This window comes from Lycium ferocissimum, chromosome 1 (assembly GCF_029784015.1).
Source record: "Lycium ferocissimum isolate CSIRO_LF1 chromosome 1, AGI_CSIRO_Lferr_CH_V1, whole genome shotgun sequence".
Lineage (NCBI taxonomy): Eukaryota > Viridiplantae > Streptophyta > Magnoliopsida > Solanales > Solanaceae > Lycium > Lycium ferocissimum.
Window position 1 is genome coordinate 61,644,168 of NC_081342.1, and position 72,089 is coordinate 61,716,256.

Sequence of the window (72,089 nt, forward strand, 5' to 3'; positions counted from 1 at the left end):
TGTCACAACATTCGGGGATGACTCAAGATCCTGTCGCCCGGTAAGTGCATAAATATGATTTCGGCTGCTGCCGGAACCTGCCACCTGACCTCTTCCCCTGCCTCTACCAGCTGGAACTGAAGAACCTTGCCCGAGAGGGTGAACAGAAGATGAAGAGCCTGCGATCGAACCTGTTGGCTGTGCCGGACCGCCTCCACCGCGAGTCGAACAGTCCCGCATAACATGACCTGGCTGCCCACAAGAATAACACACCCCCATACCCTGGTGGCACTGGCCAAAGTGTCCCTTACCGCACTGATCACAACAGGGCAGTGGGGGCCTTGCCTGGCTCGATTCTCCCCTGTAAGAAGGGGCTGACGCTCTCGAGCTCTGGCCCAGTCCAGAATAAGTGGGTCGATCATAACGCTGCCTCTGGAACTGGGAAGGTGCGCTGACTACTGAAGGGGCTGATCTTCTATAAGAATAGGGCCTATAACTTTCCTGATAAGCACTTGAATAACCTGCAGATCCGGCCCGCTTATAACGGTCCCTATTCGAGTCTTGCTCAATCCGCTGTTAGTGTTCAAGGTCCTCCAAATTTTGAGCATACGCCTGGATATGAGCAATGTCCATGCGACCCTGTAATGAAATCATCATACAGTCCTTAATCAAGTGAGGCCCAAGTCCAGTCACAAAATGGTGTACCCTATCTTTCATGTCAGCTACCATCGTCGGAGCATATCTGGCCAAGGAGTTAAACTTCAAACTATATTCCCGGACACTCATATTGTTCTGACGAAGTAATAAAAACTCATCAGCCCTAGCCCGGCGAACCTCAGCGGGCAGGTAATGATCTAAAAAGGCCCTGGTAAATTCGGACCATACTGCTGGAGGCGCATTCTGCCCTCTCGACTGTTGCTAGGACTCATACCATATTGCGGCCACATCCCATAGTCTATAAGAAGCTAGCTCCACTGACTCTGTATCAGAAGCATGCATTACCCTTAGAGCGCGGCCCATTCGATCTACGAAGTTCTAAGGATCATCCTTCGGGTTTGTCCCCGTGAAAATCGGAGGGTCCAAAGTGAGAACGTCATGCACGCGGGAACTAACAGCCCTGTCCGAAAGGCCAGCCTACCACTGAGTTTGAGTAGCCACCAATCTAGTCAATAACTGGACTGTATCTCGCAAGTCCTGTTCTGCAGCAGCGGGGGGAGGAGATGGAGGCTGAGGAGCCGGGGGACTGGAGCCCTATCCTGCTCTTTCGCAACTGATGGAGTAGAGGTAGCATGCCAGGGGGTAGCGCTCTGAGCCTCACCATGCCCTAACTCGGCTGGGGATACTCGGCTCGGGCCTTCCCCAACAGTGCCCAGTATTTAGCTGACTTTCTTCTTTCTCAGAGGCATCGCTGAAAATTAAACACGGAAAGATTAGATAGTTGCATTCTTAACTTGGCTTCATCGCACGATTTAGATCATGAAGAAAAGTATCTTCCTAAATGCCCTGTAGCCTCCTGGCTATAGATATGGTGCACGACATACCGATAATCAGGACTCTACTGGACACGACTCATAGACATCCCTAGGACTGAACTGCTCTGATACCAATTTGTCACACCCCGATGAGGAGTATGACGGGCTCCGTCCCGTGGAATGGAGACCACCTAACTTAACGGTTACTTTGAACATCATATACCGTAATTCAAAGAATACCTGCACGCAGAAAAGGCCCAACATAGAAATATCCAATAATCCAACATCTCTATACATAAGTGAGCTGACAAGGTCGCTACAACATCACGAGTATCATAAAGCCAGCAAGGCTAACAGGATAGTATCACAGACCAAAACAATGTCAACATGTCCACATACAATACTTACATACCGCACTGTATCCATGAGCCTCTAAGAGTGTACATATAAACATCTATTACACTAGCAGATAAGTACCAAAAGATAGCAAGCCCGGAGTAGTGGCACTCGCTGACACCGCTGAAGCTGGAAAATCCTATTGCGATCGCTCCTCAATAACCCTGTTAGAGCCTGCAGCACGAAATGCAGCGTACCATGCAATGGGACGTCAGTACGGATAAAAGTACTGAGTATGTAGGGAAGCAATAACATAAGTAGGACAGGAATATAAATAGAGTAGAGGTAACTATATATATACGTCATCTGAGAACTTACAATATGCAATGCATGAATCTTAACACCATAGGTAAGTAAGCACATGTATATATGTATGTATATCATATAAGTGTTAGTGCTGCGGAACGTGCATCCCGATCCATATACGTTAGTGCCGAGGAACGTACGGCCCGATCCATATATATATCACATGTTAGTGCCGAGGAACGTACGGCCCGATCCATAAATATAATATGTTAGTGCCGAGGAACGTACGGCCCGATCCATAAATATAATATGTTAGTGCCGAGGAACGTACGGCCCGATCCATAAATATAATATGTTAGATATACATAATGTAAATAGCGTGCATGAGAGCTCATATGAAAGCTACAACTTTATCGGAGTGACGTAAGGTCAGTAGCCCCCGATTTATATTATGGAGTTCGTGTCGAATCCAAAGAAGTAACTTAAAGATGACAAACATGATAACATTCCAAGAATCAGTCAAATAACTAAGACGTTAAGAGTTGAGCTACATGTCATAGGAAGCGAGTGAATTTTATTATGGAACGTTTATATTCATGCTCTAGTTGGATTCGTGCCAAGGAAAGAGAGAAACGAACACCTTACATACCTTATTCGCCAAGCCACAACTTAAAGTATCCTTTACTCCGATGCTCGCCCTTCACCCGAACCTATATAGCGAGAAACATATCTTTAATCATACTTCCATCATATTCCTATCTCAACTTAGATGTACTAGTTTTTGAAGACTAACTTTGGGTTACGAAAATTTGGGCAGCATTTCTCCTATATTATCTACTTCCTCCAAATACCAAAACAACTCCCAAACAATACCAATAATATTGACAACAATATCATCAGGATTCTACAAGATAAATATGCACAATTTCATCCAAAACTTTCTTCAAACCTCAATCCATACGCCAACAATACCAACGCAATAATTATAACTCTTATTCTCGTAAATATTCCTAAATAAATATTAATAAAACAGAGATTCATACCTTACTTTTCCTAGAATAGCAAAATCTTCAATGTTTACTTGAATCCAAGTCAACTCCAACACAAAACAAACTATAATCGCGACTATACGTTACCCGGACCTCGATTAATACTCCGTCACTTGAAAATTATGTAAAATCCTCACTTTGTGGTGTATATAAGCTCTCCTATATGGGCTGAGCTTTCTAGAATACTTGGGAAATTTATTATGGAGAAAAAGAGGGGTTTTAGCCCTTATATAGGGGGGTTAAAGTCGGTTGGCATTGTAGCACTGTAGAACCTTAGCAGTGCGCCCTGCTCTGCCCGCCTAACTTGTAACATCCATAATTCTCTACTCCGACATCGTATCGAAGAGCGGTTTGTTGCGTTGGAAACAAGACTTCATGAACTTTAATTTAGGCTTTTGCTTTGCTTCAAAACTCCTCATATATTAAAATTTATTCTTTCTCAAACTTGGATCAAAATTGCCCCTCATATTTTCTATAAAATCCAACAAACTTAATTTCCTTGATCCACTTGCCCTCCAATCCTTCCGTAGCTTATTATATTAATTTAAACCCTCGTAACCACGAGATAGGTGCATACAATCTCACATATCCTAGGAAGTCCTCCAGGTCTACACTTAAAACAACTAATGCCTAATAGATTTCACGTACAAAACTACGAGGTGTAACATATTTGCCAGCTGAGACGAAGTTTAAGGTTCTGTTTATGTATTATGCCTAAAATATAAAAGACAGATTATTGAGTTAATATTATGGTAACTTTGAAAGTTATATCTCACAAAATCCTGACAATCAATATTTTAATTAATTTGAAGTCCTAAACATTAGAAAACTTATTAAATGTTAATTATATTCAATGCATAATTAGAGTTTTAAAAAACATTTTGAACTTTAAATGTACAAAATATTTCCGTTATATTTCGGCTTTTCCTCTTTCTTTTTTTGTAGTATAATAATTAACGATTATTATTAGAGTTTTAAATAAACACATGATTCTACCCTATATTTAGGACTTCAATTAAATATGTAATATCTCAGAGGTTTTTCTTTGCATTTGTAAAATCTGGTAAGACATCTCAGCACATGAATAAAAATTTCTTAACCGCATTATATGTTTATAAACTTAAACTTGTTTTAGTAGAATAAAAATAAAAGGTCTTGGTCAATATATTTTTAGTGAGCCGGGTCAAGTGGGCGGGTGAATAAAATGGTTAAAATGGGTACTTGTTTATTTCTTATAATTTTGGCTTTAAATAAAAATCAACAAAATATAATTAAAAAATCACTTAAATAGGTTGAGTGACTTCGTAGGTGAAACACTAATAGTTAAGTGACTTTCTGGTTAGAAAACAAAGTTGAGTGACTTTCTGACTGAAACACCCGTAGTTGAGTGACTTTCTGAGTGAAACACCTATAGTTGAGTGACTTTCTGGTTAGAAAACAAAGTTGAGTGAAACACCCATAGTTGAGTACCATCTGAGATATTAACTCCACAAATTAACATTCTTTACGGAGGTCGTCAATGATGAAACCAACCTTATTGTCTCTAGAATAACCTCTTCGAACGTGCTGCTACAGAGAATATTTTATAGAGAAAAAGAATTTATGTTGCAGAATGTCCAGAGAAGATGAAAACAAGCTTTTCCTTCTTTGTTGCACTACATTTAACTAAAGTTGTCCCGTATTTCTGTTATGCAAATGAGGCTTCGTATACTAAATTCAGAAACCCATTGGCCGAAAGAAAGAGTGTAACAAATTCGAAGTTACTCAAGTGAAGCTGGCTGTGGAATTTGAAGTAGAAAATATTGCGAGTAGATATTTTGAGTGCTCTGGTATTGGATTCTGAATTTCAGATTCTTTATTTGAAAAGTGAATCTTTTTTTAGGATTTCTATATCATTTCTTGGTTCAATTTGTTGTACCGGCAAGCATTAAGACAAATATGTTGTTGCACATTATCATTCTAAGCATAGATATTAATTGTTCGTTCCTTGATTAGCATGTTCATAATTTTTTTTTTTTTTTTTTTTTTTTTGGTAATAATATATCCCTCTACAGTATCCATGGCTGCTTAATAGGCACAGAAGCTTACTAAGAAGAGGTCGACATCAAAGAGTCATCTCACGAGAAGCAGAGAGACATCACCATGAAATATTTCTCAACAGAAAATACGCCCGAGGCCAAGGTGAAAGAAGCTTTGCTTCATTAGTTGCTTTAATTTGGGCTAGGAAATATAGTTGGTTAAAGCATGAAGTATCATAAGTGGGTTACCACAAGCACTTGATAGATAAGGGACCCCAAGCATTCATGTTATATTAATAATATACGATTTGGTTTGGATGAATCAAATTCTAAGATGTGGAGATAATTAATCACACACTGAAGAACAATGATGACATGCTCTTTCTTTTGGCATGTTTCATTTCTCTCATTCTTTCACTAGCTTCTCAAATAACTTTGTGCATTAATACATTGATGGACTTGGAAGAAAATGAATATGGCAAGTTTCATTTACTTCATTTTAGCAGCTCAGGACGCTTCTTTTTTTAAAAAAAAAAAAAAAAAAAAAAAGTTGTTGCATGCTTAGTCTACATATTTTTAGAGTCCGCAACTTTTTTAATTTAAAAAGTGGCTAAAGTTACCAAAATACCCCGCTAAAAAAAAGAACCAAAGTACCTTTTGCGCACAAAATTAGTGCGCAATAGCTAGGTTTTTTTTTTTTTTTTTCCTTTTTTCACACAATTTTAAAGCTCGCAAATTCACCTTTTTTTCATACTTTGACGCAAGATAAGTCATGTTTCAATACTCCGAAATATTAATATTTTATATAGAACTTGATATCTTTTTTTGCGGACAATAATGTCGGCTCATTACATCAAGTTTACCTAAACGTTTGGATCGTCGTTTTAGGGGTTGTAAAGTGCCCCGAAGTAAGTTTTGTTTGTTTGAATCTTGTTATGTTTAGGTTTAAGTCTTTTATTATATAAGGTTTTGTTTGAAGTGTTTTATTTTTTAGTCAAGGCATTACTTTTTTTCGAGAGGTTCAAAATAATCCATCCAAAACGAGAGGTTCAAAATAATTCATTGCAATAACCAATTAATACATCATTATTTACAATAACAAAATATTTAAAACAATACATCAAGTACGGGAGGCTCTTCTATTACGAGACGTAGTTGCACCACCACGGCCTCGTAGGCTACACAAACGCTTATCATGGCCAAACTCCTTACACGTCGAGCACCTTCGAGAGTATGTCCTATCCGGAACATCCATTTGATTGGGAATTCGAGTTCGTGCGTTAACCCGAATTTTACTAATATATTCCTTATTAGCAATCATTGAAAATGGCTCGTCTGGCCAATAAGCTTGATCACCAAGTGGGTAGAAGCGGCCAACATATGCTTTAGCGTAAGTTTTGAAGCTATATTCCGATGCCACATAACTTGATACCGTTTTTCCCATTACCTCGAAACACTTGACGGCATGAGAACACGGCATGTGGTATGTTTGACACTTACCACAACTGCACGTTCTCGTGCCCTCATAAACGGTATGTATGTTTCCTCCCCTACCCTGATAATAACCTGTTCTGATTTCATACACACGTTCAGTCAGGCTATACTCGGTCATCTTGTGCAGCTGACTTTTTTGCCTGTGATGCTCCATCATTTTGAAAGGTTTTGGCATCCATGTCCCCTCCTGTGCTAATATGGCTCTGGCTTGCTTGGTTCTTGTCACAAACCGCTCTACAACTTGCATGAAAGTCATTCTTACCATTGCAGTAACGGGTAGTCCCCGAGCAGATTTTAGCAAACCATTGAATGACTCCGAGCTATTTGTTGTGAGCATCCCCCATGTCCTACCTTCATCGACATGCAATGTCCAGTTTTCAACTTCGATTTTCTTCAACCAAGTATATGCTTCTGGACTCACTTCCTTGATCGTCTCCATCCTCGCAAGCCATTTTTTTTGTTGATGCTCCATCGCAGCCGCCGACATCAATTTGTTGAGTGTGCCGTTTCCAAACTTCGTTTGAAAATTTGCCTTGATGTGCCTTAAACAATAGCGATGGTAAGCAAAGGGAGGCTGCCACCCCTCCAAAGTAGACATGCAGTGCATTATGCCTTGATGTCTATCAGATAGCACGCATATGCCCATACGATCCTTAATAATATGCTGCCTCAAATGTGTCAAAAACATCCCCCATGTGTTGTTGCTCTCGTTAGCGGCAATTGCGAAAGCAAGAGGGAATATCGACCCATTGGCATCCATTCCTACTGCAATCAGTAGCTTGATGTCGTATGCACCATATACATGCGTGCCATCTATGGATATGACTGGCCGGCAGTGACCAAAACCATCAATAGATGGTTTGAATGCCCAAAACACATAGTTGAAAATTGTACCGCCCAGAAGCCTCCACTCTACAACAGTTTCTGCATTGAATTTTTGTAGAGCTGCCATATACCTCGGCAACGTCTTGAAAGAGCCCTCCCAATTTCCATAAATCATCTCAAACGCACGCCTACGCCCAAGATATCCCTTTCTCTTGCTTATTGTTTTTTAATATACCTTCTTAACATTTCTAATGCAATCTTTGATGGGGATCCTGCACAAGTTTAAACAAACAACACTTAGCAATGACAATTTAATTGATGTAAGAATTATAATGAACTAGGTCGAATAGGTTACCTTGGGGTTTCGGCAACGTCTTTAAGTAGCACTTGAGCAATCATATTTATATCTAAATTAAAATGATCTGCTCGATTCTCTCCCATATCACAAATGTGATGATTGTGGAATTTTGTGATAACCCACATGCCATCGGGCTTTTCAATTCCCCGAAGCATCCATTGACAGCCTTGATACTGTCGTCTACAAACTAGTCTCCATATTTTTTTGGTTGAATCATCAACCCTATACTCCCTAATTTCCTTGTAACAATAAATTTTAACTGCCCTTTGCAATGCCTTTTTTGATCCGAACACCATCCCTTTTTCAAGGTAGCAATCATCTTTTATAAGATCGGCCGGTTCTTTCCACATTTTTTTGATGACATTGATCATCTTCTTTGGTGAAGACAAAGGCATCAGCATGACTTTGAAGATTGTCTAGATATGGAATATTGTCAGAATGCCACTGCATTGGGCTTTCGGGAGTTGGGTTTTGCGACAGCAGACTTTGTATCAATGCTATTAAATTTGCTTGTTGCCCACCAGATTGAACATCGACCTCTTCGTCTTCATCATTATCGGTTTCTTCTGCATTATTCGGTTCGTTATCACTTACTGATGTCTCACAATAATTTGGACAATGATCACCATCTAAGAAAAGCCTCTTCCTACACGAAAAGTAACATATTTTAAATACCAACATCAAATATATATGGATTATTTAATATGAAGGTGATGAACCTCCGATATTGATGAATATTGACATGTTCAGAAAGATCATCTCCACCGTTCGAGTGGATTGCCCAAAATCATCATTTGGTACGCTTTTGTTAATAATTTTCAACTCCACCGATTGAGAGTTTTGCCCAATATTACTCATATCAATTTTGGACAAAATCAAAAAATCGGATCACCATCTCGAAACCGAAAGAACCGAACCTCTTTGGTGTTCCCTACAAAAATTGAAACCGAAATAGAAAATGAAACCGTAACATTTATACATTTTAAAATACCAACATCAAATATATATGGATTATTTTTCCAATCAAATATCCTTAACAATAAAAAGTGACTGGATGTGTCTTTAGGAGTAATGTATGTCCTTTATGTGTTTTCTTAATTATTCTTCGATATATAATAGTATCTTATAGTATGGTTATGGTTTTCTGTTCTTGTGTAGAATTTTGATTTTAATTTGTTAGTTTTATGTTTTGTTGCTTTTGAGAATATGAATTAGTGTAAATGGAATTGCCCAATATCATATCAAAAAAATCGAATTTGAAAAAACCGAAACCGAACGAGTTTTTAAAAAATCGAAACCGTGAATAATAGTTCAACTCCACCTTCAAAAAACCAAAACCGAAATAGAAACCGAATTTTGCTAAAACCGAACCAATATTACCATATCGGTGTGTAACCCCTACAAAGATACCAAAAAAGGATATTTACCAATAAATAAAATAAACATGTGTTACTACACAAAATAATAATTTAAAAATGAATATTTACCAATTTTCAGTGTTTGTTTGATTAAATTGCTGGCTTAGAGTTTCCAGCGGGACTTGACCACTCAAAATGTGTGTATAAGAACTAAAATCCCCATAAGTGTTATCATGAGTAGGTTGGATTTGAGGCACTTCTTCAGTTATCTTTTCTATATACATTTCAAGAACATAAATGGCGACTACATCCCTATATTCTTCAGGCGCCCTCAAATACTCCCTCAAAGAGTCATCATCATTGATATCCCATGCACCATAAAGCACTGAACCTTGTGAAACGGTGTTTGGATATCTGCCAGTTACAGATAATCCATACTCTGTGGGATCAGTTTTCATTTTTTATGTAGGTAAGTGACTAATGTTTCATAGTTTAAGGTTGTTGGAAACTTTACATGGGCTTTTGGTTTGATACTATAACGAACGGTATTATTGTCATCAAGTATAACTCCATCCCAAAATAGAGAAACCCTAAGGATTGAAGAAGAAGAAGAAGAAGAAGAAGAAGAAGAGGTTTTTTCTTTGAAGGTTGAGTTTTTTCAAGAACTTAAAAGACTTAAACTTATGAAATGGATGAGTTTTTACCTCATCCAACATTCATATTAAATAGGCAAAAATATTAGCGCAAAAGTGAACTATTGCGCATGAAAATACTGTGCAATACTTTTGCGCATGAAAATGTTGCACAATAGGATAAGATTTTTGAAATAATGCAGCATGGTGTTATCAAATCAAGCATAGTGTGTCATAAAAAATAGACAAAATAATAGAGTATTGTGTTGTCAAATCAAGCATAGTGTGTCATAAAAAGCAGACAAGCATAGTGTGTCATATATGGCTAATATATTGAGCATTTAAATGTTGCGCAATACAAGTTAGTGTCATAAAAAGCGGACAAGCATAGCAGCATTATGTTGTCACATCAAGCATAGTGTGTCATAAAAAAAGCGGACACACTATATTGCGCAATACAAGTTAGTGTCATAAAAAGCGGACAAGCATAGCAGCATTGTGTTGTCACATCAAGCATAGTTTGTCATAAAAAGCGGACACACTATATTGCGCATTTAAATATTGCGCAATACAAGTTACTGTCATAAAAAGCGGTCAAATAATGAAGCATGGTGTTGTCACATCAAGCATAGTGTGTCATAAAAAGCGGTCAAATAATGAAGCTTTGTGTTGTCACATCATAGTGTGTCATAAAAAGTGGTCAAATAATGGAGCATTGTGTTGTTAAATCAAGCATAGTGTGTCATATATGGCTGATATATTGCGCATTTAAATGTTGCGCAATACAAGTTAGTGTCATAAAAAGCGGTCAAATAATGCAGCATTGTGTTGTCACATCAAGCATAGTGTGTCATAAAAAGCGGTCAAATAATGGAGCATTGTGTTGTCAAATAAAGCATAGTGTGTCATAAAAAGCGGATAAGCATAGTGTGTCATATATGGCTGATATATTGCGCATTTAAATATTGCACAATACAAGTTAGTGTCATAAAAAGCGATCAAATAATGCAGCATTGTGTTGTCACATCAAGCATAGTGTGTCATAAAAAGCGGACACACTATATTGCGCATTTAAATGTTGCGCAATACAAGTTAGTGTCATAAAAAGCGGTCAAATAATGCAGCATTATGTTGTCACATTAAGCATAGTGTGTCACAACAAGAGGACACACTATATTGCGTATTTAAATGTAGCGCAATACAAGATAGTGTCATAAAGAGTAGTATATAACATGATTGACGAACAACTAGAATTCACATTAAAACGAGTTATCATGTCATTCTATACCCAATTTGCTGATATTGGTTCTATTACATGTTTTACCCCATAAGACATATTCGAAGCAATTGGTGGGACATGGGAACTAGATGATGATTTTAAATACTCAAATAAGCCAAACAACAGATTCAATCGACAATACAATAACACAATGAGAGAGGAGTGAAATTGGCGTGTCAGGGAGGCTGCAGCACTTGAACAAAACTTGAGGTCATTAGGGCTTAAACGCCCAAAAAAAGGTGTTATGTCAATGCCTCGTGACACTCCACAAGAGTTGAATTTTGCTCTTAACCGTTTTTGCGAAGAAAACAATCGGATGAAAATACGTTGCCCAAGGGTAGAATATGGTCAACATGATTACGTAAGATTCAGATCCAAGTGGGATCCAGACTGTGAGATGTCCGATGAAGATTAATTTTTTTTAATAATAAAGTAAGTAGGTAGGATCATAATGACCACCCCCAAGGGTACTTGGGGGTTTCCATCTATATAAGTAGCCCTTCATTTGTTATTAGATTACAACATTTTCAATGTCGAGTAGTAGAAATGTAGATGGGTCTTTATTCCTTCCAAAGGATTCGAATAGCAGTGGTGATGATAGTTCAAATCATAGCAGCTATTCCAGTGAATCAAGTTTTCTTCATAACAATGATTTCCAACTAGACTATATGAAACCTCACCTTCTTATAGAGCGTAATGATAATTTTTGCAATGTGAAATATTCAGATCAACGAGAATATTATTGCGGGTTATGCCGAGAATGGGCACATCGGCTTGCCAAATTAGAACGTGTTGTTCGTGACTTGGAAAATCTCAACGCTCAAATCCCAACAAGATACTCAATCACCATGCCTCGAGTAGGTCCAAAAACTTGCGAGCTTGCCCTACAAAGGATTAGAAAAGAAAACAATAGAATGCTAGCAAGACGTTGTAGATTTTACATGCTAAAATTGGCCGAAGAACAAGCATTATCAACAAGTAGAGAATTAACATCTACAGAAAAAAGATATGTCTTAAGAAACCCAAAGTATTGTTAGGAGGACAATATTGAGAACTTCTATTCTGATGATGATTAGGAGTTATTTTGGTTCACTCTCTTAGATTTTGAGTAATTTAAGTTTTTGACTTGTGCGGTTACTTTCTATTTTTAGTTTGTGATGAAGTCACCAATTTGAATATTTTTAGTATGTTTTTAATTTTCTTTGAATGTTATAGTCTATTATTAATTTAAATAATCTTCTTAGAGTTCATAATACATAAAAATTCAACAAAAAGATAGATAAATTAGTACATAAAAGGTGAGGATTACATAATAAATGAAAACATGCAGCTAGTAAGAACAAAGTACATAAAATAACAAAATAAATAGAAAATACATAGAAAAACAAAATACATAGAAATATTAAACTTAATAAACAAAATACATAGAAATAATAAACAACAAAAAGATAGCACAAATAATCTTCCAAAATTTCAGTTTTTCTTTCAAAGCATTTTTCTCGTGTTGAGTTTCTCTAAGGTTAGCCTTGAGAAAACTTTGTTTTTCTTTGGATTCTTTTAGCAAGACCTCCGAAAGGTCAATCTTTTCTTTAGCTTCCATAAGCTTAAATTGCAAGTCAAACTTCACGGTATCTCTTGAGATACGTGAAGTTGCGGTATCTCTATCAACAGGAGGCTTTTTTATCTTTGCCGCCACCATTTTATCCACGAGAATGCTATCTTCCCAACGAAAATGTTTGCAACCACCCATATCCTATAAACATTACAAGAAAATCAGTTTTTAAACGTATAATATGTAGATAATGTGAAAAAAAATTTAAACCCTAAAAAAATGTAAAAACACTTACTTCGGGTACTTTACAACGCCAAAAACGACGCCTCTGATTATCTTCAATCCTTGATATTTTTAGCTTACAATAACGGTCACATTCACAAACATCGGGTTCTATAGCAAAGTTTGACGTTTCAAAGCTTTGAGACATGATTTGAGAGGGGGGGGGGGGGGGGGCTGGCTAAAGTATGTTGAAAGAGTGAAAATGGAGGACGCGAAGAAGAGTAGCTTGGAAAATGAAGCTGGGCGGAATTTATTGAATCTATATTGCGCACTCATTTAGTGCGCAATGTAAATTTACACTTTGGCCCTATTGCGCACTAATTTTGTGCGTAGAAGGAAATTTGGTTCTTGTTTTTTTAGCGGGGTATTTTGGTAACTTTAGACACTTTTTGGGTTAAAAAAGTTGCGGACTCCATATTTTTACTTATATGATTTGGGTTGGAACCTGCTGTTTTCATTTCTTTTGCTCTTATTAAGTGAAAAAATTGATATTTAGTCTACGATGACTATAGGTCTATATCTCGCTCAGGATGTATGGAGTATGATTCAAGAGATAATTTTTGGAGCCTTTACATATGAATTTTGAGACCTTCCAATATAATTTGAAAGTGAATTCTATCAACTTAAAGTTAGTTGAATCTTGTTTAATTAATACTTTTGCAATTTTTTCTCTTAAATTTTGTACTTTAATTATAGGGAACACGCGCAACGCGCATATTCAAAAACTAGTTACACATATGCGTGCACACATCAAAGTTGTGTAGTTAGATCAAAGCTAATTAATGCAAAAAGTGACTTCTATACAATGGGAACCATAGTAGCAACAGTATCGAGAGATGCAACTGTGCAAAAATTGGTCCTAGAACGATTAAAATTTAATTGCATCAAAGGATTCGAGTATGAGAATTTGAAATCTCTCGAAAGAAGCTTATCAATATCTAATTCTAAAGGATGCTGTGTGTGGTCTGATATAGGCACCACCAGAGCCGTATTTCATTCCAAAAGTTAATCTGTTTGAAACATTAAAATTTCTCAATGATATCATGAGTTCTTTTTGTAGCTCATTCAGTAACTGACCTATTAGGAATTTGAACAGCAAAATACTAGCTATTGTTTTAACGGAAAGCACAAGCTTTAAGAGAAAAACATAATTCATCTGAATTTGAAATCTTACAGTTGGCGGGTTGTCCAAAATGGGGCCGAGACTGATTAGAATTTAATTTTCTCAAAAAATTCAAGTATGAGAATGTGTAACATCCGGAAGGTATATATTTAGGGACGATGATGGTGTCGGGATATATACTATTAACCATGTGTTTGGATATAGTATTTATTATAGAATAATTATTTATTCAGTTTTAATAAAGAGTTAAATAGGTCATGTACTAGTATGTGTGTCATTTACTTATATAGGAGATGATTTAGTGTATAGAGTTTAGCTTATACACGAAAGATTAAATCATCGGTTCTTATAAGTATAAAATGTTTTATGTTCACATTCTAAGATAGAAATTGGACAAAGCTATCGGTATGATTGTAGCACAAGATTAAATATAATTATCTTCATTATGGGAAGGGTATAGTTCCGACTTCTTGTGCTAGTACATTTTATGCTTATTGAATGGACCAAGTAGAGATAAGTGTTTTTGTACTGAATATATAAAACAACATCTCTAGCTCATTGAAATTAGTGGGCTATAGGGCAAAGTGGGCTTGGTCCAAAAGGTGTTTTGTATTAAGGGTAAACATCAATAATTGCCCCCAAAATACAAAATATTTACCCGCCCATGCCCTCTCCCAAACTATTTTCGCTTCTACCCCCACCGGCTGAAAGTATTTACTCGGCATACCCCTCGATCAAACCCCTTTCTCTTCGTGATACCATCGCAGTATATTTATATATCACGATGATATCATGGAGGACTAAGAGAAGGACTAAAATAGTCCAGGAGTAAGAGAAGGACTGAAACAGTCCTCCATGATACCATTTCAGTATATTTATATACCATGATGGCACCATGGTCCTGAGGAGTGTTTCATTGAAGGACTGAAGCAGTCCTTCATGATACCATCACTGTATATGTATATAAGACGATGGTATCATAGAGGAGTGTTTCATTGAAGGACTGAAGCAGTTCTTCATGATACCATCACGTATACAAACATGATCATCCACAATACCGTCTCAGTATATTTATATACCATGATGGTATCATGGAGGACTAAGAGAAGGACTGAAGCATCTTCCATGATACCATCTCAGTATATTTATATATCATTTTGGTATCATAATTGGGGTCAACTGGGGGCATCTCGGCTAAATATTTTAAATTCTTTCTAGGGGTATGGGCGGGTAATTTTTTTTGTTTGAGGGGGCATCCATAATCTTTCCCCTTTTATTAATCTGCATTGGAAGAGAAAAAGCCCAAAAACTCAACATGTTGATTAGAAACAAAATATATAGACCAATAATACTCACTTCAAATAATTATCTAAAAAGGGACTTCCTCCATAGAGTTGCAAATGTGCAAAATGCATGGGACAGAGACTGAACAAATTTAATCTTATCAAAAGATTCTAGTGTCGTAATATGTAACCTCTTGCAGTTATATATAAAGGTCCCATAAAAATAAAAACCAAAATAATCAACTCAAAATCATTTAGGGATGCTTCCCAAAATATTTCGTTGTTCGCTCTCTTATATACATCTCTTTTCATTTCTGCCGTAATGGAGCCTTGTAGTGAGCTTGGAAAGTGTAGAAAAGGAATAAAAAGATATGGCAATTGCAGTTCCTTGTTAAATCTTACAATTTTAAAATTTTAGATGTCAAGGATTAGAAGACGCTGGCGTAACGGCTATGGTTATTCCCATGTTCACCTTTAAGATTTATTTTGTGAAATGCTCTCATCTGCGTTTATATTTGTTTTTCTTCTTATCGTGACTAGTACTCAAAGTTTGTATTAATTAATCTACCTGAGCTTCATTAGCCTCATATTGTTTTCAAGTTTATATTTTGAAATAAACTTGGAATGTGTCTTTACATAATTCAAAAAGGAAGACAACAGCTGCAAGCTATTTAACTCAAAGAAATTAATCACATGAGCAAAAGTATATATAAAGAAATGCAACTGTGCAACATCGGTCTAAGAGTGATTGATATTTAAATTGATATCGAAAGGTCGCGTATAACTTGAAGGTCCCAAAAAAGAGCACCCTTAAACAGGGGAAATAAGTGTGGGAACTTCCTTTTCAGGTTCTTAGGGAACTTCCTTCACTATACATGAGGTTAATTACTCGATTGTACCATCCCCTTGTATTGAGGAGTTCCCTTTCAGGTTCTTAGGGAACTTCCTTCACTATACATGAGGTTAATTACTCGATTGTACCATCCCCTTGTATTGAGGTCCTTAATATCACTCATAGAAATTGCTTCAGAATCTGTGTTCTACATATATCAGGCCTTACATGACAGTGAAGAAGCCGTATCGTCGTCATCAAAAGTACTAAATTGACGTGCAATAGAAGAAAGAGCACTAACAAGGAAAAATAATGAGTTTGCGACAAGTGATCAGATTAGAGGTCATTTACTGGTCAATTGAATTGCTTTAATGGATATAGGAACACAAGCAGTGTGGAGGTCTCGTATAAGATCTGGACAATAAAATTTTCCCTCCCACTCTATTACACCGATGAGTAATTTTTTTTTTTTTTTTTTGGATAAGGTGACTTCTCCTGTTAATGAATTTGATGATCATAACTTAGCTGTGTTTAAAATTCCTGCAGATATCAATATTCGCATTATGCATTATTGATTAAAAAAAAAAAAAGGAATCCTCACATAGAAATGCAAAAATATTTTCATCAACATCTGATTCTAAAGGATGCTATTTGCGATCCGATTTAGGCACCAACAGAGCCGTATTTTCATCAACATCTGATTCCAAAGGATGCTATTTGCGGTCCGATTTAGGCACCAACAGAGCCGTATTTCTTCCAGAAAATGATCATCTGAAGTTATTATTCTGAAGTGGAAGAGAAGCCAAAGAGTTTCTTGATTGTAAACAAGATATATAGACCAATACTCACTTCAACAGAATCTACGAGGGTCATTCCGTTCTATGGGAAAGAAAATAGTGTTTGCCAAACTAAATCATATTTGCAAAAGTATACAGAGATGCAACTGTCCGAGATCGGACTGAAACTGATTAAAGTGTAAATTTTATCAAAAGATCAAGTATGAGTATAATGGTCCCAAAATGAAACACCCTTCAACAAGGGAAATAAGCGTGGAGGTTTCCAGTTTCTAACCCGCTCTGACGTTTCAAATTATTCAAAAAAATGAAAGAGGTAAAACATAAAACATCTTTCGAAAAAAAATCCTCACATTGAACTGAAAAAAGATTTTCATCAACATCTAATACCTAAAGGCCAGGGGCGGATCTATGTGTAAAGGTGCGGATCAGGGGCGAAGCCACGTTAGCTCCAGGGGGTATCCGAACCCCCTCGGCAAAAAATTACAGTGTATTTTTAAAGTTAAAATTATTTTATTATGTATATATAGTAGATGTTGAACCTCTTGACTTCTTCGTGTATTTACCTTTTAGAATTTTTGAACCCCCTAGATGAAAATCTTGACTCCGCCACTGGTGGGGATGCCACGGCGCCCCGATGACTTGGTTGAAACTTAGTATATATATGTCTATACGTATGAGAAATAGAATATATACTAGTCTTGCCACCCTGAAGAGCAAAACAGGCGAATAACATATCACATAGCAGACGGGAGTTCGAAGCTCGGGTGAAGCATTTTTGTTTTGCAAGCTCTTTTGCTTGCTGCGAAAGCACACCTTCAGCTTTATACTTTTCCCTTTTTTATCTCTTTCTTAAATTCTTTTTTAGTTGCTATTCTTTATTAATCTAAATGGACTCTTTTTGCTTTAGTTAATTCTTGACTTTTCTTCCTCTTTCTTTAAGTATACTCTCGTTGCGTGAGTATCACATATCAATGCGTACTAAATTTTAAGACATCACATAAATATTAATACAAAAATAATTATAACTTTTTATATTTTTGAAGTTTTAAAAAATGATGAATATTGATTATGTTAGAGTTTTAAAATTTAAATGTTATTTTAATCTTTCACCGACGTTCACACTAAATAAAAATCACTAGGTTGAAGCTTTTATTTTTTGATTACCAACTATATATATTTGTAACAACACACTTAGGTAATGAAGTGTGAATATATTGAGGCAACGGTATTAGATGGTTTATAAAAATTAAATATATTGAGGTAACAGTATTAGATGGTTTACACAAATTCAGATTTTTAGCGTGAAAACTTTTTTCTTTCTCAAAGTTTAGATCTAGAATAGGGCTTGTTATTCCTATTTTTTTTTTTTTGGACTGGTTAGGAATCTTAAATCTCAGAATATCTAAAAGAGAACATTACTAAACAAATCTACATATTCGGTCGATTTATCTATACAAATCGATAAAGATAAATAATCCGAACCGTAGCCCAAAATTGAAGAAACCGACCCGTTTATTCTATTTGAACAAAGGCGGCACCCGGAACCTTCAAATTCTAGGTCCGCCACTGCTAAAGGCTGATATATATGGTCTGAATTTAGGCACCACCGTACCAGAAACATATTCTTTTTTCTGAAAACCATCAGCTGAAGCTTGTCATATCCAGCCAACACACTAGCACCAGCAACAACACGAAGGATGTTGGCAGCAAGTGATTACCATATAAATACACGTATAAATACTTAAAATAAGAAATCCACAACTGAGAAATAACTCAAAAGTTCATTCCACACAACTTATGAAAATTAAGCGGAGCTATTCAAACCTTAAGATGGACCTATAGTTAACGAATTTTTACAAACGGTACAAAATGCTTATCAGTTTTTAATACTTTTTTTACCTGACACTAACGGAAACTTTCCAACATGTGACCTTTTTTTACAAGAGAAAAGAGAGTGAATAACTTAAAAGGTCATTGAACTATAGTAAATGTTTCACTAAAGTCACTTATATTTGTTTTGTATCAGAAAGGTCATTCAAGTGTACCAATAAATTATACCAATTATACCAAAAACTAAAGAAATTATATTATATTAAAAGTGGGAATATTCTAAGTCTAAAGTTGGATTACGAAAATGACCATTAAAAATTAATGGACCATTTTACCCTTCACAAAATTTTCTTCTACTAATGAATAATTAAAGCTCCAATGAAAAACCGGGTAAGTGGAAACAATTGTTTCATCTTCCATTCATTATGGTAGGCAGTAGTTGTGCAAAACGTTTTAAAATTTTAAAATATCTCCGTTTCATACTTCTTTCATTTATTTGATCTTTTGAGCTTCCTCCGTTAAAATTCTATATTCATGTATAGTCTTTTAATATTCTTTTTTATACTTTATAAAAGTGGAGTCAAGTCATTGCATCATTGTTATCCTTTTATTCTTTCTGCTAAAAAAATTCCTTTCCATGAAGACCTTCTATTGATCTTCTCTCTTAGCATGCAGTCATGTACATGTAATTAAATTATTTTGTTTCGTGTTATACAAATTCAATTTTTGCTTACTGCCAACTATTATAGATAGTTGCTTGTATATTCCGGAATAACATGTAAATGTAATACTTACAATTTAACAATAATTATTCATCATATGCTAGCTTGTTTGTTATTTTTATCATACACAATAAATATGGGACACATCTTGCAAGTCTCACGTTTTAGTTGAGACTTCTCACTTTTGCTACAAATTTGAGTCAAGATTTTTTTTAATTAACTGTGGTGTCCGGGCTAGCTTGCGTTCACATCGACTAACTCCACTAGATACCTGTTTATTCAAGATTATTAATAATTCGTTTTCCTTTAATCAAACATTGTTTTGCTTCTTTTACTGGCCACCCTTTGCCTTTTGTTACAAAATTCTTTTTTAGTTTTCCCTTCTAAGGGATGGTAGAATTGAAGATACAGTTTGCAGCAACTTTGTTTCTCAAAATACAATCACAGAGGAGCTTCATATAAATTTTAACACATCTTTTTTATGCCTTATTATGCTTTTGTTGAAATTAATTTTCAAATCAAATCCAGAAACACATACTATATGTTTGTGGGTTTGATTTCAAATCTATCCCTATTGGTTTTGGGTTTCTATGATTTTTGGATGCTTAAGTTAAATGGTGAAGATAACATTAAATACTAGAAGGTATCTTGAGACAATTCTAGGCTTAGAATAAATATAAGTGAATATCTATAACATCAAGAATAGTTCAAATTGCAGAAAAGTATCCAATTTATCAAAAGCATCCAAGTCGTTTTGAAATGAGTAAAAAACGGAGGGTACATAGACAGTAACGTACACGAATCCTAAAGGGCATTCTTCCTCAAATCAACTTCATTTGCTTTTTTGCACTTTATTTTTTGGAATGTGTTAGTTTGACCATTGCTATTGAGGCTAAATTTGGTGGTATTAGCCTTGTAACATATTACTCTGATTACTCTATCATAAAAAATTAACAGTTCTTACGTCTTATAATTATAGTATTTCACATTATTAAGAACTATAATTATGCCCTATTATCAGTTGAAGTTACTCGCTTTTTTAAAAGAAAATCAAAATATATCTCACTCAGATTACAGTAGAAAGGTACTTTTGCATTATAACTATAGTATATTTGGATCTAATCCATAGCTAAATTTAGTTGTTTAATTTTGCAGGTTCAAACGATATTTAATAATTTTGTGATCAATAATCAAGTCATTCGATATTCATTGATTATTCATTGATTTGAGCTTGTACTTTACCCCTTTTGATTTTAGTTACTCATTACCCACATATGTTAATATTGTATGTACAAATTAAAAAAGTATGTACTGATTGATATGGGAGATACGTGCAATGCACGTATCCAGAAACTAGTAATCACATAAACCTCCCCAACTTTGATTATGAAACACTTACTTCCTTCGTGGTTTACTTGCCTCTCTTATTTTATTTTTTCATGATAAATTTTTAATTATTATTAATAAAAACATTTTAGTTTAATGTCCTTTAGGATATTTTTTTAAAATTAACTTTGTAAACATTCTTTTCTTTTTCTTTTTTTTTTTGAAAAATTGAATTTTATACAAATTTAAGGTACAGATAAAGGCATGCAATATTAGGACTTCCGTATATGAAACTTATAAGTTAATCTTCATTAATTAAATTAATTGAGGATATACTGATTCTTTAGAGAAATTACTAAATTAATTTTGGGAACCTGTTAGAATTTATTTATTAATCATGGAAAGAAAGGTGTAATACTTCTTATATTTTTTTTTTCTTTTGTTTTGGTTATTTAATATTTTGAAGCTTATTAACAAAATTTCTAAGGGATATTATCATATGGTTCAACGTGTACGTTCACAGCAAAGAACTTTTTTGCCTTATTTTCTCTTACAAGCTTATGTGCTCCAAAATTACCACAACCTAAATTCTTCACAAACTCATAATGTTCCATCACTTAAAAAAAAAAAAAAAAAGGGGGGGGGGGGGGTTGGTGGGTTAAGATTCTTTATAATTCACAATTGATTAAAGAACAAATTATGACTTACGGAATTCATAAAACACAAAAGAAAATATCCTAAAGGCCAAATTGGTTAAATTATTATTTTTATTGATAATAATTAGGTTAAAAAATTATCATAAAAAAATAAAATAAGCGAGGCAAATAAACCACAAAGAAAGTAAGTGACATAAAATCAAACTCGCGGGAGGTTTATGTAATTATTTCTTTAGTTTTTTTAATATAATGATTTTATAGGTAAACTAGTCTAACTTGAATGACCTTTTTGATACAAAATAAACATAAGTGACTTTAGTGAGATATTTGCTATAGTTTAATGGCCTTTTAAGTTATTCACTCGAGAAAAGAATTTTTAAACTTTGCAAAATTCTGCCCCTTGGACTTTGTGAAATTGTGCATATTTTACCCCAACTATTGACATATGACATACTTGGACCATTTTCCAAAGCTCAGTGGCATATTTAGATCTTTTCCCTTTTATAAATATCAGCTTTAGCACTTAGAAGTGACTTTTAAGCACTAAATACTTATTAGCTATTTTGAATCCATCCTAAATGGCCCCCTATTTACACTGTCTCTTAAAGTGCTTGCTTTTTCCTTCCACTTTACTTTCCCATGGATGGAAAGATTTCCACAACTTTAAACTTGACCGGTTAGTAATTACCGAGCACATTTGAATTCTTAGTCTTTACTTTCCCATGGATAGAAAGATTTCCACAACTTTAAACTTGACCGGTTAGTAATTACCGAGCACATTTGAATTCTTAGTCTTTACTTTTCCATGGAAAGTGAAACATTGACTTATTGACTCCTAAATCGTTATAATTCTCTCCAAAAATATTATCTCCTAAAAGAACTTCTAACAAAAAGTATCTTTTAAAATAAACAAGTTTTGAAAACTTGGTCAAACAGAATATTAGTCCCTTCATTCCCTTTTACTTGTCAGTTACATTTTCACTTAAAAGAAATTAGTTGAATGTAAATATTACCAAATTATCCTTATGGTACTCCAAATAGTTTGAAAGTCATTAATTACTTAATGATAAGAGTTAAATTAAAAAAGAAAATGTATTCTTTTCTTGATTTACTGAAGCGGAAAAGTAAAAGTAAAATTGTACTTTTAGTATTTTTGATAAGCAATAGTACTTTTATTTGCCAAGTGGTGCATACAGATTGTGACACAAATCCCACTCATGAAATGTGGATGGTGCTTAAGTGCTTAATTCAAGATTTGAGTGCTTTTAACATCTTATCTCGTTGGAAAAAAAAAAACATTCTTAGTAGGCATTTGGTCATAAGAATTATTCACCTTATTCCGAATTTTTTTTTCCACTTTTTTCACTTTTTAGCGTTTGGCCATAAGAATTCCGAATACAACTTGAAGTTGTATTCCAGAATACCAAAAACTCAAAAAAATTATTTTTCAAAAAAATTCATTTTTTTCAACTACATTTCACCAAAAACTACAATTTCAAAAATTATGGCCAAACATAACTCCAACTTCAAAATTCTAAAAAAAAGTGATTTTTTTTTTTTTGGTTTCTATAGACAAACGAGGCCTTAATTATGCCGTGGGACAACTATCTAAGCAAAAAGATGCTGTCATACATTTCAACAGAGATTTTCAAGAGTTGAAAATAATCAAAAAAAACAAAATCTAGTAAAGGAGATGCATTTATTAAAGAGAAAAGGTGCAAATATACCCCTCAACTTTACGATTTAGAGCAGATATACCCGTTATAAAAGTGGTATAAATATACCCCTGTCGTTATAAAATGTTGTAAATATACCCATTTTTCTGACAGAATTTTTTTAAAATCATTTAGTTTATTTTTTAATTAAAAAAAATACCACGTGATTTTAAAAAAGAAGGCTACCCAATTTTTTTAGTAGATATATTTTTCTAAAGCCACAAGATAAATTTTTTTTCCTGGTGAATCGGGTTTGATTCGTTTAAAAAAATGGATAGACTTATTCTTTTTATATTATATTTCAAAGTAAACTTTTTAACTTGCTTTATCTTTCTTTCTAAATCATCAAGAAATTTCGCCGGATCTTTAGGAAGTCCCATATTTAAAATCGTCCTATATAAATTGTCAGGACTTTAATTAGGAACTAAAACAGAGCTTAGCATTCTTGATATCTTCTCCAATACAAACCATTTATATCCTTTTGACAAACATGATTGTTCCCCAGAAAATTTCTTTGTTTCAGTTTTTCACCCTTTTATATCTAGTCTTTACAGTTACTTTTGCTTCCACTGAGGAAGCAACTGCCCTCCTGAAATGGAAAACAACTTTCAAGAACAAGAATAATTCCTTAATGGCTTCATGGAGACCAAGTTATAATGCATGCAAGGACTGGTATGAAGTTATATGCTTTAATGGTAGGATAAACATGTTAAATATTACAAATGCTAGTGTCATTGGTACGCTCTATGATTTTCCATTTTCATCTCTCCCTTTTCTTGAGTATCTTGATCTTAGCATGAACAATTTCTCTGGCACCATCCCACTTGAAATTGGTAAACTCACTAATCTTGTCTATCTTGCCTTGCACAACAATCAGATTTCGGGCACAATACCACCACAAATCGGCTCACAAACCAAGCTTCAGGTCCTCCGCCTATTTGAAAACCATTTAAGTGGTACCATTCCAAGAGAAATAGGTAACCTAAGGTCTCTTACAAAGCTATCGTTAGGTACTAACTTTCTTAATGGTTCTATTCCTACTTCATTGGGGAACTTGACCAGCTTGTGTTTTTTGTTTCTTCATAAGAATCAACTTTCTGGCTCCATTCCTAAAGAAATAGGTTACCTAAAGTCCCTTACGGAGCTACATTTGTGGAGTAACTCTCTTAATGGTTCTATTCACCTTCCTTTGGCAATTTGAGAAATATGCAAGGTCTGTTTCTCCATATTAACAATCTCACTGAGGAAATTCCTTCATCTATGTGCAATTTGACATCACTAGAACTGTTGTATCTCGCGGGAAACAACTTGAAAGGAAAAATTCCTCAATGTTTGGGTAATATCAATGGCCTCCAATTTTTTGCGATGTCACATAATAATCTTAGTGGAGATATTCCTTCATCTTTTTGCAATTTAACATCACTACGGATTTTAGATTTGGGTAGAAACAATCTTAAGGGAGCAATTCTGGAATGTTTTGGCAACATGAGTGCCCTTGAGGTTTTGAATATACACCACAACAATCTTTCTGGGACTCTTCCAACAACTTTTAGCATTGGAAGTAGACTCAAAAGTATCAACTTGCAAGGGAATGAACTAGAGGGAAAAATCTCTGTATCTTTGGCCAATTGCAAAGAGTTGCAAGTTCTTGATTTAGGAGACAATTACCTCGTCGACACATTCCCGATGTGGTTGAATACTCTTCCGAAGCTGCAAATTTTAAGCTTGAGATTGAATAAATTGCATGGGCCTATTAGAACTTCAAGGAATGGAAACATGTTTTCTGAGCTTCGAATCATTGATCTCTCTTGCAATGCCTTCACAGGAAACTTACCAATGAGTTTGTTTCAACATTTCAAAGCCATGAGGAAAATTGATCAAACAATAAAGGCACCAACATATCTTACTATATATGTTGGAAAAGGACATTACCACGATCCTTTGACAGTTGCAACCAAGGGATTGGAGCGTGAACTTAAAAAAATTTTGACTGTTTACACTGCTATTGATCTTTCAAGCAACAGATTTGAAGGACAAATTCCAAGTATTATGGGAGATCTTTTTGCGCTTCGGGTGCTGAATTTGTCTCATAATGTATTGCAAGGTCATATACCACCATCACTTGGAAGTTTATCAGTAGTCGAATCATTGGATCTTTCGTTTAACCAACTTTTAGGAGAGATACCAGAACAGCTAGCTGCTCTTACGTCTCTCGCATTCTTAAGTCTCTCTCACAATCATCTCCGAGGATGCATCCCTCAAGGACGTCAATTTGCTACATTTGAGAACAATTCATATGATGGTAATGATGGATTACGTGGATTCCCTATTTCAAAAGGTTGTGGACATATTTTGACACCAGAGACAAATTATACCGATTATGCGGTAGATGATGACGAAAGCACTTCTGAATTTCTCAATGAATTTTGGAAAGCTGCTCTTATGGGTTATGGAAGTGGACTATGTATTGGATTATCCATAGTATATTTCATGATTTCGACTGGAAATCTAAAATGGCTTGCAAGAATCATTGAAGAGTTGGAAAACAAAATTATTATGCGACGGAGAAAGAAGCAACAAAGTCAAAGGCACTACAGAAGAAGAAATAATCGCATCTAGAAGAGTTAAACATTCAAGTATACAGTTAAGTTCTAGTTTGATCTTCAGTTTATCGCAACTATCTGTGTCTCAGTTTTCATATTAGTTATATCAGCAACTAATCAAATGCTCTACAAAGCATTTTTTTTCCTTTCAATAGAAGCAATTACAATGGATTAGCTTTTTCAAAATATGTTTTGAGCTAGTAAAAGTTTAAATATAATATGCGACTGAAGCGGAATGATGTAAAAAAAAATGCAAATATATGCAAAATTAGTTGGAACTAGTGTTTGTGCAAACCAACACATAATTTAATTTTAGTGTAAAATAAACGTCAGACTTAACTTTCTTTCTGTAAGATAAAAGTCTGACTATAATTTTATTATTTAGTGTAAAATAAAACGACTTAACTTTCTATGTGTAAAGATAAAAATTAGACTGTAAATAAACAAATTCGAACATGTAGGTGTTTGGAGGAGCATTTGGTGGAATACACATTAGAGATGCAATATCAGATGTTGCAGCTTATGATGCTAGATTTGAGTTTTAGTTTCTTTTAGTATTGTATGTAAGCTTTTTTTACTTCCTTTTATTAACTTGGGAAAATGTAATATCATGAATTTTGATGATATATCAAGTTTATGTAAGATTCAATGAATGTTGTGTGTATTTATTGGAGAAAATGTAAATAAGTGAGAAGGGTATTTTAGTCTTTACATACTAGTTAGTTAAGTTAGTAGATTGGTTCCTAACTAACTATAAATAGGACATATTTGTACTCATATCAGTTCAAGAAAAATATACAGTACGTTTCTTTCTTCTCTCTACAATCTTCTTCTTCTTCTTCTTCTTCTTTAATCTTATATCAATTAGGGTTCTTTGGTTATTAGCACATATTACTTCATGCTATCAGAGCATGATGAATTACTGCTTCGATTTCGCATAACCTTCGATTGTAAAAATCTCAATCGTATTAAAGAATTCAATTCAAATCAAGTTCCGATCAAATTAGGGCAAATTTCAGAATTTTTGAGCAATTTCCAAGGTGATTACAACAGGAACTGAACCAGTAAACACAAGTACATCGATAGGATCGATTGAATCGCAAGCACCAGTAATTGAATATAATCATCCACTATATCTTCAATCAATTGATGTAAGTGGTATCTCTATAATCTCTTTCTAGTTGAAAGGCAACGAGAATTATACTGTGTGGAATAAATCAATGAAACTAGCATTGTTAGGAAGAAATAAATTAGTATTTATGAGTGGAAAATGCAAGAAAGAAAACTATCCTGAAAGTTTGTGGGATCAATGGGAGCATGTGAATGCAATTGTATTATCTTGGCTTATGAATTCAGTAGACATTAATCTGATAGGTAGAATTGTATATGCTACTGATACACAATCTCTATGGGTTGATTTGAAAAGATTGTTGACTCTAGGTCATTCAATATTCATCAAGAAATTGCAACATTTGCGCAAGGAACTCAATCAGTATCTGTGTATTACTCAAAGTTGAAGGAACTGTGGAATGAATTTGAGTCTATGGTCCCAGTTCCAAGATGCAAGTGTGATAAGTCTAAGGAATTTGTTATGTATGTTCAAAGACAAAAGTTGTACCAATTTCTAATAGGATTAAATGAATCTTACTCACAAGCAAAGAGCCATATCCTGTTGTTGAGTCCTCTACCAAGTATTAATCAAGCTTACTCTATGATAGTTAGTGATGAGAATCAAAGAGCAGTTCAACCAGTTATGGGTTGTTTGGGTCAAGTGCTAGTAAATCACAAGGAATAAGTGAAGTTGATGCACTGGCAATGTATTCTAGGGCTGGAAATCAAACCAGAAATTCAAAAAGAGGTAATATTCCAACTACAATCCTAATGCCTTCTGTGATCACTGTAAACTTAAAGGACACTATAAATTGGATTGCTATAGGCTTGTGGGGTATCCACCTGACCATCCTAAGGCAAATCAAAGTGATAACTGGTTTAAGCAAGGTGAAACTAGATTTCAGAATAAGCAGTCTAACAATAGGTTCAGAACAAGATTTGGTAGAGGAGGAGGACCAACTAGTTATAATGCATCTGGTGTAATTACTGAACAATGGAATCAAGGCAACCATCCAGGTTTAGGAACTGACATGAATCAAGTGAATGAAATGATGATGCCTCACTCCTGGCCATCACAACTACCACACAACAGGATCAGTTAGTAATCCTAGCATTCAACAACAGCTAGCACAATTTCAAAGAACTGAAGGACCAAAGCTTACACCTACTCAATATGCAAAAATCTACAAGATGATGGAGCAAAGTCACATAGCTGCTCAAGCATCCAACACTTCTAATGCAACTCATGCTGCCAATATGATAGGTAACTCTAGTGCCCTGCTAGTCTCAAATAATTCACAAGAATGGATCATTGACTCAGATACTACAGATCACATGACTTCTGATTTAAAAATGTTAGATAAGACTACTTTAGAAAAACCTGAAACTGAGAAAAGAGTAGTTCTACCAAATGGTGAAGTCACACATGTTAAACATACTGGAACAAGTGCCTTTTCAGATAGAAGTAGTATCCATAATGTGTTCTACATAGCAGAGTTTTAAGTTTAATTTATTTTTTGTGTCCAAATTAACTAGACAACCTAATTGCTCAGTTAAGTTTTATCCTGATTTGTGTGTTTTCCATGATCTCTTCACTAGGAAGGTGAAGGAGATTGGTAAAGAAGAGGATGGTCTGTACTACCTCACAAGGTCCAAACTCAGAATTAGAAAAGAACAAATCACTGGGTGTAGACTGTCTTCAACTAGTAAAACTATTAGTGATATTGTGACTGGTTTATGGCATAAGAGAATGGGACACATTCCTGCTAATGTTCTACAAAAACCGTTTCCCTTAAAACTGTCTAGTATTACTCATCTTTTAAATAACTGAATAGTGTGCCCTTGTGCAAGGTAAACTAGATTGGCATTTCCTAAAAGTGCAACTGTTAGCACTAAATCATTTGAAATTGTACATATTGATGTTTGGGGACCCTATAAGAATGCTACTGTTGATGGTTATAAATCATTTTTAACTGTTGTAGATGATTTCACAAGATTTACTTGGATATTTTTGTTAAGACAAAAATATGATGTATTGCTACATATCAAAAACTTTCTATTGCTAATCAAAAACTAGTATGACATAAGTGTCAAAGTGATTAGAATTAATAATGGAACAGAGTTTGTGAATTCTTTATGTCATGATTTGTTTGCTAGTCTAGGCATTATTCATCAAAATCATGTCCTTATACTCCCCAACAAAATGGGGTAGCTGAAAGGAAACATAGGCATATTCTTGAAATAACAAGAGCTGTAAGATTTCAGGGTCATATTCCTATTAAATTTTGGGGATATTGTGTCCAAGCTGCAGTATATCTCATTAATAGGTTACTATCTAGTGTTATTGGTAACTGTTCTCCATATGAGAAGTTGAACAATAGAAAACCTTCTTTGGAACACCTAAGAGTGTTAGGATGCCTATGTTTTGCAAAGACTCTTCAACAAACAGATAGAATCCAGTCAAGATAAAAAAAAGTGTTGTTCATATGGGCTACTCAGAAACACAAAAAGGTTATATATTGTATGATTTGGAAAATAGAAGTTTCTTTGTGCACAGACATGCGATCTTTAAAGAAGAAATATTTCCATTCTCAAAACTAACAAACTCATCCACTTTATTTGTACCTCCTATACTTGTATATGACAATATCCCTATATTACCTGTGTCTAATCTTCTTGATGTAAATACAGTACAAAGAGGAAGGGAAGTACTGGTGAAATAAGCACTATAACTGCTGAGGAGGAGTCTGTACATACACTCACACCAGAGGTGGAAGAACACTCTGCCGATAACCTTGGTCACAACTGCACAGAGGAAGTACAAAATGGTGTAAAAAATCAAAGTCAACAAGTCCAAAAAGCACAACCAACTAGGCAATCCACCAGAGGCAAACATCCACCAGTTTGGATGAAAGAGTTTATATCTCTAAATAGTCATGATGAAATTCCTTATGCTATGTCAAAATACCTTACTAATGATCATCTATCCTCCAGTTACAAAGCCTTAATTTCAGCTGTTGCAAGTACCACTGAACGCCTAACTATGCAGAAGCAGTAAAGACCCAAGATGGGTTGAAGCTATGCAAGCAGAGGTGGATGCACTGCAACAAAACAATACTAGGCAAGTGGTGTCCTTACCTGATGGAAAAGTACCAATTGGTTGCAAATGGATCTTCAAGATCAAGTACAAAACGAGTGGAGAGATAGAAAAATTCAAAGGAAGGCTAGTAGCAAAGGGTTACAGTCAACAAGAAGGAATAGGTTATCAGGAAACTTTCAGTCCTGTGGTGAAAATGGTAACAGTTAGAACTGTTTTGGCTATAGCAACAGCTAAGAAATGGCATATGCATCAAATAGATGTGTATAATGCCTTTCTTCAAGGTGATCTACATGATGAGATCTATATGGACTTGCCACAAGGATTTAAGAGTCAGGAAGACACTAAGCAAGTATGCAGACTCACTAAATCCTTGTATGGACTGAAACAAGCCCCAAGGCAATGGAATGCAAAGCTACAAGAAGCCTTACTCAGATTCAAGTTTATTCAGAGTCAATATGATCACTCTTTATACTCAAAGAAGACATACAAGGGAATCACATTAATACTGGTGTATGTTGATGATTTGCTAATCACTGGTGACAGTCTAGATTCCATAACTGAGACAAAGAATGCCTTACAAGAAGCCTTCAAGATGAAAGATTTAGGAGAGCTCAAGTACTTTCTTGACATTGAATTTGCAAGATCAGGAAAAGGAATTCTAATACATCAAAGAGAATATACATTAGAGTTAATTACAGAAGCTGGATTGAGTACTGCTACACCACCAAACACACCTATGGATGCCAACAACAAATTAACTACTAAGGAGTGTGATTAACATGTCAAAGAAACAACCACTCAACAAGTCAAAGAAACAACCACCACAGAAGATGAGTTGATAGCAGACCAAGCAGCTTAATAGAGACTGATAGGGAAACTCTTGTACCTAACAGTCACAAGACCAGATATAGCATAAAATGTACAGAACTTAAGTCAATTTTTACAACAACCAAAAAGATCACATATGGAAGCTGTAATGAGAATCGTTAGATACATTAAAGCACAGCCTAGACAAGGAATATTATTGTCTAGCAACAAAAAGGATACAGTGACTGCATTTTGTGAAGCAAATTGGGCTGTCTGTAACTTCTCAAGGAAATCAGTGACTGGGTTTGCAATCAAGTTAGGACACTCTCTTGTGTCATGGAAGTCAAAAAAGCAAACCACCATCATAAGAAGCTCAGGAGAAGCTAAGTATAGGAGCATTACAATTATAGTAGCAGAACTAACATGGCCAATTGGACTGATTAAAGACTTGGGAATATAACTACACTTACCAATTTGCATTCGTACAGATAGCAAAGCAGCTATTCAAATAGCAGCCAATCCTATGTTTCATGAAAGAACAAAACACATTGAGATTGACTGCTACTTCATAAGAGAGAAGATTCAGCAAGGCATGATCAAAACTGAGTATATACACACCTCTGAGCAACCTGCAGATATCTTCACCAAAGGGGTTCAACATGAATATCGTGTATCCAAGCTAGGTCTCTTAAACATCTTTATGACACCTATCTTGAGGAGGAGTATCGGAGAAAATGTAAATAAGTGAGAAGGGTATTTTAGTCTTTACATACTAGTTAGTTATGTAAGCTGATTAGTTCCTAACTAACTATAAATAGGACATATTTGTACTCATATCAATTCAACAAAAATATACATAATGTTTCTTTCTTCTCTCTACAATCTTCTTCTTCTTCTTCTTCTTCTACAATCTTCTTCTTCTTCTTCTTCTTTATCTTCTTCTTCTTCTTATACAATCTTCTTCTTCTTCTTCTTCTTCTTCTTCTTCTTCTTCTTCTTCTTCTTCTTCTTCTTCTTCTTCTTCTTCTTCTTCTTCTTCTTCTTCTTTAATCTTGTATCAATTAGGGTTCTTTGATTGTTATCACATATTACTTCAGTATTGAATGAAGTGTATGTATTTCTTGGATTCCCAGCTACTTACTGTATATATATAACTTACAAATCAATACAAAGGTTTGATAGACCAATAATACTCACTTCAAAGAATCTAAGAGGGACTTAATTATGTATAAATCTTTGAACAAGTTGGAGAGTGCGATATCTATTGTCCCTATTTAAGCTCGAGAAAGAATTGAAGGCAATGTTGGATGTCCTTGGATTTCTCGCTGTTGCTTCAACGTATGCTCAGGTTTTGCAGCAGTTTAACAGATAGCATTGAAAAGACTACGAATTGGCAGAGGATGATATTTAGCGTGCAATAGAGAAAAGAGCAATAACAAGGAAAAATAATGAGTTTGGTTTCAAGTGATTAGATAAGAGTCTTTATGTAAGATCTGGACCATAATTTTCCCTCTCTGGTTAATGAATTTGATGATCATAACTTTATCTATGACTAATATTCCAGCAGATGATTAATACTGCATTATGCATTATTGATTGGAAAAAAAAATCCTCGCATAGAACTGCAAAAATATTTTTATCAACATTTGATTATAAAAGATGCTATGTATGGTCTGAATTTAGACACCACCAAAGCCATATTTCTTTCCATAAATTATCGTTTGAAGCTTATTATATTGAAGTCAAAGAGTCTCTTGATTGGAAACACGATATATGTAATGGCAAACTTGTTGGTTAACTTAATTACCTCATTCAGAAGACATGCAAGTACAAGAAAATGGAGTTACCGCACTACTCAACTTATCAATTAATGACAACAACAATTGTTTGATTGCAAATGCTGATGCAATCGAACCTCTGATTCATGTCCTCCACACGGGGAGTTTTGTGGCTAAAGAAAACTCTGTCGCTACACTTTTTAGCCGTTTAGTGATCAAGGATGACAAGCTAAAGATTGGGAGGTCTGGGGCTATAATATATAAAATTCACTATCATCATATCATCATCATATAATAAATTAAAATGTAATAAATCATCTAATTAATAGTAATATCTTAATTACATAAAGATTGAATTACAAGTTCAGCAATTAAATAATTATTTCTTTATATTAGTGTATAAAATGCTTCACACCCTCAAAATTCAATGAATCCAAATATGTAATCCAAAAAGTGTATCAGTGTGAAGAACTTAAACTCTTGCAAAATGGCTTGTGAATATGACCGTAGCTTTTTCTCTCTCTAAGGGTTTTCTCTCGGCGCATGTTATGACTAACATACGCCTATCAGAATGGCCCGTGGAAAAGGGAGGGGAGGAAGCCGACAACACAACTGGACCTGGGAGAAGCTGTTGCGGCGGCAATACGAAAAATTACTCCCATTTCGGCAAACCAAAAGGGAAGTGAGGATCTGAATCATGGGGATTTGCAGGTGACAGTTGCTAGTGGTATGGTGAAATCACCGGTGGTTCCTAGAACAAGTAACCCAGGAACGCCGACAACCAATAACCCTAGTGTTGGAACTGAGAGTGGGAACCCAGTAGAGGCTGGTGCAAAAAGGGCATCGACCTTAGGGGGTGAACTCTGAGGGAAATGGAGCTGCGGAGGAGAAAATCGGAGAACTAGTGCTGGCGCCTCCGCTGCAACACATGAAGCCAAAAGCCCCGACACAGGTAATAACTGGTGAAGGGCAGAACTGGGCTGGATTGTTTAACACCAATAGATTAGCAGCAAAGGGTATGAACTTATGCTATGTGCCTCCAACTATGAAGAATGGGGGTAAAGTAGCTTAACTCGTCAAAGAAGAAGTGGAGTTCGAAACTAACAAGTGGATGACCTTTGTAGTACTATATGTGGTGGGTGAATCTCCAACCATCGGCTCAATCCAGCATTTTATTGCAATGCAGTGGAATAATGTGGCTAAGCCGGAGATATACTATCACAATGATGGCTATTTCCTGGTAAAATTTGCTACCAAAGAGGACCATGAATTGGTTCTATATTCTGGGCCATATATGCTGAACAACCGACCGGTGATTGTGAAAGGGTGGACTCCAGGATTCAATTTTAATGATGAAGTGCTGCGCACCATTCCTCTATGGGTCCGTCTCCCTAACCTTCCTTTGAGCTGTTGGGGTAAGGACTCACTGAGTTGAATTGGTAGCACAATTGGAAGGCCAATTTTTGTAGATGAATGCACCACTGCCACAAATCATATTTCGTATGCTCGCTTACCAGTAGAGGTGGATGTCACCCACAAACTACCGAATTGCCTCAAGGTTGAGGAACCTGATGGTTCAATATTTGAGCAAGCGGTAGAGTTTGATTGGAAGCCGCAATTCTGCACTGAATGCTTGCAAATTGGGCATGTGTGTCTTGATGACCCTGCTCCTAAAAAGGTTGGTATAAGGAAACCAGGAAAACAAGCTTGGAATAAGGCTGAGGGGAACAAGGAAGCACAGCACAAGGAGAAAGGGGGTAGGGGAAAGGAGGTGGCACAAAGCTCTGCAGGGGTGCAACCGAATATTCAGGCTCATAATGGAACTAACAAAGCATAAGCTGCTGATGGACAGACTGGAAGTGAATGGAAACAAGCAAAGGGTGGATCACCTGTTAAGGTACAACCAATTAAGCAAAATGTACCTCCCAACAATGCCTTTAACCCACTGGTGGAAGAAGCTAACCATAAGATGATAACTCGATCACAGATCAGGGATGCTGCAAGTAGTAATCTAATAGGTGTTGGTTGCCTTAATAAAACCATTCCTCAGACATGTGGGTGGTCACATGGAATGTTAGAGGCCTAAACCAGGCCTATAAGCAGAAGGAACTACAGGTTTTTGTACAAAGAAACAAGGTGGGACTGTTAGCAATTGTGGAACATAGGGTACATCAGAAAAATGCAGCTAGGGTAGTTAAGCAAGTGTTTCCTAGATGGCAATGGCAGCACAACTATCAGGTTGGTGGGAAAGGAAGAATATGGGTGGTATGGGATGCTAGGCTGTGTGACTTCTCTGTCATCCAGTCTACTCCCCAGTACATTCATGGATATCTAAGAATACATGCTAACAATATGGCATTTCACTTAACTGTCATATATAGATTGCATAGTATCCAAGATAGGAAACCATTATGGGAGGACTTGACGAACATAGCTGGGTTGATGTCAATACCCTGGTTAGTGATGGGTGACTTCAATGCCATCATGCATGTAAATGATAGGACCTATGGTGCACCAAAGGCAGGACTCAGAAATAAAGGATTTATGTGACTACATAATTGACTGCGTATGGAAGAAATGAAAAGTGTTGGTCGAGACTTTACATGGACTAATCACCACGCTTACAGCAGGATAGACAGAGCACTGGTGAATTCTAATTGGATTCAGAACTGGCCCCACTTAGAAACACATGTATTGGACCCAAGCTTCTAAGATAATTCTCCCTTGAGTGTGCAGATTGAAGATGGAACATCCCCAGGGGGAAAACTATTCAAATTTTTTGATCAGATGTATTTAAGCATTCTCAATTTACTGAACAAGTGCCCGGCTTTCTCAATGCTTCAGGGGATTCAATGCAAAGATTATGGAAGAAGATAAAAAATGTGCAGTTGGCCATGAAAGAACTAAACAGGAGAGAATATTGCAGCTATGAATTAAAGATTCAGAATGCTAGAGAGGAACTGGCCAAGTTACAAACTCAAATGAGACAACCTGGCAGCCCTCAATCCTTATTTAATGAGGAGACTAGATTAAAAGAAGAACTGGTGAAATGGCATTATGTGGAAGAGAGTATTTTAAAACAAAAATCAAGAGTTCATTGGCTTAAGGAGGGAGACACAAGTTCTGCATATTTTTTTGCATGTATGAAGAACAGAGCAGCTCAAAATATGATTAGAAGTCTGAAAACTGCAACAGAGAATATAGTGGAATCCGAAGCTGAGGTGGAGGGGGAAATATTGGATTTCTACAACAAACTACTTGGCACTTCAGCTGAGACTCTACCATGTATTGATGAGGCTGCCATGAGATCAGGCTATACACTGAGCAAGAACCAGTAGTTACAACTTATTACCCCCATCACTAGAGAGGAAATTTTAAAGGCACTGCAGTCCATAGAAAATTGCAAGGCCCCAGGAATAAATGGCTTTAACGCCAAGTTCTTTAAGCATACTTGGCCAATAATTGAAGAAGATATAGCAGAAGCAGTGATGGATTTTTTCAACCATGGTCTATTACACCCTCCAATCAACTATACCACTATTACTCTCTTACCTAAGGTCAAACATCCTTCAACCATAAAAGAGTTCCGACCAATATCCTGTTGCATAGTGGTCTACAAGATCATATCCAAAATTCTCACAGCCAAGCTACAACCAGTGATGAATGAATTGACCCTACACAAGCTGCATTTATGCTAGGGAGACTCATTTCTGATAATATAGTACTCAGTCACAAGCTTGTGAAGGGATATGAGAGGAAGAATATCTCACAAAGATGCATGTTGAAGGTGGACATGATGAAGGCTTATGATTCTATAGAGTGGGCTTACATTGAGCAGATTCTGGTAAGCTTAGACTTCCCTGGAGTATTCATAAATTGGATCATGCAATGTTTAACATCAGTAGCCTACTCAATAATAATAAAAGCTTATCTACATCGCAACAACATGCAAAGAAAGGGCTTAGACAGGGTGACCCAATATCGCCCTACTTATTTGTCCTTGCCACGGAGCACCCTACGCAGCTACTCAAAATGTTAAAACATGATAGAGACTTTAAACTCCATCCTAGGTGTGCTAAACTCCAGGTCATTCAACTTGGCTTCGCGGACGACCTTTTGTTGTTAAGTAAAGGAGATGTGGGTTCAGTTCAGAAACTATATGGCCTTTTTCACAAATTTTCAAGTGCCTCGGGGCTCCAAGCTAATTTACAGAAGTCCTCAATCTACTTTGGAGGTGTGAGAGATGAGGTCCAGCAGTAAATACTTGTGGTACTGGGAATGACAAAAGGAACTCTGCCCTTCAAGTATTTAGGTGTACCCATAAGTACCAAGAGATTTTCCTTGGTACAATGTCAGCCTCTTCTAGACAAAATGCTAAGAAGAGTCACGTCTTGGACTGCAAAACTCCTTTCCTATACTGGGAGAGTGCAGTTATTGCACAGTGTACTCTTTTCAATCCAAACTTATTGGTCCCAAGTCTTCTTGCTGCCAAAGAAAGTTGTAGAGAAGATTATAAGGATATGTCGAACCTTTCTTTGGACTGGAAATGTAGAACTATCAAAAAAGGCCTTGATAGCATGGGATAGGGGATGTGTTTGCCCAAGAGCTCTGGTGGAATGAATCTGTTGAACATAGACTTATGGAACAAAGCAGCGTTATGCAAACTGCTATGGAACCTAAGCAACAAGAAAGACAAAATGTGGGTGAAATGGGTACACTTATATTATATAAAGGAAGGAACTATTAACGAAGCAAGTACCACACAGGCCTCCTGGATAATTAAGAAGATATTCAAGGCATCATCATATAGGGAGGCAGCTGGACTGAATGTAGAAGATTAAATTAAAGTGCAACCAATCTCAATACGACGAATGTACTTAAAACTAATAGGAACTCTGCCAAGAGTTGGTTGGAGAAACTGATTTGTAGCAACCCTTGTCCTCCAAAGTGGCTATTCTTGGTATATTTTGTGGTAAATGGTAGAGTTTATAGCAAAGACAGGCTGATCAACTGGGGTATGGATGTGGACCCACTTTGCCAGCTATGTAAAGGGGTTGCTAAGACTATAAATCATCTGTTTTTTCACTCCGTCCCGATTCTTTCAAAGTGAGATGGAGCAAGTTGCTACAGTGGCAAGGCATTACTAGGCAGTGTTGTGAATGGCCAGAAGAATGTGAATGGATGGAGATGCATCGCAAAGAATAACAACCCAAGCTTTGTCATATATCGCATGACACTTGCAGGTTGCATTTACTACATATGGAAGGAAAGGAACCAAGTTATATTCCAAGGCCAAAGGAGAAGTGTTGATACGATATTGAGAGTTGTGATGCAGGAATTATTTTTTCAAGCAAGTAGGATGCTAAACTAGCTAGAACCATAGCATCCCTTAATTATTATCCTAGCTAGATAGGATGTAGTTATGTAGACTCGAAGCCTAAGCAGATCCTGGGACCATGTCCGGTGTACTGTTGTTTTTTCTGAGCTGTAAATCTTTTCAGTTGGTAATAAAATACTTAAGTAATTACCAAAAAAAATTTATATCAATGTAAACTTTTGTACCTATAATTACTATATATATTGAAAGACCAATTTGCCCATCAAATATTGAACCACCATTTTACCCTTCTAATAATGTCAGTTATACTGAATTTGAAGGAGGAAAAAGCAAGATCAAAATGGTGAATGATGAGTCTATTTTAATATTTATTATTATCGGAGAAATATAATAGTATTGAAAATATGACATCTTTGAAAGATAATATTTACTAAGTTATCAAAATTATTAATTGTACTGAGTTTTTTTAAGTCCATGGACAGAGATTACAATATATAAGCAATTGATACGGTATTTAAACTAAAAGTATATATTTAAACGCTTATTTGTATTTAATTTTTACTTTGTAAAGAAAAAAATTATATAAGGGGTATACAGAGATTTTAGATACATTTAGATAATTACCGAAACATAGTATGATATAAGATTTTGACTATATTGCCTAAATGAATTATATACCATCAGTTTGTTTTAGTCTTCTTTTTTCTCAATGAATAAAATGTTTGTATTGATTGAGAAAAGTAAAGCGAAAATATTTAAAAAAAAAATGCATGAAGTTCTTAAATTAAAGGAGTTATAGGTTTGCGCCCCCCCCCCCCCCCCCCCCAAAAACAACCCAATAAATAAATAAATAAAAGAGCTAAGCACCAACAAAAGAAAATTTTAAAACATCAAGTAAATACACAAATAGGGAGGGAAAAAGTAAAACTCTTTTACATTATAAATAGATAAAACTTACGAACTTTTTATTCTCCCAAAACTTTAATCTCAAAGATCTTACAACTTCTTGTTGTACGTTCAATTTTTTTCACAGAACTTAGAATGACGTAAGAGATGAGTTAAAGTGGAGCTTCTGAGTCTTTAAATCTTTGAAAATCCCTAGACTTGAACAACATTCCCTGCATCAGATGATAGAACAACTGATGACGTTAGTATCACGAATCATGAAAAATTTGCGCTTAAAAATTTTCAGGTAATGTACACAAAAGCATGTTGATAATGGATTGTCAACCCTTTGTTCTCTCTATATGGAGACTTTGTATCTAATCCTTCAATATCTTGTGAGTGTCGATCTTGGCTTTCATTGTTGGTGGTCTTGGGATTAATTTTATGTTACATAGTATCTTTCTCAACAACAAAAGGCTAATAAACAATATTGCTTAACTCTTCACTTTGTAGTGATCAATAAGAATAATATTTTGCATTAGTTACTAAGGAATATGAATGGTTGGTATGCGATAATTGAGACTTTTTAGATGAGGCATAAACATACACAGATGCTTGATAAAATTATGAATTGAAGTTAATTGAAAAAATCAATTAAAGTCGAGTTTCTAAAGAAAAATTACCAAATAATCTTACAACACATGAGCAAAGGAAAAAAAACTGCAAACAGGAAAGAAGCAAAGAAAGTACCTTCATATATGTTTAATTGTTTAGCATATGGAACACTTGCTTTTTCACGGTGGTATCCTAAAGCAAAACTATAAAGCTTTCTTAATTCTTTTTGTCATAAATGAGAGTATTTAGGGATCATTAGTGGGGTATATGAACAGAATCACGAAAGGTGCCTTAGTTAATATATGTAACGGTGGAATAATAATAAGAATAGGGATAGGTCATATTCAGTGACTATTAATTATAGGTTTGCTGCTTGTAAATATTGAATCAATGCTACTATCATATGAAACGTTCGGAGTAATGACTATTGGACTTTAATATCGACAAGATATACACAGATTAAATAGAAGATAGGTGTTTTAGGTGATAGGTGTTTTATTTAAGGGTAAAAATGTAGTAACTCCAACTTTTAAAGTACTTTTTCGTAATTCAAACTTTGGCTTAGATTTTTTCCATTTTTAGTATGATATGATATATATTATTTATCATTATCCCGTAAACATAACATCATTTATGCAAAATGCTATATACCAGCTGTTCAAAGCGGTATGACACTCAGAACTTTCAAGTCCTGAATCGGCCTCTGTACATATGCCAGTACCAAAAAGCACAAAAAGTTTATTACTTAGATATGCAGCAGAAAAGAGGGACGGGGAAACGATAAAGAAAGGAAGACTAGAACCAACCCACCCAGTAATATCAGGAGAAGAACATGTATACGTTCAAATAATCCAGAATACGTAAAGAATTTGTAGTATTGTAGTACGCAGGAAACTGAAAAATAACTGTGGAAAACTATATCCGCATGTATCCTTACAAACTATTTATAATCCAATGACAAAAGAGAGCATGCAACTTCAGAAAGGATGCTAATGCTAGAAACAGGACACTTATATCTTTTCAAAAACCAGAGTAATCATCAGACGTGTTCTATTCATCAACTGGCCGGATCGTAAATTTAAGACCATCCAAAGAGTCATCATCCGGGTACTTCACATCTTTAATCTGTCGAGAAATTCTATTACTCAAGTCTTTGTTGAGGTTAACATTAGAGCACTCTCGCAGGTCAAGTGATACAAGGTTAGAACAACCACTAAGAATAGCTTTGAGGCCTTCATTGGTTATCTTGTTCCGCAGGAGTTGCAGATGGCGCAAGGCAGGCAGGTTTTTAGCAATAGTTAGAGCCTCTTCATCAGTGGCCTCATAAAAATGATCGCACTTCTTGAACTTTGGGCAAGAGCGGCCATAAATAAGTTCTAAGAAATGTTCCGTAAAAATGGTGTGTGTCAAACTTAGCTCTTCTAACAGTGGTAGCTTTCGAACTACTTCATCCAAGCCTTTACATACCTTACCCACGTAAAATGCAATACTAAGCCTTTTCAGTTTCCCTGATCTGGAGAACAAAAGCAGCAACAAATTAGTGGCAGTCTAAAGGGAGATTACCAAACACAATCCCTGATATATAGGATTAGTGCATGTATACCATCTGACAAAGCAATTTGCTACTTACTTTTATCAACCCCCAAAAAAATGATTAGACATTATTCTACCTCTGCATAGCGGAAAAACAATTCTCTTTTTTGCTGTTTTGTTATTTTATTTTCTGTAGGGTAAGAGAGGGATTTTAGGGACAGCACAAACAAAAAGAGTAAGAAACTGCCAAATTAGCGAATTCATAAAGAGAAAATAGAGGCCTAACATACATCTTTGCTCTCTTTCCATTGTTGTCTGTGAGATAGGAACTTGAAGAGAATAATGGTTCTTTGATCGTTCAGATGAGGTAGCGGTTGTTAGCCAGCTATCTCATAGACTAATCACTAAACGTCTTTCATTTTTCCCACTAAAGGTCACATGAGCTCGCTCTTAATATTTAAATTGATAACTTTGTGACATTATTTAGACTCTTGCCTCTGACAATGCGACTTAGAAAAGCAAAGTGCTTTACAACTAAAAGATTAATGTAGAACACTGTTCCACACAAGACATTGTATAAGAGAGGCTGCGCGGCCGGAAATAAACTTCAAAGATTCCAGCATATACTAGAGGGATAATAGGACATTAGAACTCAACAGCTGGTCAAAAAGCTCACAGAACTGCATATTCCATGCTCCAGTTAAGCTTTTTTATGGAGAAACATCAACATTCAAAGAGATCTTTTTCAGGAAACTAAAAGCTTCGGGACATGCATTGGATTATGTCAACTAGACATGTATTAGCTGCTTCAAGACATGGAACCATAAGTACATACTCTGTTAAGCTTCTTTCTGAATATTATCAACATTCAAGAAATTATGGTGGGCCCTTTTTCCTGTTTTCTGTAACATAACCCATTAATGTCTATGCCGATTATGAAAATGAATTAAGACATGGGTTTGAAAACGGTAATGGCACCTCTTACCCGGTTATGATTTATCAATCAATAGTTAAAGCAGAACTCTCACACAACAGGACGAGTTTAAAACTAAAAATTATGGCTATTTGTCATAAAAAGTTTGGCCGTAGTCAGTATTTACCTCTAAAGTATTGTTCATTCAAGTTTAAAGCAGTTCTTCCAACTATTCACCTTTTGAGTTTAAACTTTTATAGACATGTCGTTTATGATATTTTATAGTCTGTGGGAATGACCATATAAAATTATACAAATAGTATAAAGTTTCATCAGATAGTCGGTGTTTCTAAGTTGAATTCTTACCAGTGTAAATTCTGGGGCGAATTTATAGGGGAGATTATGGGGCACGTGAACCCATGGTCTCTCCGCAAAATTAGATATTTTATGTACATATTTTCTAAAGTTGGTATAACATTAATAGCGGGCAACCATGCTCCAAGAAGGCCGAATGGGGCGCACTTGGTTGAGGTTGAGTTATGTACCAAGAGGAGTAGGGATTACTTCCCACGTAATACATTTTTTTTCCTTTTTTTTTTTTTTTTTTTAGTAGTGAACCCATGTATTAGAAATCCTAGATCCGCCTCTGTAAATACACCCCAGGCCTCTACCAACCAAGGCAACCAAGCTAAATCCTTACAAATCCCCAAGAAATAAAAAAAGGAAAATTTTCTAAACCGGTCAACCAAAAAGAACAAACAAACATCTGAGATGCCTAAAGTAGGGAAGCTAGAAATTACTCCCTCCGTCAAATTTTAGTTGTCCTGTATACTAAAAATAGTTGTCCATTTTGAAAAACCAAAGGATAATAGACAATTTCATACCTATTATAACCTTATTGTTAATTATTGGGTTGGAAAGTTTAAGGAATTTTAAGTGTCTGCCCAACTTTTAAAGTATGTTTTATTGATTTAAGTCATTAGATGTAAGGGTTGATATAGTAAAGATGTTATTCTATTTATGGCTCCTGAAGAGTGTGCCAAATGGAGGCGTACACCCCACCACCACCCTACCCCAACCCCCATGCACCCCCCCACACCCCACCCTACGCCGCCACCACTCTGCACCCACCACCCCCGCCCACAACCCCCATAGTATTTATTTAGAGTATATATAAATGTTTTTAAGATAATATTTTTTGGGGAAAAGGATCAAAAATATCCCTCCACTTTTTTTGTTAGCCAAGTTTACCCTCCGTTACAAGTTAGGGCTACCGTTACCAAAGTTAACAAAAATAGCCCTTAATTGGATGAAATCCCCAAATCAACCTCAATTTTCCAATGTGCTAAATTAACAGAGGACAAGTAAAAATGGATGGAGATAGTACCTTTGTGCTACATAGGAAAGCAGATCATCAGTGGCAAGAATCTCAAGGCAGATATTAACAACTTGACCTTGACTGAGATCAATGGCATGGCGACACATTTCCTCCAAATCATAATTCTTGTCGGAGATGTCACCTAGGTTCTTCCACGGGTTAATGACTCGCCACTTGGAAGGTTCCTTGCATATTCGCCTCCACGTAATGCACACTTTTTGTGCATTCAACAGCATCTCTACTGGCCCAAGCCTATGTAGTACATCAGCCCATATACCTTCTGGCAGTTCCAATCATGCCGGATTTTCCACCGTACATGGCTTATTCATTGGGAATTTTACGTGGCATGACAAACTTATACTAAGTAATTATATTTAGTAGCTATAGTTTGTTTTAATTACGTTCCATAGCAAACATCCAACCAATAATCACATCCAATAACGGACACGGTAAAAATATTGGTAAAAGAAACCTGTATCCCATTTGACACTCTTCAAACCGTTTTTCTCTCTCATCGTGTAGCAATCTTCTCCGATTTTTTCTCCATTTCCCTTATACACGATCCTCACCAGATTCACTCATCCTAAACTGTAGCCACGCACTAATAGGTAAGGTATTGGGTAGTTTTTTAAGTTTCTATTGTGTATTTTCTTCTCTACAATCTTGCCCTCTATAATTTTAAGGAACAAATTTTACTTCATTGTCGTGTTTTGCGTTTTTATGCAAAAAATTATCCGCCATTGTTAGGTTTTTCAAGCTTCGAATTTGGGATTAATGGCGGACGGAAGCACTCCATGCAGAATAACTAGAGGTATACCCACTAATGTGCAGTATTTTGATGATGCTCCATCTTTTGATTTGTGTATCTCTCAAGATGAACAAGAAATTGCAGGCTCTGTTTCTAGAGTGGCTGCCTGTGAGTAGTAGTATCAAACGAAAAGATGGAGTTCAGACTCCGTCAAATTCCAAAGCATCCGTACCTAGTACTGATAAGCGGAGAAAACTCATCGATGATGCTTCAGGGAGCAAGGGAAAAAATATTGTTGTAGATGTGCCTCAAAACACGGTGAGGTACCGTATTTCTTTTCATGAATTTATGAATACAATGTATCCGTGTATTTTTAGTTTTTCAATATTTGATACAATTTTCCCCTTTTTATTTGACAAAGGTATTTTAGTCGTGAATACAAATGTCATATTCTCGTGTATGTGTTTTGTATATGATTTCTTCGGTGGAAATACAATGCAAATAGCTACACTGTATAAATTGAGTATTTTAGTTTTGATACAATATATATAGTGTAATGAGTATTCTACATTATGCACCTTGCCATTTATCTTTTTTTAGAGTGATTTTATTTTAATTTGTAGTTGGGGTGAATACACCATAGCCGTGAACACAGCAAAATAGACACACCGTATATGTAATCGTATTTTAGATTTGACATCCGTATCATTGATCATGTTTTTATTGATATTTTGTGAATCAGTTATTTGTGAAAGATCCTCCTACACATTCGGTGCACATGAGTTGTTACACAAATACGGAGGTACGTCTGTTTCTTTATTCTCTATAATAACATAGACGCAGATAATTTATTGTTTTAAAATACATATCTTTTTTCATATTTGTAGGATCTTATGGATATATGTTGTTGCATTTGCGGAGTATTTGAGTCACGAAGAAGCTATTCCACCCAAAGATATTGATGCTGAGTTACTTCGGACGAGATATGGTGCACTTTTGTGGGTTTATGCTCAGAAGAAGAATGAAGTCGATGCCGTAAGCGACAATGAGGCTCCTCCAAAGCCAGTTAGAGCGGCGATAGATTTTGATCAAGTTGAATTAAACATAGTTAATTAGATTCTAGTTTCTTGACCGTAAAACAGATTATGATGGTGTTTTCATCCTTTATGTTGTTGACTTTTTGATGCCTAGAAGGCAATTGTTAGTATGAATACTCAATGTTCGGCTACTCTTTTAATGAATACATTCTGATTTTTTTACAATGTATTCATGTTTTGTTATATCTCATAGTTGTATTCAGAGTTGAATCAATTGCATGTGATACAACATATGTTGGATACAGTGTTGTATCTTATAGTATGAATACACAATACACAATTTTGATGGTTATTTGAATCAAATGAGGACACATCCATTGTAGTTAAGAAACTTTAGGATGTGCATTCATAGCAATATTTCACACATAGTTGTATCTGTAATCGCAATGTATTCACTTAAAGGCTGTATTCACACAAAATTATATTTGGGATTCTTAGATACAAGCTGGTGAAAAAAGTTGTATACGCATTCAGTGTTGTATTCACACATTGCTTTATTGAGCATCAGCAGATGTTGAATACATCTACAGACAGAATTTCCATCTGCTGTAAAGCTCGGGCAAAAGATAGTCTGGCGACGCCATGGCTGTAAAAACCACCAGAAAAACTGGGGCATGCCACGCAAGGTACAGGTAGGATAATCTCAAATACCCGATTAATAAGTTGTATTTACACGTTGCTGTATCGAGCATCAGCAGATGTTGAATACATCCACGAATGTAATCTCCATCTGCAATCGCAATGTATTCACTCAAAGTTGTATCCACGCAAAAGTTGTATACGTATTTACAGTTGTATTCACACATTGTTGTATCTAGTATCAGCAGTTGTTGTATACTTCTTTTAGGGTGGTCTTTAAATTTTGCCCCTCATATTTGAAATCTTTAAATTTTGCCCTTCGCATAAACTCCATGGGTTCCAGGTTCGAACCCCCACACAGTCAAAATTTTAAAAAAAATTCGCAAGGCAGAGTTTAAATTTCGCTATGCCCCCATCGGCATACACTTATGAAGGAATTACCAAAGTTATGCCGGACACGGCATACTTATGCCTCATGGGCAGACTTGGCATAAGTATGCCGGTTCCGGCATAACTTTGGTAATTCCTTCACAAATTTATGCCGGGTCCGGCATACAAGTTTGCCCATTAAAAGTATGCCCCCATCGGCATAAATTTGTTAACGAATTATCAAACTTATGCCGATGGGGGCATACTTATGCCTTATGGGCGGACTTTGCCTTGAAGCATATATATGTATTTGTCATTCCAAACTAATTATGGGTTGCATTGTATAGCGATGTTAATTGTTAAACACCACGGAGGCACGAACCCATTGTCATTAACGTGAGATACTAACTACTATTCCCTTAATTCGAACAATTTATTGTTAGGTTTTGAAGTATATATACGAGGATCCACACGAATCACAGTTAATATTGATTTGTTAATTTCTTTGGGATATAACTTAATTACCACAAACTCAACGTCATGGACGCAAAGTTTTATGGTTACTTTAAATTTAATAGCTCGGATTCGAAAAAATCTAGTACTCTATATTCCGTTAAGTTGGACATATCGCTTGGGTTGCTTGTCTCAAGCCGAATTCATACTTATGTTAATTGTTGTTAATTTGTAAACCGAGATTAAGCATGTGAGTTGGAACAATATCCGCATAAGAAGATTAAAATGCAAGCTCGATCCGAGGCATACTTTCTTAGAAATGCAAGTCAATATCTTTGGAGGGCGTACTTTTAGTTATGTTTAGTTATGCGGATCCGGCGTACTTTTAGTTGTGTTTAACTAAAAGTCCGCCGGAGAAAGCGTACTTTTAGTTATGTTTAGTTATGCCGGATCCGGCATAACTTTAACTTTTCCTTAAAGATTGTATGCTGGATTCGGCATACACTCTATTGTATTCACGCATTGTTGTATCTAGTATCAGCAATGTTGAATACATCCACAGGAGAATTTCCAAACAAAGCTGTATTTTTGATTCAGAATATACTGATACAAGTTAGTACAAAAATTCAGGACTGCAACAAATTAGCAACAAAATCATCTGTAAGAATGTTGTATCATCTATATCTGTATAAATTGGTCATAAACATAAATTGAACTATTAATTACCTTTTGCTGTATATAATGCCGACGAGATGAATCCAACAATGTCTGTATAGGTCAACAAAAAGGATTTACGTAGAAACTGATACATACAACACCGAATTTGACATACACAGATGCAAGAGATTCGCAATTAAATTCTGAGATAGTTTTATGCATGGAATCGGTATAATTGAATTGTAAATTTTGACTCAAATTGCTCTGTTTTCAGCTATTGCTGATGCAAATTTGAATTCAAATTCGAATGTATGAAGGAATAAAGAGCGTGTTAATTTTTGTGCGGAATCATAAGCATGATTTTAGGAAGATTTTATTTTTGTTTGCCATGTTTAAAAAGATTTGGTTCCAAGATTTCAAAGAACTTTTAACTTAGTGTATTCGAATACGACGTGCAACCAATGTTGGATACACGCTGATAAATGGGCTGGATTTGCTACATCACGTAAATAATGAAAGTGTTGCTACAGTGAATCTTTAAACCCCAAATGTTAGTCATTTATGAAATTTTCCCTCATTCATTTTACGTTCTTCTCCATTACTATTCATAATTTTCCAGGGTTTGATTGGGAAAGTGAGGAAAATGGACATGAGCTGAAATTATATATAAAAAAGATTAATACTGCTTCTATTCTAATTTTGTGCTATAGTTCTAATTTTAAGAGTTATATATTTTTTTTATTTTAATTGCGAATTTTAGAAATGGTACATTGCAAAAATGGTAATTTTAATACTTCCACAAAGAGGTTATTTTAAAAAATGGTTACTTTTGCAAAGTAGTTAGTTTTTAAAGGTAACTACTTTCAAAAAATGACTATTTATGAGAATTAGTTACTTTCAAAAAGTGACTATTTTTAAAAAAGTATTTACTTTCACAAAGTGGCTATTTTTGAAAAGTGGCTATTTTTTGCAAGTAATATTTTTAAAAAGCGGCTATTTTGTAAAGATGCTATTTTTTAAAGTTATATTTGCAGAAAGTGTCGAGTTTTGCAAAGTTGAGAGATTGGGGAGTGGTGGTAAGGAGGTGAGAGGTAGGAGTTGGGGGTAGGTGGTGATAGGGGTAGGGGGTGGGGTAGGTGATTATAAGGGTGGGGAAGGAGGTAGTGGGCGTGTAGGGGTGGTTAGGTGGTAGGGGTGGTTAGGTGGTGGGGTAGTTTAGGTGGGGAGTGGGGGTCGCGGGGTGTGGGGTGTGGGAAGGTCGAGGGTAAGGGTTGGGGGTGTTGGGTGGGTCAGAAGGAGACAATGAACTTGCAATGTTGCATGTGAACTTGTTTTCCCTACTTTCATTAAGGAAGTTATTTTCCTCAATTTCAAGGAACATCTTTTCTTAGAGAAAATGTTCTTCGAGACATTTTGACCACCCAAATGCATATGACTTACGAGTAGTTTTTGGGTGAAAATCTGCCCCTCCGCTTTTTAAACACCTCCCCAAATTTGAACAGATAATATCCTCTCCTGAGACTCTCATGTAATGTCTATGTTAGTGATATCATTATCAATCCATTTTTGTCGAGTAAATATCACAAAAGGTCACTCAACTATGAGAATTATGTAGCAAAGTAATTTAACTTTGTTCTGTATCAATAAAATCACTCAACCAAATTTGACATTAAAAAATTTTACATGGCAAAATAAATTAATCTTTAAGCCATGTAAACATGGACCGCACAAATAAAACGAAATTAAAGAACACCCATATCCTACGTCCAATGCACCCACCCACACATCAAAATGGGTCTTCATCTAAATCAAAAACAATTGGATAATATCTTTGTATATAATTGAGTTACTGTAATTTAATCTACATCCTTAATACAGTTTACACTACGTTATCAGGGTAGTAATAGCGTTAATCCGCCAAAAAACATACGTCGTCAAATAATTAAAGGTTAAACATCATAATAACTAACATTTTAGTTTAGCAATAAGTTAAGGATCAAAAGTTCTATTAGTCCTTTTAGAATAAAATTAAAAGAAAAAGGTGATCCATAAATTGCATAATTATAAATAAAAACCAAAATTAATAAGCCGTTAGCCAATGCTCAGGCAAAAGGTCACGTTCTCCGCCAAATATGTCGCACTTCTCTAGTAGTATACGATTTACCAAATTCCCCCTCGTATAAATTGGGACGGAGTGAATAATTCCTGGCAGTTAGTACAATAAGGAATTATGAGAAACCAGGAAAATGCATGAGCAAATCAACTAAATTTACACGATATGTTACTAGGCAGAGTTGTAGTGGTAGTTTGAGCCAATGTAGAGGACGTCACTGCAATCGGACATGTCGATGACACGCCACATGGAAGGGTCCTTACATATTCGCCTCCATGTAGTGCACACCTTCTGTGCTGTCAGCAGTATCTCTTGAACAATCAGCCTGTGCTATATGTTCCCCCATATATCTTCCGGCAATTCCAACCATGGTGGTGTTTTCTCCATATCGCCTTATTTTACATTTTTATTCCCTTCTAGAGAAAGTTAGAGGAAGAATTTGGATATATATGAGTGGAAGCTATATGGACAGTGTCTTTAAAGTGATGAGAAAACAGGGAAGTATAGAATTTGAACGACATAAAAGCTAGCTAAATGGTACATTCATGAATGTTATAGAAATACTATCAAATGTTTACTGTCGAGGATAATATTTATTCAACCGGGGTACCTGCACTAGATGACATTCCCATTATATTATAGTTAAACATTACTTCAATAAACTAAAATTAAATTATCTATTGATCCATAATCAAGTGATGAAAGTGTGATCAGAGGATTTGTATTTTTTTAAGTTCAAAATTTGCAAAGGTTCTGTTTAAAAGGTGAAATAACGAAGTCTAGTATCATTATAAAATATTTCCTCAATTCTATAAACCATGTCAAAACCTTAGTCAAACATTTATCCAAAGCTAAAACAAATTCCTTCTAGCAAACAATTGTCAAAAACTAATTACTTCTAACAACCATAACAATAATTTCTATATATTAGAAGAGCTTTGAGCTGCTAGCAAGTTTCGACATGTTTGTTTTTGGACAATTCCTTGCACCAGCTTCTTGGCATGAGGAGTGTTGTCATAGAAATTGAAAGCTATTTTACTTGGAACTAACTAAATAGGATAGTCGTCCTCTCTGTGAAAAGAAAAGGTGCAACAATGAAAAAGTTAGGTGCAGAAACACAAGGCACATCGGCGAACGCATATTCGTAGGAGGAACGAGGAGCTTGGAGGCAGAGGATTAATGATATATAGTTCGTGGAAATAATCAAGAAGTACTCCTCATGATTCTGATCCTGAGTATGTTCCTATCCAGTGAGTAAGTAAATAACTATCAAGAACCTAAACGACATGCTTTCAAGACAGATGGCATGACAATTTCAAATCATGTCTACTTTATGGGCATAAATAATTTGCATGGAGGAATTAGACCAAGTGAGATACGTCATGACATAAAGCGAAGCAACATATTGGTAGAACTCTTGATGGCAAGATCTCAAAATTCGGGCTTGTAAAATCAAGATCTCTTCGCAATAATCATATATTAGAAGTTAGATGAAAGATAAATCGAATATTTCTACTGATATCCTAATATTTGCAGTTGTAATGTTTATTTAAATAGTATCCAGCAATGAGCATGCTACGTTATCTATAGCTGATATGATAATAACTGACCTGCACCAACTTTTACTTTTGGTGTCTGCAATTTCATATTAAAACAAGGTTGATCACACAAAGTCATCACTGCCTAGTAACATTAATAATTTTGACGAGGATGACGACAATAATATTTTTACTGTTATCACTACTAGAAATAGAGGGTTTTCCACTAATATTCAGTGAAAAATTTGTGCTATCAAACATAATTTTTCTCACCTCATTTCCACTGAACCAACTCATTGGGAAAACGCATGGTGGCAAACAGGTTCCCATTGAAACATTAGGAAACTTCATACTTTTTCCGTGTGAAAACACTACTATTTAAGTTTTTCCCACCAACATTAAATGGAAATAGCCACTGAATTTTTTTCAATGAAAAATTAGTGGGAAAATAGAGATTTTTTAGTAGTGTATCAACATTATATTGATAAAATAATTTATGCTGCGTGCATAACCAAGTTCTATTTATTCCAAACCTTGGACTGATTTAAAAAAAAAAAAAAAAAGAAGAAAAAATAGTTCTATTTACCCCTACACCTTATTATAATACACCTATGTCAAATAATATAAAAGCATGATCGAGTCTGAGAAGCAGGACAACTATTTATTCGTTGATTCATCTTTCCCTAGGCGAGATGTTTATGTTACATAATTAAGTAATTTACTGAAGATGAAAAGATTTGTTAAAAACTTCAAACTCAATTATCTCCTCTGTACCAGGGGGGTTCAGACTTCAACTAGTAACAAACCGATCAGGGGCAAATATTGATTCGTTGATTCACCTTCCCTAGGGGAAGTATTTCTGTTACTCAAAACTTTCTCTCCGTCTCACATTATTTGTCGTGGTTACTAAAATAGTTAGTTCAAATTATTTATCGTTTTAGAAGTAGTTCTAGGCACAATGATGTTTTCCGCAATTTTCCCTTAATTAGTAGAATTTTGTCATTAATGGAGATGACACATAAATAGAGTAAATATTTAATGGAGAAAAATTATAACTTAGACATAAATAAGTAGTCAAATACCCCTCTTAACTAATATTTCTTAAGGGGCTTGTTGTCACAGTCTCAACCAAAATAACAATAAATTAAACAAGTTTTTGGGACAATTTTTTGGTTTATTCGAAATTGAAAGCAAAATTGCAATTACAACTAATAACTAAATGAAATACTAATAAGCTGATATATGGAGCTTGATTTAACGAGCTTACATGGCTGATTTCATATTTGTAACAAGAGAAGAAGAGATTGGATGAGAAAAGAAAAGAAAGGAGATGAGAAATCAGAATTGAGAGGAGAATAATGGGGTTTTACCCGAATTGTTCAATTATGATTTGCCCAGAATTGCTTGTTGTGTATATAAAATATCTGCAACAAACTTGTCCAGCTTGCACAATCTGGTCCCTTGGCTGTCATTAATTGAAGTTTAGTCTACACAGCTGGATGGTGATCAGTTATTCCTTTCCTCTCCTCAGCTTCGAACCCTCACAGCTACATTTCTATTTATGCTATAATTATACTTATAATTCTCGACATACCCTTCCTCTTCAAATAATCCTTGTCCTCAAGGATTAGCATCAAATTCTGGGAGCTTGGGTTTGATGAAATCATAATCCTCAATTAGACCATTGAATGAGAAATTTAACAGCAGCAACATTGCCCTTTTTCACAAGCTGCCTTTGTAGAACAGCAACTGGCTTGACTAAAAACTGTCCTTCTGCACTGGTCATAGGTAGAACTGATTGAACTACTGCTCTAGTGCCAAACTTTTTCTTCAATAATGAAACATGAAAAACAGGATGGATATTGTAAATGGGGGTTAACAACAACTTATAAGAAACTGACCCCCACCTTATCTATAACCTGATATGGACCATAATACTTGGAACAAAGTGTCAAGTTCTTCCTAAGGGCTATGGAAGTTTGTCTATATGATTGAAGCTTCAAATACACCATATCACCAACTTGAAACTTTCTCTCAGTTCTGTTAAGATCAAAGATATAACTTCATTCTTTCTTGAGCTTTCAATAGGTTGTCCTGAAGTAGTTGCTGCATTTTTTGTCTTTGCATCAACACATCAACAACAGCTGGTACAGCAGATTACAAGAGGAGGCCCATGGACAATTGTGGAGGAGTAAAATCATACAAGGGTTCAAAGGGACTGCACTTTAAACTGCTATGAAAATTTGTGTTATACCACCATTCTGCACAATACAACCAAGTCTTCCACTGGTTAGGCCTCTGACTAGTCATACACCTTAAGTAGTTTCCAATGCACCTGTTTACTCTTTTAGTTTGACCATTAGTTTGGGGATGGTAAGCTAAATTGTAGAGCAGTTGAGTCCCTTTAAGTTTGAACAATGCTTGCCAGAAATTACTGAGAAAAATCATGTCTCTATCTGACATAATGGACTCAGTAGTACCATGCAAGGTGTGAAGCCTTTTCCAAAATTTATTGGCCACATCCATAGCAGTGAAAGGATGAGCCAATGCGATAAAATGAGCAGCTTTAGTCAATCTATCCACCACCACAAAAATGACTTATTTACCTTTAGACTTAGGTAATTCTTCAATGAAATCCATAGAGATGTGTCTTCAAGCTTGAACAGGGATGGGGAGTGGTTGCAATAATCCAGGATATGAGACATTCTCATCCTTACTGTCACGACCCGACTAGGGCCATGATGGGTACCCGGGACTAACCACCAAGCACCACTCATTCTATTACTTATCCTGCCTTCATTCATATTTCTCATCATTCATAATCATAGAAGGCGACTTTCATTTAAAACATATTTACTTTATAAACATAAGCCCCTTGGGATATCAAAATAATATATATATACATACGTGCATATACACGAAAGACTGTGAGACCATACCACCCACACATACGTATCTACGAGCCTCTACTAGAGTACTAGACATATGGACGGGACAGGACCCCGTCGTGCCCAAAATATATGTACACAAAATACTGTCTCAAAATAGCACCTCCGGAATAAAGGAGGGCTCCTGTCGATCTGCTGATAGCTACTATGGATCTGCACCGTCTCTCTGTCTACCTGTGGGCATGAACACAGCGTCCAAAGAAAAGGGACGCGTACGAAATATGTACTGAGTATGTAAAGCATGAGCAATAATAATACATGATAGGAACATAAGGGATAGCATAAGATAAAGGAACTGTCCATTTCTCATAATACCTTTTTAGCATTCGTCACATGTACTTACCCCCTTTTTCCTCTAATGATACACTTGTTACATCCACATACTTACATATGAAATAATTTACAATGCAAGATAATCACGTACCCGACCATCTAGGCTCGGTATCATCCTTAACATCATTATACGTCACATAAGCATGTCATGATCTTAGCACAACTACTCATCATCTCGCATTCATCATAACACATACATATACTTATCATAGTACCGTATCTGTTTATACACATTTGAACATTATCCGTATTCGGCCACGTGGGGCTCGACAATATCCGTATTCGTCCACGTAGTGGCTCGACAGTATCACATATATGTACGCCGTACCCGGCCATGACGAGGCTCGGTATGTCTCTTATCATCACATGTGTGTCATAAGCTTATTATAGCTTTCCGTAAAACATGTATTTAAAACAAGGACAATCTATTAAAACAATATCATCTCCATGACATGAACTTCATAACATATACCGTATACTTACCCTTATTATTCATCACATATGCATATACATCATTATACCACTCATACATCATCATAAACTCGTCATTATTAATCGCTTCGTAAGCATATCATGGCACTATCATAATCTCTCATCATAATGCATGCATGGGACTCATGGACGATTAAACTTTATCGGGGTGACGTAAGGTCGTGAACCCCCGATTACATTATGGAGCATTCATGAACATTCCACCTCACCTTGAAGGAATTAGCACATAAGGTGAGCGTATACAATAATCGACATCAATGAACTATGGATAGCTTCATTAGCTTTGTAGGAACATCATATTATAACTCTAGAGTCTTTAGACTTTAGCTTATTATCCTCATTATCGTGCTCATATCGTATCTCTTATCTCTTATAGCTATTCATGAACGAGGACTCTTAACTTTCTTGAAGATAGGAAATTCATGAGGAAGGAGGAAATTCATACATAGGATTCATGCCTTAGGAAGAAAGGTTGAGCTTTACATACCTTTGTCGTTTAATTACTCTATTGCTTGTTCGTTCTCCTTTAATGCTTGCGTCTTTACCTTCAAGAGAATTCGTGTCGTCATTAGCTAAACAATCATGAAAACGTACTTACTAAAGCTAGAGAAATTTGGGCAGCATTTCCTTTGTTTATACTACTTTCCTCCATATTCTATATCAACTCCCAACATCCATAACGACAATCACAATATCGTAAATAATAAGCATCATCTAATTACCTTGCCCACAATTCCTAATTTCACTACAATTCTCCATAACTATGACCAAAGTCCATTATCACGTACTTTCACGTACAATACTTATTTCATGTTCTAAATGTCATTTGTAACGCATTTATAATCTCAACGTAACCATTTTCATGATTCATTCCAACTACTATTCCACAATGACATTTTTCACCCATTTAAGACCCATTTTCTACACTCTTCTACCATTCATGTGTTTCAACTTACTAATACTTCAAATAACATAGAAAGGTCATGAAACTTACCTTAAATGATGAAGAAACAAGCCTTGCTTGGTAATACACCTCTTTCCACCAAAACCCTATTTCCTCTTTCTTGAGATTTCTTGGTTTGGATGACTTTAATGAGGTTTCCTTCACTTGATTCACTCTAATTCTTGTTGTTGATCTTTGATTTCTATGGTTTTCTTATGGTTGAAGTGTTTGGAATGTTCTAGAGGTTTCTTGAGTTGTGGAGGAGTGAAGATGAAATGAAAATGAAATGAGGGAGGTCCTTATATTAATTCAAGTTCAGGCCCGACCAGATTATACGGACCAACATACGGTCCGTATGTTTTCTACGGGCCGTATGTCTGGCCGTAGATCTAGTCCAGTGAGATATGGTATTCTGGGCTGGATCTACGGTTGGACATACGGTCCATACTTTTTTACGTTCCGCATATGTCCGGCGTAGGTTTGCCCACTTTTCCGAGAATTGTTTCGTCGACTCGTTTGATCTCCGATCCTTATGGAACCTTCTTAACACTTGTTTATCACTTCAATACCAATCTAAGGGACATTATAACTCTTCCTTAGGGCATCATTTATACACCCTTAACTCAATACTCTTAATTCTTATCCGTTACTCAACATATGACTCGCTTTCCTTAACAACTTTCTTTCCTTAACTCGAATGTCTTTAGAAATCTTAATTAGGATCATCAAATACTATTTCTTACTTGTCCAAACCTCGTGTACGTCATGCCCCTCGTCAGTCTATTCACTGTACGATAAGGGGAAATTTCTGAGGTGTAACACTTACTCTTCTAGAAAATATCACACTCAGATACATATTGAATGACCTGTTGACACCCAATTTCGTCCCTCCTTTATTTTAATTTATTTCCTTGGGCTTTTAAATTAATTAAATCTAAATATTTTATTTTCGCTACTATTTTTTACTGCTATTAATATCATTACTTTCATCTTCACTATTTTCTATCAACATTACTTTCGCTACTTTATCACAAATTTTAAATGATTCATCATCGTTTCATTTTCGGATTTTGGGCTCGTTAAATTAATTATACTTTATTAAATCTTTACTTTCTACATACTAATTATTAATTGTCTTCATTGTACTAGTTGTTAAATTAGAAACCCAAAAGGAATTAAATTGAAGGAGAAAAGGCCACAAAATTTCAGCCAAACAAATGGCCCCATTTTCGGCCAATTTTAGTAGCCCAAATGAAGACTAAAACTGCCCATATCCTAACGGATCAGCCCACACCTTATCGACCCGATCCGGCCCAACCTCTCCTCTTCACCCCTAAAACCTAATGAACCAAAAGAAAAAGAACGCAGCCGCGTCATCTTCTCTCTTCCATTTCCAGCGAAAAATTAGTCCCTTTTCCTCCTCACAGATTTTGCCACCCCATTTTCGGCTAGATTTCAACCCCTATCAGCCATGGCAGATCCGTTTTGGCATCTTTCCTTTCCCGTTCTTGCTTCAAGACAGGCTATAATCTTGAAAGTCATAAATGGTCGAACCATTTTCGGGTAATATCCTGGTCAGATCACGTGAATATCTGTTCGAAAATACCTTCAACACTCAGACTCAAACGGTATTTTTGACTCGTGTTCAAACCCTAGATGAGGGGATCCCGCCCAAAATTTTGAATCTTAAGCAAACCCTAGAATTTCTCCTATAAATAATCGCTTCTTCAGTCATATTGGGGGAGGAGAGTTTTACTTTAAAAGTTTAATACCATTTGATAATTTTATCGGACCCAAAAACATTCCTCACACGGAAGTTGTCGGATCTGTGTCGATCTGGAGTTTAAATCTGTTCGGGTGTAGATTCGAGACCGCCGACGCCTCGTTCACTGCACCACCAACAGGTAAAATCTGATGCTATATTGATTTATCATCTTTATTAAAATATGTTAGCATAGAAAAATCATGTTTAATGTCTTGCTGTTGCCATTTGCGATTCGGAAACATGTTTGCACTTCTTGTTTCGTGTAGTTGCTATCACTGACGAATGATGAATAGACATTAAGGTTCACGTCCTAGTTTTGTCGTTTATTGATATCTGAATATGTTTTATGAAGGTTCCATAAATTAAATCATGTTAACTCTGTTTCTATCGTGCATTATGGGCCATACTTGCTGTGTTGCTGTTATCGACTAAAACCCAAGCTTACGCTTTATCTGTTCGACAAAAAGTATGAATCAAGACTTAGTCCATTATATTGAAATGGGTATTTGATGAAAAATCCAGAATTCTTTTATAATTGTGAAATCTGTTTTGTAGCAACTAGCATTGATTCACTAAGTGTGTAAAACTGTTAAACTAAGAATGAGATTATACATCCCCTCTTGAACTGTTGTTTTCTTCTTATGTTGGGACTTGGTTTGTTCAGAAATGGAAGGGAAACTTCCCTTAACTTTATGTGAAAACTGTTAGCTTATAAAGTCCCATAATTGACTCTTCTCTATTTTGTTCAGTCTTACCTGGTTTGTGTACATATATAGCTAATTGTTTAGGTTGGTTTAAGTAGAGAGAGTTGAGTGTTAACTCAATATCACCTCAGTTTATTTGAGCAAATAGTTTTGGTTTAATGAATATTGAGTATCTCCTCAATCTGCTATGCCTTTCCAATGGTCTGTGCTTTTTGTGTGCTTCTTTATGCGATTTTGCTTTTCTCCTTTTCAATAGCTACATTCTGCTGGGAATTGAAGAAGAGTAAAAGATGTAAACCTGTTTGTTTTAAGTCTTAAGTCTTATTCTTTAATGTCAATGCTAAGTTCAAACTGGAAGCTAAGCTGTATTTATTCTTCTGTCGTTATGATGGCTAAAAAACCAAGGCATGCTTCTGGGATTGGTTTAGCCTCCAATAGTCAGCCATGCCTAAGGTTCTAGAACCCTTTTGAAACTTGTGCGACATCGGAATAAGGATGGGAGTAGGCCCTTTTGTTTGTATAAATTTTCTTTAAGTTGGAGTTTGGTCTATTCATGAGTCAAGGGTTGTTGAAAATGTTTGGCGTCGTCGCTTTCTTGATTCAAATGTATAGATCCGGCTCGCTTACCTTGCTTGCAAAGACTTAAGTAAAATTCTTGCCCATAGGTATTTTTTGGCTTTAACATGAGACTTACTTATGCTTGTGAACTAATATAAGGATTGACAATTTTTTTTTTTTTTTTTTTTGGTTTGTATAATAAGAAAACCAGATTCTCAAAAGTAGGTTTCAACATGTCTTATGCAATATAAAAAGCCTTGCTTCCCCTTTTCTCTTTCAAAGACTAAGTTGCAAAAATGTCCATTAGCTCCTAAAGGTCGTCTACAGTTAAAGGTCGTCTACAGTTGACTGTCTAATCACTTATTTCGCCAATACATCAGAGTTGTCATATGTTCGAGATATTTGTATGAACACTTTGGCTTTGAATTTCTATTCCATCTTAAGTGCTGAGTTGGTTTAGTCCTAAAATATATTAAGTAAGACCTCATTTATCGTTATCACTGTCTTTTCCTACTTGAAATTCCCATGACTGGGCAATGCCTAGTTTTCCTCATTTCGGGCATGCCATAAGACCTAAAGACCCTTAGTTATTTTGCTTAATTGGTGCCAACCGATTTTAAGATAAATTTCAATTCGGTAGGCATATTGTGTTTTCCCAAACCTGGTAATTTTTTTTTATGCTTACATTGTAAATACACCATGTTTGATTAAGTATATATTTATGTATATCAATAGTATACTTCGCTGAAGCACGTTAGTGGGGAGGTTAGATTGGTCATTATGGATCAAGCTTGAACCCTCCCTGGTGTTAGCCATGCCTGGGATTCATGAAACCCCTTGGAACTTGTGCAACATCGGGAAGACGGGGGCGAAAGCTTTCCAATATTAACCTTCTATACATCCTTATAAATGTGCATACACGAGATATACCTAGATATACACAATGTATACATGATCTATTGGTTTGTCTCGAACTTACATTATATATGTTTAACCTTATTTATTGACTGCATACTAACCTTTTTCTTTCATTTTATGCATGACTATCGTATACGAGTCCCTCGGACTTGTCTTCTCCGCATTTTGGCGTTGGGCCAAAAGCCCAACATGACCTCCTCCGTGTCAGCCCCCCCCCCCGCAGAAAGAAGAGGGAAAACAAATTTCAAGCCAAGCCCAATGGCGAGAAAAGTAGCTTGCATAGCTATTAAAAGAGGGTTTCTGGGCCAAGCCCAACAGCATGCATAACATAGTAGCCCAAAATGGGCTGAATCCATTTATTTACATTTCTTGTGCCTCTATTTTATTTTATTGCATTCAACTTGTGTTATTTTGACTATCACTTTATTTTATGTTGTCTCTTAGCTTAGATGAATCATAGGAAAATTTATAGGGACTTAGTGTGATTAGTTCTAAAAATGATGGGTAGCTAATTTAAGAGGAAACCATTAACTATTATCACAAGTTTCATTCTCTTCCGTTTATGTTTAAACTATTTATAGTATTTACAATATGTGTTTTCATTAGAATAATTAATTTCCGAAATAGCATGACTATATATGTTTGAGTTAAAAGAATCATGATTCACTTTTACTCTCTTAAAAACTTTCAAGACGTCACTAATATATAAATACTAACCGAAGTATACTTTATAAACATTACTTTAAGATTTATTCAATTATGCATACTTTTAGTCTAATATAATCAGATAAAGTCAACAAAAGAGACTTATGTCCTTTGTATCATATTTATAATAAAACTAGATTTTGGTTGGCATTGTCATGGTAACACAATTTTATCTAAAGTTTCAAATTCGCTAAACTTATTGCCTACATGAAAGCCATTACATCTTCAAATTCATCTTCAATAATATTTAAAGTCTTTTTCATACCAACTATTATATTGTGCAAATCTTATTTTTATAACATTATTACATTTTTAAAACTTTAGCAATATTTATAAGTTATTTTCTAAACATTTAGAATGTTATATCTACACTTAGCCTAATTAACTCTGAGTCCGGTCAGATTAACCATTATTAATGGAACTTAGAGGATTCCTAATACCTTCCCTCTAGGTTAGTTGAACTCGTACCTAGAATTTTGGTTTCGTAGACTTTAACATAAAATCAACTTTAGGTAATTACTTTAGGTGTCCTAATTCACCGTAAATAATTAGGTGGCGACTCTTAACTTTAAATAATCCCGGAATTACCCGGATGTTGTAAACTATTTTGACCCCGGTTAAAATAGGATATAACATGACCATTTGTTTCATAAGAGGCCAATAAAACAGTTGAGCCAACTTCTTTAATGTACCAAGCTGTCCCGAATGCCCTCCAACAGAAGTGTCATGAAAGATCTTGATCAACTGTTGTCGGAGAGTACCAGTGACCCCAATATAGATTTTCCCTTTACTCCTTAAAACTCCAGAATTATAATGTCATATCTGTGGTCCTTGTAAATCAACAGTAAGCTAGATAATCAAGTCCATTGCCAAAGCATTATTCTCATAACTAGCAATAATGTCTTGCACCCAAACTGGAACTGTCATGGTGATGGTGTTGAGTGTTGCCTATTGATGAGATTCAGATGGTGAAACTTCAAATTGTCTTGAAAGGGCATCTACTACTCTATTCTCAGCCCCTTCTTATATTGTACTTCATAATCTAAGCCTAAGAGCTTAGTTAACCCCTTTTGTTGTATTGCCGAAGTGATTTTCTATTCTAATAAGTATTTTAAACTATGGTGGTCAGTCCTCACCACAAAGTGCTTGTACTACAAGTAATGCCTCCATTTATCTATGGCATTGAGCAAAGCCATGTATTCTTTCTCATAGATAGACTTGGCTCTGTGTCTTAGAGCTAACACCTTACTAAAATATGTCATTGGCCTTCCATTTTGCATTAACACAGCTCCAATTAGAGGTGGACATGGTATGGTATATACCGATTATCATACCAAAATCGAACTTTTTTATATCGTGGTTTTGGTATTATGGTATTTGATACGGTATTTGGTATGCATTTTTAAAAAGTTTGGTATTTGGTATGTTATTCGGTATTTATAAATAATATACCGAAATACCAAATACCATACTGAAGTATATAGTTACATATACAAGTCGTATATATTAGTATTTTAATACTAAAAAATATATAAACAAGTATTAGTACAAAATTAGTTGTTTAAACATTGGAGTTTTCATTAATCTATGTTAATTGAAATGCCCTTTTGTGTAATTGATTTACGAAGGGGATTAATTGTGCTTCTTTTGAATATATTTACATGTGTAAGATGTTGGTACAATATAATTGAGATGTTTCTTGAATAGCCGAAGTCGTAATTATCTATTATTAAGTATATGTAGGTCGAAGTCGAACAAACTATGGTTACCGATTTACCGTACTGAAAAATACCAAAACCGAACTTAAAAATACCGAACCATACCGAATTAATTTGGTATGGTAATGGTATAGTATCTTTAAAAGCCGAAAACCGAAATTATCGTACCGAACTTTCCAATACCGTACGCCCACCCCTAGCTCCAATACTTGAGTGGCAAGCATCAGTCTCAACTACAAAGGGTTGAGTATAATCAGGTAAAGCCAGTACTGGAGTAGTAGTCATGGCCCTCTTAAAGGCTGCAAAAGCATTATCAGCTTCCTTACCCCATTTGAATCCTTCTTTCTTCAACAAGTTTGTTAATGGTTTACAAATAACTCCATAATTGGCTATATATTTTCTATAATAGCCAGTAAGTCCCAAAAAACCTCTAAGTGCTTTAATTGTAGTTGGTTTAGGCTAGTTTACCATGGCCTCAACCTTGCTTGGATCAGTAGATACACCATAAGCAGTAATCACATGTCCTAGGTACTCAACTTTAGATAGCCCAAAAGAGCACTTAGTTCTTTTTGCATAAAGGGTGTTTAAAGTTTCAAAGGCTAAATGATTCACATGGTCTGTTAAGCACTGACTATAGACCAAGATGTCATAAAAAAAAATAATACAAATTTTCTAAGGAAAGGCTAGAAAACCTGATTCATCAGAGCTTGAAATGTAGCAGGGGCATTTGTACGCCCAAATGGCATGACCTTAAATTCATAATGCCCCATGTGAGTTCTGAATGCAGTTTTGAATACATCCTCAGCTTTCATTCTAATTTGGTGATATCCAGCTCTAAGATACATCTTGGAAAAAATTACTGATCCATGCAGTTCATCTAAAAGATCATCCACAATAGGTATGAGGTATTTTTCCTTGATAGTGATGTCATTTAACCCTCTATAATCTACACAAAATCTCCAGGTTCCATCCTTCTTCTTCACCAACAATGCAGGAGAAGAAAAAGGAGACTGACTTGGTCGAGTTGTCCCACTGAGCAACATTTCTGCTACTTGTTTTTCTAGTTCTTCCTTCTAATAGTAATTGTATCTATATGGCCTCAGGCTAACTGGTGCAGCTTCAGGTTTTAAGGGAATTTGATGGTCTAATGGTCTGGCAGGATGCAATGCTTTTGGCTCTGCAAAAACTTGTTTATATTTGTCAAGCACCTATTGTATTGGTTCAGCTACTTCTTCCTGGTATGGTAACTGAGTCATGTTTACCATGAACAAATGAGCCATAAGTGTTTGACCCTTTTTTTAACAATTTCCTTGTAGCACTGCCATTGATCAAGCTTAAATTGGCTGATTCAGGTATGGTATGCAGCACAGTCTTGATGCCCTTCCTTCCATTGTAATGCACCTCTTCTCATGGTCAAACTTGACAGGATTATATTTCTTCATCCAATCATTGCCTAACACCATATCACACCCTCCCAAGTGAATGATCCTTAGGTCTTCCAGGAAAGATTTATTATGCATTTTCCAACTGAATCTTGCACAACTAGAATTGCATATGACATAACTACCATCAGCAACATTCACCCTCATAGGTGGACTATAAATTGGTACAGAACCAGTTTTCCTTCACTGCTTGTTCATCAATAAAACTATGAGTACTTCCAGAATCAATTAATACTACTAAAGTTTTATTTTTTGTTTTGCCAATGACCAGTATAGAGTTCACCCTAGAGTTTTTTGCTACTAGTGCACTAAGACAAATGGATTCCAATACTTTTTGCTCTATTTCCCCTTCTATCATGATCTCAGCTACATGAGGATCTCCTGTTTGAGTTTTAAGATGGCCCACTATAGCTTCAGGATTATTATCATTCTCCCAACCAAACAGTTAAGTTGTTTGTTCCTACATTGATGTCCAGGTGCATATTTCTCACCACATCTAAAACATAAGTGATTAGCCTTTCTATACTCATAAATTTCAGGACTCAGCCTATAAGTACTAGTCCTTTCAGTTGGTATGGGTGAAACCCTTTGAGTAGTCATCACTTTAGTGTTGGAGTATGTTTTTCCTGGTGTTTTGTCCCTTTTGCGAGCAGCTTCAATAGCCTTCTCTTGCATGCTAGCCTATTTTATGGCACTAGTCAAGGTGGTGGGTTTTAACAACTTGACCCCAAACTTGATTTCTTCCTTAAGAGAACCCACAAAACTAGACAGAAAATGTGCTTCTTCTAGAATCATATTTCTAATGAGCATATGGACTTTGAGATCCTCAAATTTGCTCAGAAATTCTTCTATTGTCCCATTCTATTCAAGTTGTTAAATTCTTCTACCACATCCTCCATTAAATTTTCACCAAACCTATTACATAGTTCTTCCTTAAATTCAGCCCAAGTTATAACTCCTCTACTCAAGGTTAATGAATTAAACCACACCTCAGCTACTCCATTAAGATAGAGAGCAGTAGCTTCAACCTTAGATTGTTCAGCAGTTCTATACAAATTAAAATACCTCTCACATTTTCTCAGTCATACACTAGGTTCCTGACCTTCAAATATATGTAATTCTCATTTAAGAGGTGGAACTGGAAACCCTGCTTGTCTATTTGGTCTTGCTTCAGCTGCAGGAACAGGAAGCAATCCTCCTCCATTTGGATATGCTTGTGGTCTCTCCAAAGCAATCAAATGATTCAAAATCAGCTCCAATGTTCCTTGAATATCAAGCTGTGTTTGTTGCAAAGTTTGCTGGCCAATAGTTAACTCCTCGAGTAACTCTTCATGCCTATTGATCCTTGCATCCATAGTTTGCATTCTAGTGTCATCTGCTATTGTTGAAGCCACAGGTTGCAGGTGCGTGAGCTTTGATACCAATTGTCACAGTCTCAACCAAAATAGCAACAAGTTAAACAAGTTTTTGGGGACAATTTTCTGGTTTATTCGAAATTGAAAGCAAAATTGCAATTACAACTAGTAACTGAAATGAAATACTAATAAATTGATACATGGAGCTTGATTTAACGAGCTTCCATGGCTGGTTTCAGATCTGTAACAAGAGAAGAAGAGATTGGATGAGAAAAGAAAAGAAAGGAGAGGAGAGAAGAAATTGGATTTTACCCGAATTGTTCAATGATGATTTGCCCAGGCTTGTTTGTTGTGTATATAACAGATTTGCAAAAAGACCTGTCCAGCTGGCACGATCTGGTCCCTTGGCTGTCATTAATTGAAGTTTAATCTACACCGTTGAATGGTGATCAGTTATTCCTTGCCTCTCCTCAGCTTCGAACCCTCACACCTACATTTCTATTTGTGCTATAATTATACTTATAATTCTCTAGGACATGACACGTGTAAAACAAAAAGGCGACACATAATTTGAGAAGGAGGAAGTAGTTATTTGGTGAAGATGGAAAGACTCTATTACTCTCTCTATCCCATGTTAGTTGTCCACATTACTAAAAATATCCATCCCAAAATACTTGTCCATTTACAAAATCAAGATAGAACTAATTAAATTTTCCTATTTTGACCTTAACATTAATTATTTTTTAAAATCACTAATACTCATTAGGGTGCAATTTATTAGAGAAAGATAAGGTTAATATAGTAAAAATACACTTTTATTTATGATTTCTTAAAGAGCATGTAAAGAGGAAAGTGGACAAGTAACATAGGACAGAGGGAGTACTAATAAAACTTCAAAACTCTCTCCTCTGCCCAATTTCCAAAACGTTAAAAATGCAGGGGATTTGGATTTCTTAAATGGAAAAGGGCCAATTATACCCCCGTACTATCGGAAAGGGGCCAAATATACCCTTCGTTATACTTTGGGTCTAAATATACCCTTGCCGTTATATTTTCGGTTCAAATATACCCCTCCTATGTTATCTTTGTCCAAGGTGGACATCCAATCCTACGTGGCACTAACATTTGATGAGGTGGATGCCATGTGGCATGCCACCTCATCGCCCCTAACCCATTTTGTCCCTCTCCTCTATTTGTTCTTCTCCCTAAAATTTCCTTCCCCTCCCCTCTATATACACACAAAGTTCCTTTCAATGGAGTCACTTTCCCCGGTGGTCCGACCGAAAGCGATTCTACCGTTAACAACTAGTCACAGCGATCATGATCTCTTCAGCTGGCATCTTTTTCCCCAAAATATTAGCACTTATACTGTTAGGCTTTGGGTGCGGATGGGTTTGCAATTGAGTTTATCGATATCTAAACAAACTTAAAATACACAAATTCTCCAAACTAAATTTTTTTGTCTGAAAACTACTTTGAACAAATAATTTCTTAACTTTAGTAATTTTTTGGGTTTGGAATGACTTCTTCTAGATATGATTTAGGCACCTCCATTTTATCTAAGGTGTTATTGTTAATGGCCATTGCAGATTTCAAGAATTAGGTTGTGCAGTCATTTTTTTTGTGCGTTTTCTCTGAAACCATTTATGGGATTTTGAGAACTGGAAGTCACCATTTCTTTTCTCAACGAGAGAGAGGATTTCGGAAAGAAGACAATTCATTAACTTTTTAATTTTTGGAAAGAGGATTTCGGAAATGAGCATCTGCTTCACATCATATTTAGTCGGTAATGGTAGTAATGGTGTGGAGGGGAAGAAATTTTAGGGGTGGAAGAATAAATAGAGGGAAGGGGCAAAATGAATTAGGGGCATTGAGGTGTCATGCCACGTGGCATCCACCTCATCGAATGTTAGTGCCACGTAGGATTGGATGTCCACCTTGGACAAAGTTAATGGAGGAGGGGTATATTTGAACCGAAAACATAACGGTAGGGATATATTTAGACTCAAAGTATAATGAGGGGTATATTTGGCCCTTTTCCGATAGTATAGGAGTATATTTGGCCCTTTTTAGTTTCTTAAAAGGACTTGGGAAATGGAAAGGGAAAAGGGCCTGATTTACTCCTCTACTTTGGGAAAAGGTTCATATTTATTCCCCGTTATACTATCAGCCCACTTATACCCCTACCATTACAATAGTTGAAATATTTACCCCGATTTTTAACTCCTGTCCACCATGGCCAATGGCTTGGGCCAGGCTTGTCCACTGTGTCCCATTAAAATGCCACATAAGAGGCCATGTCAGCAATTTAATTAAATGAGTCCTAAAATTAAAAGAAATTCTCTATCCAAAGACCAAATTCATTGAATGACTCTACAAGATTGTTCTCCACTTGCCAATTCTTGCACACTGTGTCAAAGTATGCCCTGCACCATGACTCACCAAGTACCTATTCAACAAGTCCTCACCAGCTTCTTTATTCTCCTCCCCCATCATAGTCAAATAGTATTGAAACTCTTCTTGGTAAGTACACCATGAACACCACCAAAGGTGTTTCTTCAACTCCCCAGCACCCCAATTCTCGCACCAATTAGCCTCTAGGTGCCTCACACAATATCTGTGGTGTGCTTCTAGAAGAATATTCAACAAAGGCCCCAAATAAGCCCTGCATATGAGTTAAATGAATTTGGTGTTGGATAGAGAATTTCTTTTAATTTTAGGACTCATTTAATTAAATTGCTGACATGACCTCTTATGTGGCATTTTAACGGGACACAATGGACAAGCCTGGCCCAAGCCATTGGCCACGGTGGACAGGAGTTAAAAATAAGGGTAAATATTTCAACTATTATAACGGTAGGGGTATAAGTGGGCTGATAGTATAACGGGGGGTAAATATGAAGCTTTTCCCAAAGTAGAGGGGTAAATCAGGCCCTTTTCCCAAATGGAAATTAAATTTTTATCAGGACATTCCAGTACAGACTTTGATTAAGTTAAATTGGGATCAGTGTGTTTTTTTGCTCCATCAAAACAATAGGCCAAATCCACTAGTAAAAAAGACAAATTTAACCGAAGACAGATACTCCTTCCGTCTCAATTTATTTGTGCTTTTTTGTTTTACCGTCTCAATTTATTTATGCTTTTTTGTTTTACACGGTACTTAAGAAATATTAATTAAAAAAGATATTTGACTAATTTTACCCTTATTTATACTCCCTCTGATCTAAAAAAAAAAATTTGAGTTTTTAGACTTGTGCACATGTTTTTTTTTTATATAATAAATAAACGGAAAAAGGGTCAAATGTACCCCTGTACTATCAAAAAAGGGTTAAATATTCCCCTCGTTATACTTTGGGTCCAAATATACCCTTTCCGTTATATTTTGGGTTCAAATATACCCCTCTGTTATACTTTGGGTCCAAATATACCCCTCCTACGTTAAAATTGTCCATGGTGGACATGAGATATGACGTGGCACTGATAACTCGGTGAGGTAGATACCACATGACATGCCACCTCACCACCCCACCCATTTACCCCTTTCTTCCCATTCTTCTTTCACCATTACCATCTCCTCCCTTCCTAAACCTTTGCCACCATTAGCACCACCACACTACCATTTCAGTTGAACCCATTGAACATAGGCTCCATCCGCCCCAGACCATACTAACTATACATCGAAGTGAAACCAAAACTAGCAGCTAAACTACTTCTATTTGTGTTTTGTACAGTCAGTAAACTTTCAAAACCTGAATCAACATTTCCAAAGATCATAGTGAAATAGTTAAAACAATATGGAATTTCCATATGAGGCTTAAAAAGATTCACTTTCATGAAACAAACTTTTATTTGCTGTAGTTTTTAAGGACCAGAAAGTGTATATATAGAGCAAGAAATCTTAATGAACTACTTTTGATTTATCAGGTTCTATCTCCAATAAAAAATTATAAATACTTAACAAGTTGCCATAATTATTTACTTAAGCTTGAAAACCTCAGATTCGATAAAAGAAGAACTTATCAGTTCCACACTTTCCCCATCACTTTTGGTCTTTCTATCTTAATGGGCTTTGAAGAATACTTAATTATTTGTAAAGAATTCCATAATAACACTCTAGATTTCTTTTTGGCCCACAAAAGAAAGAATTTTTAGCATTTTTTGGAGATGGTGGTGTGGTGGTGCTAATGGTGGCAAAGGTTGTGGAGGGGAGCATATGGTAGTGGTGGGAGAAGAACGAGACGAGAGGGGTAAATCTGTTAGGGTGGTGAGGTGGCATGCCATGTGGTGTCCACCTCACCGAGTTGTCAGTGTCACGTCATAGCTCATGTCTATCATGGATAATTTTAACGGAGGAAGGATATATTTTGACCGAAAGTATAATAGAGGAGTATATTTGAACCCAAAGTATAACTATGATATTTGGACCCAAAATATAACAAGGGATATATTTAACTCTTTTATGATGGTTAGGGGATATATTTGACCCTTTTCCGATAAATAAAAGAAAAACAATATAGATGTCCAACAAGAAAACGCAAATAGAGGAAATGGAAAAACAAAAGGGAAAAGGGTCAAATATACCCCTCTACTTTAGTTTATTGGTTAAATTTTTCCTCCGTTAGTCAAAGTAGTCAAATATACCCCTCTGTTAGCCAAAGTATACACATATACCCCTTGAATGGATGGAAATCCCAAATCAGCTAAAATTACTCAATTTCAATTAAAATTATTCGACCCATCTCTTATAACCCGACCCGCGACCCCACATCCTCTCCCTCACTGTTGCTTGCTCCATAGCCATCATTGCCGGTGAGCTCGTGACACCGGAGCTCCGGCCACTATCACATCAAAGCATAGGTGAGAAAGAGGCGGGCAAACAAATGGCTCCGAAGAACTTGACTTTCAAGGTTTGTTTTTTCAACATTCAAGAGCACAATGTTCTGTTCTTATTTGAAAGTTAAAGCTTGTTTTCAACATTCTATAATATACTGAATTTAGTAGTACGAACGGTTCCATATGTTGATTTTAGTAGTACTAACGGTTCCATATGTTGAATTTAGTAGTACTAACGGTTCCATATGTTGAAAGATAATCCTGGGTTCTTCCTCCATGGCACGTCGAAAAATTCTAGTTGACTTGGGTTATGAATTTACACTTATGGTACGTTCATTTTAGGAGATTCTGTATTTTTACTACAACTTGCATTTTCTGGCCAGTTTAGGTTTTGGAACTTGTTTAAGAAAATGCTCCGGTGAAGATGTGGCGGGTCATTTGCTAATCAAAGTAGGAGCAAATGATGTGATAGTGGCCGGAGCTCGCCGGCATTGATGGATATGGAGCAAGCAACAGTGAGGGAGAGGAGATGGGGTTGCGGGTCGCGTTATAAGAGACAGGTCGGATAATTTTAATTACAATTGAGTAATTTTAACTGATTTGGGATTCCATCCATTCAAGGGGTATATGTGTATACTTTGGCTAACAGAGAGGTACATTTGATTACTTTGACTAACGAAAGGCAAATTTAACCAATAAACTAAAGTAGAGGGTTATATTTGACCCTTTTCCCAAAACAAAACACAAGAGAAGAGCCGGTCCGACAATCCACAAATTGAAAACCCTCTCTCAATCTTCATCAACAAACCTTCGTCTTCCATTGTAGATTCCATGGTTGATTTTGACGCAATCTGTGGTATTTGTTGTTTCCATCTCCTTTCCTTCTTTCATAATTGATTTTCAACTACTCTGCATTATACCTGAGCCCTAAAAAATTCATAAAATTCATTTACTCCTAAAAATTGAGAGATGTATTGACTAAAACACCAGAGCTTTGAAATTATAACCAGCATTAAATTTGTTCATTAAATTAAGAATGTGTCAAGGGTAAATTTGGAAAAAGAATAGATTCCTTTTTGATAAACTAAAACCTCAATTATTGTGGACCAACTTTTAGATGCTAATCCTCAATTATTTTGAACCGGAGGGAGTATCTTAGTTATAATCTCTCTCCGTTAAATGTTTTATCTTAGTTATAATCTCTCTCCGTTAAATATTTACTCTATTATGTGCCATCTCCATTAATGGCAAAGGGAAAAATTAATTAATTGTGTCTTGAATTTCTAAAACGACAAATAATTTGAAACAACTATTTTTAGTGATCATGCCAAATAATTTGAGACAGAGGTAGTAATTATGTGCATTGGTAGTTTTATAATGCTCATTATACTCCCTCTGTTCACTTTTACTTATTCACTATTTCAAAAATAGATTTTCATTTTTACTTGCCATTTTTCGCATATCAAGATAAGACAACTTTTTTCTTCCTGTTTTACCCATAGTATTAAATACTCACTTCAAATCATTTTTGCAAATCCAATAAAAATATGCACCAATTAATTTGGGTAAATTAGTAAATTATGCGCTTCATTTATTATTTTTTTAAACAGCGTGAAAAGTCTAAAGTGGACAAGTAAAAGTGAACGGGGAGTATTTTCTAGAGGAACTAAAACGTCTCTATCTTTTTTGTTATGGAAACAGGAGAAGGAATTAAGAGTTGATGAACCCAAGGAACATAGATTACTATTAATATAGCTTCACCTCATATCCTCCTTCTTCACTTTCACCAAAAGTTCTACTCCAATGAATAGGAACGGAAAAGGTAGAAACAAGAATCAAGCGACGGCAAATTCGCCACCGTGGTTGGAACTACCGGTAGAAATATGGGCCTACATATTACATAAGCTGGGTGCTATAGAGATACTGCTGAGGGCACAGAACGTGTGCACTACGTGGAGGCGAGCGTGCAAGGACCCTTCCATGTGGCGTGTCATTGACTGTCGCGTGTCCACTTCCATGTGGCATGTCATTCACTCCAAACGGAGTGAGTACATAAACTTCGACAAGTGGCACTTTTTGGTAGAGATGTGCCGCCACGCGGTTGATCGCAGCCAAGGTGAACTTGTCGATATTAGATTGGAGTTCTACGCCACGGACGAGTTGCTTGCTTATGTAGTGGAGAGGTAATTTCTGGCTTCTTTAATTTGGGCTTGCACTGTCACTGAGTGTATAGGGAGAATAGCTGGAACAACTTTCTATATAATACGGAGTGGAATTTTCTAACTCGTACGATCGACTAGCTAGTATCTCCTACCATCTCCTACCATAGTTATCCAATTTAATTGTAAATATAGAGATAATTCTTCTATCTTGGCAAAAACCTGTATTTAAGTCAAAAAATCAGTGTGTGTGTTTTCCTCTTCTTGTTAGTCCTCTAACAAAAATAAAATAGTGAAACACCAAAATAGACTTCTTTTTCACTGTTAGTGTCTGCAGAGGCAGCATATTGCCTTGCCTTTTTTTTTTTTTTTTTCAAT

At 35.8% G+C, this 72,089-nt stretch overlaps 2 protein-coding genes, 1 long non-coding RNA gene and 1 pseudogene across 3 annotated transcripts in view; 3 read left to right on the forward strand and 1 right to left on the reverse strand.

Moving 5' to 3' along the window:
* The first annotated feature begins 23,660 nt into the window (after positions 1 to 23,660).
* On the forward strand, positions 23,661 to 26,614 carry LOC132056724 (receptor-like protein 9DC3; annotated as a pseudogene).
* Positions 26,615 to 27,898: 1,284 nt separating this feature from the next.
* LOC132056739 (uncharacterized) lies at positions 27,899 to 32,660 on the reverse strand. Its single transcript, XR_009414925.1, has 4 exons — positions 32,042 to 32,660; positions 31,315 to 31,473; positions 29,650 to 29,742; positions 27,899 to 28,223 (listed from the first exon to the last, which is right to left on the reverse strand). It is a non-coding gene; the product is annotated as an uncharacterized LOC132056739 (long non-coding RNA).
* Positions 32,661 to 33,802: 1,142 nt separating this feature from the next.
* LOC132066006 (uncharacterized) lies at positions 33,803 to 35,172 on the forward strand. Its single transcript, XM_059459413.1, has 4 exons — positions 33,803 to 34,037; positions 34,140 to 34,414; positions 34,475 to 34,625; positions 34,673 to 35,172. Exons 1-4 carry the CDS (start codon positions 33,803 to 33,805, stop codon positions 35,170 to 35,172), a joined length of 1,161 nt encoding a protein of 386 aa, XP_059315396.1.
* A 36,183-nt stretch (positions 35,173 to 71,355) lies between these two features.
* LOC132066011 (F-box protein SKIP19-like) overlaps positions 71,356 to 72,089 on the forward strand; it is a 1,140-nt gene continuing 406 nt past the window's right edge. The window contains exon 1 of the mRNA XM_059459419.1: positions 71,356 to 71,735. Coding sequence (XP_059315402.1) covers positions 71,356 to 71,735 — 380 coding nt within the window. The remainder of the gene's footprint in view (positions 71,736 to 72,089) is intronic.

Excerpts from the sequence above, each read along its gene's own strand:
- LOC132066006 (XM_059459413.1), top strand. The coding sequence starts at position 33,803 with ATGCAGTGGAATAATGTGGCTAAGCCGGAGATATACTATCACAATGAT. Across the intron at positions 34,038-34,139 it reads CCTTCCTTTGAGCTGTTGGG|TAGAGGTGGATGTCACCCAC; the intron begins GTAAGGACTCAC and ends CTCGCTTACCAG. Across the intron at positions 34,626-34,672 it reads ACAGATCAGGGATGCTGCAA|ACATGTGGGTGGTCACATGG; the intron begins GTAGTAATCTAA and ends ACCATTCCTCAG.